Genomic DNA, 72,089 nt, shown 5'->3' on the forward strand with positions numbered 1-72,089 from the left:
CCTTGTGCTTTCAGCAGGGTGAAAAGCTGCATTTCACAGTTAGCTACGCAGTGTCTAGAATCTGCCTCTGTGATAACAACATGAAGAATATCAAAGCTAAATTGGCAAAGTCTTGAGCTGACCTTCACCATGAAGTAACTTCCCCAGGATGACTTCCTTTGCAGGGCCTGCTCAGGTCTTGTTGAAGATGACAAACCACGGAGACAAACATTTTAGCCGTACTTGTTGTGACAGGACAAGGAGTAATGGTTATACACTAAACCAGGCTCTAACTAGATTAGACCTCAGAAAGAAATCCTTTACAATGAGGGTGATGAGGGATAGATTGCCCAGGAAGAGAGTAGGTGCACCATCCCTGGAAATATTCAAGACCAGGTTGGATAGGGCCCTGAACAACCTGGTCAAGTCAAGGTGGTGCTGCCCATGGCAGGAGGCTGGAATGGGATGAGCTTTGAAGTCCCTTCCAACCCAACCCATTCTGTGATTCCATGACACTGAACCAGGTGTCTCACTGTCACTGCTGGATCTGTTTTAAAGCTCTTTGGCCAGATAGAACAATGAATATACTTGTGACTGAAGTTTGCAGACATACAGGTGTTGTATGTCTTAGCATTTACAAATAAATGCTAACTAGTACTGTGTGAAAATTATCTGCTTTTAGAAGAATATTTTTGTCATCTGACTTTTCCTCTGTGGAAAACACCAGTTGCTGCACAACATGCAGTACAAAAATCAGAGCTAATAAAGAGATCACATTGACCATGATGTGGCACCGAACACTAAAATGCTGAATTTAAACATTAGGCACTTAATTTTAATCAATGCTGTTAATTAACAGATTTATTGTGGTTGTTGAATGGGACACCACAGAAACAGGGGAATGGATGGAAGCATCTGGCCACTAGTGTTACTTTTGGGCACTGAAAGGCACCATGACATTACTGGCAGTGCTATAACTGGTCTGCTTTTCCTGTTGGATCAATGTCCTCCTTTGACCCACACACCAAAACTGGAGGGCTTCACTGAGCGCTGTGTTATTTTAACATCTACAAAAACAAGCACAAGCCAATGACCTTGGCCATTTGTCACACTGAGGGAAAACAATGCCAATTGTTCTCGAGCAACAGGCCTGGCTTGTCTCTGCGCTGAGCCCAAGGTCTTCTGTCACCCAGCAGAAAAACATGCCCTTGGGACAGGCTGTTCTCCACCCCCAGCTCCCTCCCTGCCAGCCCAAGGCCAGGTGGTGGGAGACAGCACAAGGACAAGGCCAGCTCAGCCCTGCTCCTCTGGGAGCAGAGATGGAGGGAAACAGTCCTGTGCCTGCTGGCAGAAACCCAGCTCTTGGGGTCTGCATGGGGCTGTCTCAAACCACAGAAGGGCAGCTGTGTTTGGGGAGGGCTGGAAAAGATGTGGTTTCCTCCCACTCATCCTTGCCCACCACATCTCAGGGTGAAGTCTCAGCAGAGTCAGCTGCAGAAGAGGCTGATGCTGACAGAGATTCACTGAAAGCCTTGTGTGGATGCTGACTGCCTCCTCCAAGGGCAGGATCCTGCTAGTTACTGCTGTGAGAAATCTCATGATCTTTTTTCTTAAAAAGCTAAAAAAGAGAAAAAAGGACATGCCTTTTCCTTCCTGCTCCATTGCTTCCCAGTATAAAGGAACAGCACCTTTCCTTCAAAAATTAACCTCCTTTGCTTCAAAAGAGCTGACTATGAAGAGAAAATACAATTTTTGACAGCTGGCCAGTTTGGATGAAACTGCTCTAAGGGAAACCTTTATAAGTACATGCAGTAATAAAAAGATAAGTGCTCATTTGCTGCTGGGGAAAAAAAACATTTACAAGAGGATTTCAAGCTAATGAAGAAGAGTTTGACCTGCCTGCTGGTTAGTGGTGTAGCAGAGGGCAACTTTCCTGTGACTGTATTAAGCACTTTATAAAGGCATTGCCTTGCTTTCCTTTCCTTACTGTTGTAAGTATTGGGGAATTAATTCGTGTTTTATAAAAATATTCTGTATCAAATACTTCTACCTCCACAAAATAAAAGTGATGGTGAAACTAGAAGCTGCGTCCAGGAATAGGGGGAGCCACCCATCTGCAACAGAAAGGAGGGTGTCCCCACCAGGAGATGGGTCCTCTCCGTAGATGGGATTACCAATGACCCAGTGACCAACAAGACCTGATGGAAATCTTATCCACATGGCCTGGGTGGGCATGTGAATGCTGGGTTCCCGTAAAGGCAATGAGAAAAGAAAGCCATTCACAGGACCAGCAAACGAGGAAAAAAATATGAATATGAATATGAAACACCGACTGAGTGGACAATGGGATGAGACAACCTTCTTTCTGGCCCAAAAACTGTACATAAGGCAGCCCTGCAAAGGCAGACTGTGAACGGGGAGCACACGGAGCTGCCGGATCTGAGGTCACCCAGCACCCACCCCGGGCCCCGTGCTGTCCATTGATTGTGGCTTTTTCCAAAATTCCTATTTCACAATATTTCTCAATAAAATGGCATATTGATGAAATTGAGCTGATTACTTATTACACTTACCCTTCAGTTACTGGAAAACTGCAATTCGGTCACCCCAGAGTCACTCGGAGTCACTCAATTCGGTCACTCTGTTCCAGGCTGAACCATCCCAGTTGTCTCAGCCTTTCCTCAGAGCAGAGCTGCTCCATCCCTCTGATCCCCTTGGTGCCTGCTGTGGCCTGGCTCCAGCAGGTCCCTGTCCTTGCTGTGCTGGGAGCCCAGAGCTGGGTGCAGCCCTGCAGGTGGGGTCTCAGCAGAGGGGGCAGAGGGGCAGAATCCCCTCCCTGCCCTGCTGCCCACGGGGCTCTGGATGCAGTTTGGGAGGCTGCTGTTACGTGCTAAACTCTTTGTGTAAGAGGGAGCAGAAATATTGCATGGTCCAAAGTTACTTGCAGATTGGCACTGTGTTATTCCTTCTCCTATCTCCGCACTGAAGGACCAACTATCCTTAAATACAGTCACCTGTACAAAGGCCTTGGTAAGCTTTAACTACACAAAGAACTTAAGTAGTTGTAAGGGCATTTCAAACATGTAGTGGCACTTCAAACAAACCTCTGGTCAGAAAGGAGCACAAGTGATTTTCAAAAGTGCACTCTACTTAAACATATATTCAGAACCTCCTTTTAAAGCCATCTGGGGAGAGAAATCCATAATTGTTTATTTCAATTCACAGCTCTAAACAGAGTAATTTGCAGCCTATGATCTTTTCACTTTGAAGGCTGGCTGCCTTGGATTTTGAATTCTAATTACTTTACCTACTGGTAGCCACAAAACCGCTATTTCTCCTGCCCCAATCCCCTTAAACTGACTTCCCACAGTATTTTTTTTCAGCAGATTAGCAAAAATCATTGAAAAGGTGAAAATTCTGAAACTATTTTTGATAATTTCTTTTTGCTTTAGGTGGATTTAAAAAGTCCTATCATTTAAAGCTGGATTTGACATCACAGAATTTTATTTTCTGCTTTATCAGGAAGAAAAAATATTTTAAAGGGGAACTACTGGACATGTTCTGCTGAGGACCTTAGATTAAACTGGTGTTATTAAATAAGAAGTTAGGCAACCCTTGGCTAATAAACTCTGTCTTTAGCCATGTTTCTTCACTTATGTGATACATCAATCCATGCTACCGTTACAGTAATATACACTCTTATATATATGCATATCTTATATACAGAGATATCTTTTATCCTTAACAGAAGTCAAGAGTGCTTGAGTTACCACAGAACCAACACATTTGCTTGAAAGTATTCAGAACACACAGAAAAGCACAATAAACTTTCAAATAAGAGGAAGGAAAAATTCTTACCCAGGTTCTCATTATAGTTAGATGTGAATGTATCTCATCAGTTTTGTATGGCCACACAGACGCCCCATGTGACTTGGACTGCAAAGAGCCACCTCTATCCCATGGCCCATATAATTTCTGCTTCACCTCAGCATTGCACACTTTTGAAATAAGGATGAAGATGCTAAAGTTGTTGTAATAGAGGTTCACATATGAGCTGCTCCAGGCCCAGTCTGTTTAGGCCTTTTGTTACTGCAGAGGGTTTTGCTCAGAGGCATCTTCCTGTGGAGTCCATATAGCACCTCAGTGAATAAGGCACTTGCATTCATTTCTTTGTTGTTATGAGTAAAACTAAGTGCCACAATGAGATTATTTTAATGCTAGCCTAATGGCAAGACTTCATCCTAAAGAACTGAAAAAGGCACTGTTTGATTCCTGAGTTACTGAGGTAGGTGGAGAGGACAGGACAGAACTGCACAAGCCTTCCCTTGTCAGCCATTAGGTGATTATTAATAATCATGCACATTTTTCATTGGTGCTAAGTCATGTCTTCCTAAAAATAACATATTTTGAACATTTTCGTAGTATGCAGGTAGGGACTTTTTCAGCCAGCTCTGGGCTTGACATCCAATTTCCTCCTGATTTTCTACCTTTTTATGTCCATGCTTTACTCTTGAATCCTTGAGCTACCAGTAAATTGCTCTGTCAACAACCCCACTTCAGCCTCCAATTTTGCCTCCCTTTGTCACGGTGCTGTCTCAGAGGCAGCATCTTTTCTGACACGTGAGCTGGGGTTAAACATCTGTGCCTGCCATCGAGGAAGGTGAGAGTGAAGGAGGTGAGCGAAGGAGGAACTGGGGAGTTACCAAGGGTGTTGGAGGGGAAGAGAGAAAATTCTCAGGTGTTACCAGTAATTCTGCTGTTGTTCATGCCAACAGAGGAACAATGGTATTTGTCAGGGTTTTCACGGTGACTCAGGACAGCAAACAGAGAAAAATGCTCCTGCAGGCAAGGACTGAGAGGTGTCTGATGTGGCTGCCTGTGGAAAGGCCTTTGGAAAAGAATTAACTGCATAACTACAACCAGCAAATTAATTTGTCCTCAGTAATTGTGAAAACCAGTCCTTTAAATAAACATTTAAGCAGATGGTAGACAAACATTCCAGCAGGTTTAAGGACTTCATGGCAATGGGAACCTTATGGGATACAAAATAAATGGAGGTGAAAAATCCAGTAAAGTTCTGTCTTTCATTTCACCACAGGATCTGCCATTGACTTGTGATACTGCTACACTAGTAAACAATAAAAATTAGCAGCATCTTTGTTTTTTTCCACTCTACTGCAGAATTTAATCTACTTTGGGAGCTCTGGCCACTGGCATTCCTACTTCCCTTTATTCCAATGCACTGTCTTAACATACCATCCTTATGAAATCATTTTTTTAGAACTTGAAGCCAAGCGATGCTAACACATTTAATATTGCAAAACAAAAGTGAACAGAGGGCTGTTTCACACAACACAATAATAAAGGCCTTTTTAAAAAACAGGCTTCCCTGCAGACTAAATGAATTTAAACCCTGGCTTTCTCTAGACAGAAGCATTATGATTTTGAGATGTTTTAGAGCCACAGCTATTGTGTGGAAGTTTCCTTAACAAAAAAACCCAACCAACTTTAATAGCCTCAATGCTATTTCTACAGATACAGCTTCCCTAGTGTAGTGCAGTTAAACATGATCGATTTTATATGCAGTAAAAACCAGAAACAACATTTAATTCTTTCTTAGAACCAAAAATCCTGAGGGGGTGGGGGGAAGAGGAAATAAAATAAGCAATCTGCTAATCTGAAAAAAATGAAGTAGCAGATTCTACTTTTCTTACTGTCTATTTTTTTTCCTACTTTCTACTTTCTTTTCTTTCATTTAGAGAGAAAAGCAGTACTTTTCTCTCTAAATGAGCTCCAGTATTTAAATATGTATATCTAGATCTCATAGCTGCAAAACAAATGTAAATGCCCCTGTGTCTGCCACGTGGAATCAGCATTTCCCATTTTGACAGAAACAGTTGCTTTACCTTGACAGTGTCATCATAGAATCCTAGAAAGATTTGGGTTGGAAGGGACCTCAAAGATTATATTCTTCCAACCCCCTGCCATGGGCATGAACAATTTCCACTATCCCAGGGTGCTCCAAACCCTATCCAGCCTGGCCTTAAATGTTCTCAGGGACAGGGCAATCTTTGCCAGTGCCTCACCACACTCACAGTAAAGAATTTTTTCCTAATATCTAATCTAAACCTGCTCTCTTATGTAGCAGAAATATAAAATCCCAACCAACCAACCAAAAAATTTAATTTTGTTCTAAGGGTTTGATTAATTAAAAAGCAGCAATAAACCTCAAGTTCCCTCCCCACTTTCTGTCCGTGGCTTGCTGGCATGGAAACCTGCACAAATATTATCAATGTTGCTAGCAGAATACACCTGCCCAACATGAGTTCTTAAACTGGGAAACAGGGAGAGCAATATTTTTCTAATGCAGTTCCAAAGTTGCTCCTAAAACCAAAGATTCTGCATGAAAATAATAGATTAGGATCTTAATTGGATCTAACTGTGGTGTGGTCTATCACACAGATCTCATTTTGATCAAAATGCCTCCCTGTGAATTTAATTATTACCTAATCCAGCCCCAGATGCAGCTGTGTACTCACTGCTGGGGTCTCCAGGCACTGCAATACAAATAAAGTCACAAAAGGTTTCGAAATACCATTTCAGTCAATGTTTTATTTGTAATATATTCCTTTGTTAAAAGAATTAAGTTTCTACCCTTTATCAATAGCAATTGCAAAGAAACCCACAACAGACAATCCCCAAACTGTAGCAATTCTACCTGTTTTCAGAGAGTATTAATTAATATCCTTTTTTGAGTGCCAGTTTCTGGCCAGTTCTTGTTATCATTTTAAGAAGCATTAGCTTGTAATGCAAATGAAAACTGGTAAACTTTAACTGCTAAGACTCTCAGATCCTTACAGATCTTGTTCCAATGCCCCTTGCCATGGGCAGGGACACCTTCCCCTAGCCCAGGTTGCTCAGAGCCCCATCCAGCCTGGCCTTGGACACTTCCAGGGATGGGACAGCCACAGCTTCTCTGGGCAAACTGTGCCAGTGCCTCACAACTTTAACAAGGAAAGAATTTCTTCTTAATGTTTAATCTAAACCTACTCTGTGTCAATGTGAAGCCATTCCCCTTGTCCTGTCACTCCAGGCACTTGTAAATAATCTCTCTCCATCTTTCATGTGCTCCCTTCAGGTACTGGAAAGCTGCAATTCAGTCACCCCAGAGCCTTCTCTGTTCCAGCCTGAACAATCCCAATTCCCCCAGCCTTTCCTCACAGGAGTGGTGCTCCATCCCTCTGAGCATCTTGTTCTCCTCTCTCCAGCAGGTTGATTTCATAGACATAGCCTCAGACACCACTTTTGCAAATCCAAGCCTTCTCCCCTTGGCCTTTTTAAAGCCTGCTCACTACTTACGCTCAAAATACATCCATCTCTGAACTGAATACCCTAAGATTCAATGTTTCACATACAGAAGCAAGTCAAATTTAAAGCAAGATCTAGATAAACGGCTCACATTTAACTCAATATTTACACCACACAGATTGTCCAGTGGAAGTCAGGAAAGCAATGAGGGAAGAAATCCTCCACGTATGTGATGGTGTGCACATTTTCTTATAGCCACGTCTGTCCTCTTGAACTCCTCTAAACTACAGGTGTGCTGCAGCAAATCCAGTTCAGAGCTGACAGACACTGGGGTACGTGCTGACCCCCTCTGGAACTTGGACCTGAGAAAAAAGCTACATAATTTTTAAATACATTTTAGTGTTTCAGTATGTGTGCCAGGTGAGTGCTTTCCTTTACCCCAAGTCACAATCTGAAGCAAAACACGAAAAAAATTGTTTCTCCATGGCTCACATGTCCCCAAAGTCAGTATTCCAAATTATTATTCCCCTTAAAAAAACAAACAAAAGTATCCTCCTCAACCTTGCCTGGATCAATAACCTATCCAATGTAACAAAAAGAAAATGTTTCAAATCACAGTAAGGACTTCAAAGTGTAGATGTTCTGCATTTAATTCCCACAAAAGCTAACAGAAGTGTAAAGTATAACTTAATTCTCCTTACTATCCAGTTGAACTGAATCTGACCCTCTTCAGTCTGTTCAGACACCTGAGGAATGCTCAAATTCAGCCTCCCTCAGACTGCACGATGGCCACTTTCACAGGTAGGAGCAACAGAATCCCTCAATGTGTTGGGTTGGAAGGGACCACAGTGGGTCCAACCTCCCTGCCCAAGCAGAGTCATCCAAGAGCACAGGATTGTGTCCAGATGGTTCTGGGCTCTCTCCAGTGAGGGAGACTCCACACCCTCTCTGGGCGACCTGTTCCAGTGTTTGGTCACTGCACAGTGAAGAAGTTCTCCCTCATGCTCAGGTGGAGCTTCCTGTGCATCAGTTCCTGCCCCTTGTCTCTTGTCCCATTGCTGGGCACCACTGAGCAGAGCCTGGTCCATGCTCTGGCCCCTCCCTGCAGGCACTGACAGACACTGATGAGGTCCCCTCTCAGTCATCTCTTCTAGAGGCTGAACAGCCCCAGCTCCCTCAGCCTTTCCTCATAACAGAGATGCTCCAGCCCTTCATCATCTCTATAACCTCTACTGGAGCTGCTCCAGGAGCTCCCTGTCCCTCCTGTCCTGAGGAGCCCAGGACGGGAGACAGCACTCCAGATGTGACTCACCAGGGCTGAGCAGAGGGGCAGGATCACTCCCTGACCTGCTGGCACTGCTCTTCCCAAGGCATCCCTGGATCCCACTGGCCTCCTTGGCCACAGGGCACTGATGGCTCAGGGATAGTTTACTCTCCACCAGGATCCTCAGGTCCCTCTCAGAGACACTTCTCTCACCTGACCCTTACCTTGGTACTCAATCAACAAGGTCTCTACCAACAGACTTGCACATGGAGATTAATCCATCTTCTGACAATTAGAACCAAGGCTTTTCTAGTGCCCACTTACAGGCCCACTTGCATACACAAGCAATGATGCTACTGATTTTTTCCCCTCCTGATGCACAAAATACTCAGACAAGCTCAAGTCCCTACTCATGCATTTGTGGAAAGGCTTTAGAACAGCTGGAGGATATGGAGGGAAACAATAAAAAGTCATAAAAACACAAACCCAACCTGTCCTATGACAACCAGTTATCACTACACAGAGGCCAATCAATAAACCTACTCTGAACTTCGGCTTGAGCTTAAAATCAAATCTAAACCTTTCTTCATGCTAGTCACGCCTTCAGCTCAGCTACAGAAGTTACTCCATTTTCACTTAAAGAGCTAAAAGCACAAAGACTTTTAACTTTTTTGTGTATGCCTGTATCTTCCACTCATCCTCCCCCAGATTGTTTCAGTGCAACTCAGCAACTTTCAGCTGCTCAAATGCAGAGAGTATTTTTGGCAGAGACTAAGATTTATTGCTATGATAGACTGATATAAGTTTAAAAAATGCAAAGGCTGTTCTGATTTATAATGTACCATTACTACTTGCATTTCAGAACTTTATCAGTCTGATCCAACTTTATAAAGAAATCATAACAAGGCAGTGTAGTATTACAAATTTATTGAGTTTCATCAAAGTAATTTTTCAGCATTGAAAATTTCACACATATAAAACAACTTCAACTTCTATGCATTAAAACCAAAGTATGGATTTTTTTTTTAATTTAAAGCAAGTGCTGTGCTTTTTTTAAACATCTCATGAACCAAATTCTTCAGTTAGAAAGCTGATAAAAATAAGTGAGACACCACTAGAGTTTTTTCTTCAACATGTGAAATTCATCTCTTTGGGAAACAATACTTTTTAAAATTGTATCATGAAAGATACAGACCTGAAAAAGGATAAACAATCATACACAAGGCATAAACATTACACAGAGTAATTCAGACATTTTATAAAGAGATCTGGAAAAGTACCTAAAATAGTGATATTTATTTAGTATAAAATTTCAATAATAAAATATTGCTCATAATAAATAAGAAAACATGAGTTTCATTAATACTGTTCTCCCCTTAAAGCTCTCTTGGATGTAACACGATCAGACCTGATCAAAAGTCAAATTTTTATTTTGTCCCCTGTATGAAGGAGGCAGGTTTACAGGCTTCAGGTCATTCTTTGCTAGAAACACTTTTATCATAAACAAAACACAGAACTCCTTTCAAGGCTCATGCGTAGTTATGGGAAAGAAATAATAATCCCCAAATGTGAATAAACTATATTTCAGTAGATTTTAATACCCAAAATATTTGCCCTTTTTGTTAAACCCCAAGTGGAATAAGACTTCCCGCGGATTACGAATACAAAGAGGAAGCTGCCCAAGTTTTCTCCAAAGCTTCTAAATGTGGGTGCAGCTGTACTGAATGTTTCCCAACGCTGCCAGGGACAGTTTGCTCTAGGGGGGATGGAAGGTGTCTCCCTTCATATGGGGACGTTGGATTTCATCCCTGCTCTTCCCATCTGGAGGCAGGGCAGTTTGGAGCAGTTCTTCAGCAGCTGCTCGATGGCGATGTGGCGCACATTGAGCTCGGAGGCCAGGGAGTCCTTCTCCTGCACCTGCTGTGTCAGCTCCTCAAACACATCTGCAACAACAGCACCGGGTCAATGCACTGGGTCCTCTACTGACACAGGCTCAGGGAGCACTGACAAACAACACTGGGGAAGAGGCACGGACATTTCAGTGGGATCATGCACAGGAACTCTGCTTTTCCCGGCTCTAGCACAGCTTTGTATGCTTTGCAAACTGACCAGCATCATTTTGTTTCTAGTTAGAGACATCCTGAGCCAAGGTGGATGAGTTTAGAACTCAAAACAAAGCTGACTCTGGCCAGCAGCAGCAGGACCAGGGAGGAGAACATCCCCCTGTGCTGGGCACTGCTGAGGCCACATCTCAAACTCTGTGTTCAGTTTTGGGACCCTCCCAGCAAGGACATGGAGGTGCTGGATCATGTCCAGAGAAGGGAAGAGAGCTGGGGAAGGGCCTGGAGCAGAAATCCGATGAGGAGCAGCTGAGGGGGCCTCATCCTGGAGAAAATGAGGGTCAGGGAGCACCTCATCATTCTCTACAACTCACTGACAGGAGGGTGGAGCCAGGTGGGATCGGGCTCTTCTCTCAGCTAACAAGTGACAGGATGAGAGGGAATGGCCTTAGTTTGCACCAGGCAAAGTTTCTTCGTGGAAAGGGTTGTCATGCACTGAAATAGGCTGCCCAGGCAAGTGGTGGAGTCACCACCCCTGGGGGGATTTAACAGACGTGGAGATGTCTGAGGAGCCACTTGGTTCAGTGGGGGACTCACTCAGCAGTGCTGGGTTAAGGGTTGCACTTGATGATCTTAAGGATCATTTTCAACCTTAGCAATTCTATGGTTCTAGTCAAACTCTTAAAGAGAACACTGTGCCAATTTTTTAGCACCAAAGCAGATCACATAATGAAAGAACCTAGAAATCTCTCTATATCACACACTTCCATACAAAACAAGAGACTTCAGTTAAAAACTTAACTGACAGAAAGTCAATCAAATTTTTTTTTAAAACCAGAACTTTTTTTAATGACAAAGCACCACAAACCCAAAACAAAGAGTATTGAAAAATTCTCACCCTGGATTTGCTTGAGTAGTTTTTCATTAAGTTGCTTTAACTCTCCCAGAGTCATTGTAGTCACTGCAACAATAAAATCTGTTATTACTACTACCATTGTCACATAAGCATCCCTAAGCAGACTCCTATTTTCTCAAGATTTCTCCAATTTTCATCCTAATAATCAACAGAAGTGTGGCAGGAAGTCAGAGACAACAGTATTTATCACTCATTTGAGGAAAGTATGAAAATTCTCCTCTTAATGTTGACACAGACAAGGATTTACTCCATTAGAAAACCCTCTCTTCGATGTCAAAAAGGTGGAAAATCAAGCCCTGAAAACAGCAGTATCCAGAATCACAACTACTTGGCATATTTAAATACTCCACCCTTCTCTGACTGCAAAACATGATTTCCCCAGTGCAACCCCTCCAGGCAGACCTGTTTAAATCGTGGGTAAGGGAACAATTCTGAGGTATGTCCTGCTACATTTCCCAGCCTGCAAGAAGCAGCTTCCTGACAGAATTTTCAGCAAGCTGCTCCCTGTTTTGGTTATCAAAGTCAGTCTTTTATGCATACAGGAATAACACACACAGTTTCCAGTGAGTATCTCAGTGACAAACGATGAAGGACAATCCTGGCTTGATATGAAGACCAGCATATAAAAAGAGGTTTCCTTCTGTGCTCCTGGTGAGAACTACGAGATCCTCTGTATCACTCCAAAGCCCTTCTGGATCTCAGGCTGTGTGTGCTGCTCATCCTCACAGAAATCTCAAGCCTCAGAGGAGGGAACTGTCAAAGTATTCTTCACTGACCTTGATCAACAGCAGGGAAGCCCTGGCCTGCTTCCTAGGATCCCCTCAACCCTGCAGTGGACACACATGGTGCCATTCATTGCCTGCTGCTGAGACGCCCTGGTCACCACGGTGGAAAGCCACAATCTGAACACCACAGGCAGCACAAGTTCTAAGACCTTTGGAATTCCAAAATGCTGTTTTTAAACTTCAGCAAAGCTGTTTCTGCTGCAGCTTAGCAAAGCTCTCATTGCATACTTGAGAGAAAAAGACGATGTTGCAGCTTTTTTCCAGACATTTCTCTGTGCAAAAGGTTTCTACATGGCAAATTTAAAGTCCAGAGTTCTGAAAAAGATGGGTTTTAGCTACCCACTGGATTACTTGATTATCCTAAGCCTTCTCTTTCAAACTTTCTCACAGCTGGCAGTTGTGGGATGTTAAATTGCTGACAGTACTGCCAAACTAAAGAAGCTGGCAATAGCTAAGACTTGGTACTTGAGACATAATCCCAGCTAAGACTAAAATAGATTCAGCTTTTCCCTCCATCAGCCAGGTAAAATGGTGCTCCTTCCTACCTTCAGCTATCAATAAACCTGCAAAGTCCCTTCTCACACCTTACCACCCTTTAAGAACTGTGAAAACCCTGACCAAATTTAATATAATAATTAACAGCTAAAAATGTCAAGATTTCCTCCTCCCCCCTTTTTATATCAGTGTTAGGATGTTACTTCCCCATCCTTCAGCATTTTCATTAACATTTTGTCATCTGGCAGACAGGCTGCTTCACATGATTCATCTGAGTGTTCTGGGACAGGACTGTTTCATGGCACAATATTCTGATACAGAAGGGAAAGGGAGAAGGAATGGAGCACTGAATTTAAATGGTAAAACACTCTATTCACAGCTGAGGGAAATTCTGAAGAAATACTGGCCAGGTTTTTTTTTACAGTTCCATTAATATTTTTTTCAGTAGACAGCTATATTGTTAAGAGTGAAAGCATTGCACTACCTAATTCTGGCAGTCCAAGTTTTTGTCTAACATAGAAACTTTATATAATCACAGAGCCTCCAAAATGAATGGCTTTTAAAGGTAAATAGTGCAAAATACAAGCAAAAATGCCTCAAAGCTACATTATGTGGTCATAACAGAAGAAAAAACCTGTTATTGTGCTCAATGCAGATTTATATTTCCACACCAAATCAAAGATTGGAGATAAATTCCAAGTCACTAACTTCAGTAAGACAACCCCACAAACCAGGTCAAGCTTCCATAATTCCTCTGTTATACACTGTCCTGATTTATGTAATCCCAATTCATGACTCCAGCAGACAGGTGGTCAAAAAGCCCAGCGTGTCTGTCTTGATTTATGGCTTAAAGGCTACTAACTCACTACAAATGCAACATGACACATCATGCAGCAGTTAAGTAAAATCCTTTCATAAAGAATGAGGAATGACTCAGCTTTGCAAGGACAGAGTTGTCAGTTTGTTAAAAAAAAAAAAAGGGAGGCTTATGAATTCCAACTTTTCACAGTACCTCTTTCTCTGATCCTTCTGACATTCTGATTTCACTATTGCCTTGTTTTTCACCACCTGTTTCCCCCTGGAATATTTTATCAGTGCTTTTATTTTCTTTCTCAGGTCTTTTGAAGTCCAGAAACCCTCTCCAATTATTCTCCTCATCTACAAAACTAAGAGTGGGCATTCACCAGCTCAGGACCAAGTACTACCTAAAAAACTGGAGGGAAACAGCACACGCCTCTAGGAATCCATTCCTAACACACTTCGTGCAGCCTGATTCTAGAGACATTAAAATATACTAGATTTTTCTAAAGATTTCTTCTAGTGAGCTTCTTAAACAACAGAGAAACTAATTTTCTGCTATTTTCATTATCACCACAGTCATCAAAAGATAGCTCAGGTCTTCTACTACAGCCTTTAAGAGGACATGGTGGCAGAAGGGCCTTCCCATTTCCTTATGCTCAACAAACACAAAGAAAAAAACAAATCCAGTAAAATGCGAACTACAAGACTGCTACTATTCACAAGTTTGCTACTTGACATCTAATTTCCCCTGTTGCTTAGGCCAGGTCTCTGTGAAATATAACTCAGGGCACTGTGTAAGTTCAATAAGAGATTTGCAGGAGCTGAGTAACCTCCACCTCCACAGGCAGGGCTGTGCAACTCCCAGGAATGACATATTGAAATGACTTTTTTTGCATACATTAGACACGTCCTATATTCCACCAGGCTACAGCTAAGAGTAAAAAAAAAATCACAAATAAAAACCAACCAACCACCCTATCTGCTCAGGCAAGTAGCTCTTTTTCCCCCCCAGATTTTACATGCTGGACTTCAGGATGAGAACTAATGCCCTGTGGAGACAGGAAGTGGTCAATTGGTATTTGAAAGAATGCCCTTGCTCGCTAGGCTGTGTGTAAACAGATGTATACTCACGTTCCTCCCTGCTATGTTGAGGATGTCTCCTGTGAACACTGGCAGGTGAATCACCTTCAGCTTTTTCAGCCTTCTGGACCTGGCTGCGGTTGGGCCACAAAACGCTGCTGCAGCAGAAGGCAGCACCGAGTCTGAAGTCTGGGGATTCTCCTGGTTCCAGCAGAGTCTGTGAGCAGCTGGAGATGCCTCCAGATTTCCCATCGATCCATTTGGCAGAGTATCTAGGGACTGGGGAGTCAAACTGTGGCAGTAATTTCCTATCAGTCTGATGTCTGAAGCTAAAAAGCTGGTGCTGAGATGGTTTTGAGCTTTCAGAATCAGAGTCTAAATCCTTGTTTTGTGCGTATTGTATGATCCAGTTAATTTTTTTGCTCAAGATATTCTTTACTTCTGCATAAGGACTTTTCGAGAGCTTTGATCGTGGACAGTCCTGATTTGCTATTAAGTGGAATTTTTCAAAGCAGTCTCTGTGCCCCCTTAAAGATCTTGTATGTAGAAGATCTGACTTTGGTACTCCTGTAAAGACACAACAGAAAGAAATTCACTTACTGCTAATTTTTTAAAATCTTTATTCGCAAGTGACCAAGAAAACAAAAACTTTAGTGATACTTTCCTACTAACAGTCTTGTCACTGAAGCAAACAAGGGTACCTCACAGTCCAAAATTTGTGAAGCTTCCCTCAGGCTTGAGCCCTTGTCACACAAAGTGTTTTGCACACCATAATCTCTAGAGCAGGACTTCAGCGTGTCCCTCTTGCGTGGTGACAGAGATGAAGCAAACTGACAACTCCACACATGCTGCATCACCCCTACACACAAGTGTATAAGCTACAGAAGTAAAATAAATCCAACTGTGTATCAGCAAGTTCTATAGAACCATCCTGAAGAGCATTTTGGCAGCACTCATACAAGCTCCCATCTTTTATGCATAATGTTATGAGCCATCTGCTCAAATACTGCAGAGTGCAGGCTTGTTTCATTCAAGTGGTCAAACGTAACTCAGATTTCAGCCACAGTTTATTATTTTGGCATAATACATCAGTGCAAAGGCTTGCACTGCTACAAGCCTGCAGCCTAGCCAGGGAAGGAAGCTCTAATACTGGCAATGCTTGCCAACATTAAACTGTCCTGAAATTTATTTGAGATGTGCAGCTTTTGGCTGGGATAGAGTTAATTTTTATCCCAGTGTTTTCATTATCACTGAGCAGGGCTTGCACACAGTCAAGGCCCTTTCTGCCTCTCCCACTACCCTGACAGGGAGTGGGCTGGGGGCCTGCAAGGAGCTGAGAAAGGACACAGCTGGAACAGCTGATCCCAGCTGGCCCAAGGGATATCCCACACCATATGGCATCATGCTCAGGGTGTAAAGCTGGGGGAGAAGGTGGAAGGAAGGAATGTTTGGAGTGATGGTGTTTGTCATCCCAAGTCACCGTTATGCACAACAGAGCCCTGCTCTCCTGGGGATGGCTGAGCACCTGCCCAACCATGGGCAGCAGTGAATGAATTCCTTATTTTGCTTTGCTTGTATGAGCAGCTTTTGCTCTCCCTTTGAAACTGTCTTTGTCTCAACCCACAAGCTGAAATTCTCTCCCCAACCCACTGGGGTTAAACCATGACATCACACAAGATGGCTGTTTATTCTCCTCTTTGCTCATCCTCCCTCAAAGACTGTTCAAATAGCTACAGCAGGTAACTGAAACCTCCAAGTAACTGCTAGTGATTGACAGGTTAAAAAGGAACACAATCTGTGAAGTTCTGCAGTTGGTGAGTGAACACAGATGGTATGAGAAATGACTATTCCAGAAAGTTAATAGTGCCCCAGTACAAAATTACTTTCTGCAGCTTCAGTGGATATTTATTTTTCTTCAGATTCAGAACCCAAGTCCAGAGTAATGAACAGTTTGTAATTTATTTCAGTACTCCATATACTACTTGGGAGGTTCCCAATACAATGAAAACTAATTCTGTCAAACAAGTTTGTCACTGCAAATTATAATAATAATAATAAGTACGAATGTACTAGAGGTTGAAAGTGTTTAATGATGAAGTATTTAAACCAATAAAGAATGTAACTGGATCCCTGAATCTAGGCAACATGAATCAACCTGCAGTCATTCTACCTTTTAGCCATTAAAAGTGACTAAAATAAAAGAAAAACCATGAAATATAACACGTAACAAAATATGGTAACAGAGACATTTACAGACTTCTAGAAGAAACCTACATGTTACAACAAGCCTCAGTTCTATCTGATTTACCCTCTTAAATTCTTGTGGTAAAGTGTAATCTCCCCACCCCAAACAATTAACAAATTGTTTGTTACAATGTTTGTTTTAAAGTTACTGAATGCCATGAAATCCCACAGTACTCTCAAAACTAATCTGAAAAGGTAAAATTTTTAACACGAAACTCTGAAAACAAATCCAAGCACTTCATTTTGATTATCTCACTTGCTGGTAACTGCTGTTTGAAGTTGATGAGTTCAAACATCAAGAGCAGCCATTATAAATTGCTGATTTTCCACTCTTAGGACAGCACTGAAACTTAAGTGCCTTATTTTCAGGCTGAGTTTCTGAGAGTGCGCACACTTTATGGTGCAAAATGTCTAAAAACCTAGAAAATAAAAGAAAATGGCAGTGGAATTAATTTTGTTCTTAGCAGCAGGGGAAAAAAGGTAAAGTCATGAAAACACATGTTCCTTCTGTTCATGAGGTAGCTACTAGAAGAAACAAAACTCACATACTAACCAGAAACATCTTTTAAGAAGGAAGTTCTGTAGTCAAGTACACTCTGTGCCCCCTTTCAGTGGGCAGTCAAGGTTCCCACTCCAAAACTCAAGGCACTTTTCAGCCTCTTTCAGCAAACAGATATTCACCAACTTCTCTAAAGCTCTGCATAATCTGCTGCCTACCTGCTATGCTATTTGACCTATCTTTACAGAGACTTGAAAAACCCCCACCAGCATTTCTTTTGAAAACCAGAAAGACAAGCCATTTGTTTTCATGACTTAACTCAAGTAACATGATGGAAACCTTAAATCTTTAAGCCATCAAGGGAAAGCAAACACTGTCAAGTGAAATTATAAGGCAAATATATTCACAACACTACAAACCCTGGAAAACCAAAGTGATTTCCTCAATGTTTTACCCAAGTGATTTGTTCAGTGCTTTTACCCAAGTCATTCCTCAACACTCTACTTTGCTGCTGCTCATAGCGCTTTCTTTTACTTATAGAAAATATACAATGGGCTGAAAAACAGGTTTTGCACAATTTTCCATACAATAATGCTCAGGAACCCACCTAACAAACACACCCACACAACAAATGACAGAATACTGATGGCATCACTTAAAAAAAACAAAATTCCTTTGAGACTACTTCATTATTTCAATGAGAATAAATGTTACCTGTCCAGTAGGAGAGGAGCATGAGACCACACAAAATAGCCAACACACAAACTGTTACACAAAAAAAAAGAACAAGTACAGCACAACTTCATGAAGCCCCAACTGAATTATACCCAAGTCTTAAGCTCAAGGTTATTCAAATCTTTCCTTCTGATGGATTTATCTTTTAAGAGTTCTGAACATTGCTAACTTGCCCATTCTAGAGTCATGCTGCTCAAAGAGATCTGTTTTATCTGAACTCAGTAATAAGAGTGCCTGAAATGAGCAATTATTATAGAAGAAAAAAACATGCTACTTCAAGAGTTCAAGCCACAGTGTCCCTATTTCTGAGCACAGGGCAGGTTTTGGTGCCAAACACTTCCAGTATACAAGATCAGAATTTACATCCTACCCCTTCTCTTACTCCACTGCAAAAACCCCCAAAGGAATTTTGAATAAAGGAACTGAAAATGTGCAAAACCAAACCAGTTTTGTAGAGAACTAACAGACCTGCTTCAGCTTCCACATTTTTAGATTCTTACTCTAATGATCACACACAAAACTAAAACAACCATCAATCTCTCTTTTGTCCTAAGGTGACAATTAGTCCTTTCCTATGCAGAGAACATCAGCCATAACCTTCTGGAAGAGCTGAGCAGGGACAGCAGCTGCTGTGCCAGCACAAACTAGCAATCATACACCAGAATTACAGCAAGTAAGGGTACAGTTCTTTGGAACAAATCCTCCTGTTGTGGGCAATACCATCAGCTTGATGAGGCAGAAAAGATATCCCTTTCTTTTTGAGAAGACTTCATACTCCACTCAGATTACTTCATGTTTTCCCCTTCATCGACAACTGCAGAAAAAGCTACAATCTGGTGAGCTGGCATGGACCAAGTGATATATAAAGATGATGCAGTTTTATTGCTTTATTCAACACTCTACACCAGGAGATGCATAAAACATGGCAAGATTTTTGTACAAAACAAGAAGCAATACTGTAATTTTGATAAACAGCTATTGTGAGTTTCGGGGACTTTCACAGGGTTTCAGTTCCATCTCCACATTTCTGATTGCCAATATTGATCTGAATCGTTCTTACTTCTTGTCTGGTTCTTCAACTCTGCAATTACAAACCCATCAGCTTCTCTTCCCCTTCACATTTGCAAGTGTGTGTACATCTCCCCTTTGTCTTACTTTCCAAGAACAGGACTGCGGGCTATGTCCAGGTATGTCCTACATTTCATATTTATTTTTTCCCAGAAGGAAAAAAAAACCCTCAAAAAAGCAACAAAAACCCTACAACTACACAGAGTAGAAAAGTTTAATCTTCAGGGGAAAAAAGAAAATAAAATCCCACAAAACTCACTAATATGTACAAGGCCATATCAAATAAACTTAAGACAGCAAGGATGTTGTTAGGAAACAAGCTCATGCCAGAGATCATTCCAAAAGTGCACATGATCCACAGGCTGATGCCAAACTTCCAGACCAATCATAAAACAAAGTAAGCATTTACAATCCATTATTTGTTTCTGATTCTAGGAACTCATGTATCCTAGATGAAATATGAACAAATCACTTCACTCAACACTATATTTGTATATTGACTTGAAGAACAGGACTTCCTACATAAGTGCCTAATGCTTAGGCAAAAAAAAAAAAAAAAAAAAAAAAAAAAAAAAAAAAAAAAAAGTGAACCCAAATCCTGACTATTTCAATTTGTAAGCTATGCAAGGCAGGCAGTCAAAATGACTCCTAATCCACTCCTACAAGGTAATTTTGTAAATGTATGTCTAGCAATCAGGCAGTTTAATACACATTTTTGTAACTTCCATTTATTCATGACTATAAAGCAGCTGAGAGCAGGGAGAATATTTACCAGATAACCAGGTGAGCAATCACATCTCAGCAAATTCTACCCCATTTGAAGGCAGTTGTACTTGAAAGTAGATGAGTTTCCATCATAATTAAGTTGTTTTTTTTTTTCTTTCTGGGTTTTTTGAGGGTAAAAAACCTACAAAGATTTTTTCTGCCTTTACAACTGATTCACTGAGAACTATGTACAACTCTTCTTCATTATAAAGACACAGAACTGAATCGAAATGTTTGGTCATAAAGCTGGCTAGAATACTTGTCTTATTTGGACAGATTATAATAGTAATCAACAAGTCCAATTCAAAAGAAAAGTTCTTGAATACCAAGATTATTCCACGTCCCTTCACAAATGTTTCCATAGAAGAAAAAAAATCAGTGATCATTAGCCTGCTTGTTTATCTTCAGCAGTGGGATTTATTTTTTCATTTGTTTGCTATTCTCTTTAAAAAAAAAACCCAAACAACCAAATTTCATATTTGGTCCTTCAGATTCTTTGGTTGGAATTAGCATTTAAGAAAGCCCGCCATTCCCTTCTTAGCAATTTCTAATGTAGTGCTGCAAGCTAATTGTTTTTTGCAATGGTGCATAGCAGCTGAAGTGGAAAATCCCCCCTGAATCTAAGATGAACTAAAATTAACAAGAATACTTGTAGACACATGAATAGTCAATGATAAGTTTGTACTATGCCATTGGTTACTTAAAGAATTCACAAATACTTAAGGGTAAGATTTATACCCAACTCCAGTCTGAGTTTAGCTGTGGAGACCTGCCTTCACAGCCAGAGAAGAACTGCTTGTCAGGCACACTTCACCTCAGTGAAGATTTGTGACAGACACCTCTGCTCTCCTCCTTTAATCCTACATTAAGCAGGAGCCCCTCTGCCTGTGGCTGCCCACTTTCAGAGCCCTGGTCTTCACTGTGTGTTGCGAGATGTTGCAGCTGCTGCTGCCCTCAGCTGCCCAGCCCAGGAGCACTCTGCACACAGACATGTCCCACCAGCTCCTGCACAGCCGTCAGTGTCTGCAGGAACACAGATGTTATAAGTATTGGAGAATTAACTTGTGTTTTATAGAAATATATGGTATTGAGTCATCTTAATTCCACCAAATAAAAAGTAATTGTGAAACTGCAAGTCTCTGCCAGGAACACTGGGAGCAGCACATCTGCAATAGAAAGAAGGGTGTCTCCACCAGGAGATGGGTCTCCTCCGAAGATGGGATTACCAATGACCCAGTGATCAACACCTGATGGAAATCTTATCTACATCATCATGGGTGTGCATCCCAGTGCAGAGTTCCCGTAAATGCAATCAGAGTCCAGCCCTGCAGAAAGCCATTCATCGGACTGGGAGACGGAGAGAAAAGGAATATGAATATGGAACACCGAGTGGACAATGGGATGAGACAACCTTCTTTCTGGCCCAAAACTGTACATAAGGCAGCCCTGCAAAGGCAGACTGTGAACGGGGAGCACACGGAGCTGCCGGATCTGAGGTCACCCAGCACCGACCCCGGGCCCCGTGCTGTCCATTGATTGTGGCTTTTTCCAAAATTCCTATTTCACAATATTTCTCAATAAAATGGCACATTGATGAAATTGGGCTGATTACTTATTACACAGAGATGACAGCAGCTCCAGCGTGGCTTACCCCGTGTGCAGGGCCCAGACCTGCAGCAGACAGAAAGGCTTCACAAGACATTAAATGTTCCTGTCTCACTATTGTAAACCACTGCTGCATAAGCTGATCACCAGGAGTGCTGAAAGATGGGGCTCCCAGAAAAGCAAATCCCAAGACCTGTTCAAAATGCATGAAACACAAGCAGCCCATGATAACCTAAGACAACAAGTTACCCATGCATCTAAATGACAAGGATGGGGAAAATTGATATTCTCCAGCTGTACAATTCTGCCAACATTGAAAAGCAGGATCATTAGAGATGTGTATCTCCAGTACATCTGCCTGACAAGATATAAAGCCAATTGCTATTTTTAAGGGTTTACATGCCATCTCATTTGAGAGTTAAATCTTATGATTTATTAGACTGGCTAGAAGGAAAATGCCAGTGCCATTCATTAACTTCTAAAACCAGACACTTTGTAAAGACTAAATATTATCTTATTCATAAATTAAAGTTCTGTCCTTGCTTTCATATGATAATGCCAGTACTTTCCATACATCAAGTGTGCACACAAATCACCTCCCACTTCATTTCTTTCAGCTCATTTGTATTTTAGCACAGAGCAAAGATATCAGAACAGAGATCCAGCTGGTCCCTTAAATATATTTTCAAGAATCATGTTCCTTATATACTACTTTACTAAGAAGAGTTTGCTACTCTATTAAACAAAGCAATGCATTCTGATGAAAACTTCACTACAGGAAATATTATGTCACAAAGTTTGTAAGAAAAATCAGTTTTTCTAGAAGAGAGTGGAAATCCTAAGCTGTATTTCTGTAGCCTGGATGATGCCAGGTAACAAATATTCAATTATCTTGTCTGCATGGACAAACCTCCCAAATGTACACATTAAGAATGCAAAAACGTACTAATTGAACCAGCTCCACAGCATGACATTACTCGGTGGTACTCGTACAGCATTCAGAGTAAGAACAGCATCTCCAGTCATGTTCAGACTTGAATTTGTAGTTAAGAGCTTTAGTGGAAACTGCAGCTAATTTCACATGTCCATTCATGTTTAGAGAAATGAGTCATATCCCCGGCCTACAAATGCTACCTTGAAACAAGTTCTTATCTGTCTACTCTAAAGGGCAAGGATGGAAATTTTTAGCTTTTATTGCCAGAATTTTACTGTTTATCATTTCATTAACACTGAAGAAAAAATAAGGGTGAGTAATATTCTAGAAGAAAATTAAATCAAGCAGTGATTTCCACTTTTTTCAACTATACCTTACAACACATTTTATCTCAGTGAGATATTCTTCTGTAGGGTGTAAAAAGAAAAAAAAAACCTGAAAATCGAGCCCTTACAGTTTGCAACAACTAAACCCACCCCCTCTTTTTTTTTTTTTTTTTTAATTTTTTATGAACACAGAATGAGGGTATTATACAAGATTTTATAGACCTTAACAGGAAAAAATCTATGTGGTAAGATGGACTTATTTATAACATCCTTGTCTCAGCCTGGAGACTGAGATGCAGCAACCTGATGCTGAAATTGCCTCAAAAGCTGAGTCTATGAGCACTTTAAAGGACCATGGAAACCTAACTACTTCAACATAAATCAGGGGAATGGACAGTACTTACACTGTCTCTTATATTACAGGAGCTGGGATGGGAACTGTCATTTGCTATTCAGCTGCTCAGATCTAAACAGAAATGGAAGTGAGCCAGTTTGCTTGTCAGCCAGCATTCTCCAAGATGTTATTGTAGTTAGCAGCACTGGATAAGCAAAAGAGTAAAAAATCATCTCAAACAATTAGATTTTCCACTTCTATTACTGTAATGTATGTCTCCATTACAACCCTCGAATGTGAGGAAATGCAGATTTTTAAATAATTCTGCATCAAGAAATACCAGCATAAACCCAGTTAAAGACAGACACACTATGTGGAGTAAAGTAAAGGTAAACCATAATTCTTATAGAATTCCAAGTTAGACGTTCAAACAAAACCATTCAAGTATTAAGATCTTGAAGCTGGGATCTCCACAGGTGTCCAGAGGATCCCAGGACACAGCTGCTGTGTGCAGTGCCTTCCTGGGGGAAGAAACCTGAACGCCTCCAAGCAGCACCACAGGCAGGACCCTCTGGCTGCCGCTGTGTGAGGGGTGACACATGGGTCACACAGAGCCACACACTGGTTTGGGTTGGAAGGGACCTTAAAGATCATCTCATTCCAACCCCTGCCATGGGCAGGCACACCTTCCACCTGACAGGTTGCTCAGAGCTCCATCTCACCTGTCCTTAAAACACTTCTAGGGGTGGAGCATCCACAGCTTGCAAATGCTACAACTGGAGTTTTAAAACACCATATGCCAGCAGAGGGTTTGGTTTTGTTGATGTATATATTTACAGACAGTTTTTACACATACACAAGCAGGTATTTTTGAGTTTTCATGCATTTCTCCCCAGCCTTGAAGTATCACTGCAGATTTGTTGTTAGTACTCTCTGCTAGCAGAGTTCAGGTAATAATTTTCTCATATTCTAAAGAAATGAAAAAGAAGAACTTTGTTTCTATTAACACACAACACGTGATTTCCTGGTTTATGCAAACCAGTCACGTATGAATTTAAACCATTTCCTGTTTCAGTCCACTGATTACTACTGTGACACCTACTCAGAAAAGCAAACAATGCATGATCCCTGACGTTCAGTTCATCTGCACAAGGCAAACAAAAGCCAACATCAAACCCCAGCAGATCCTCCTCACCAGGGTATTCTAAACCCTATGTAGAACTTTCAAAACACTGTCCACAATCAGCTTCATTTTTCAAAATGTTTACTATTTCACATGCAAGTACTTGGCGTATTTTAAACTTTAAGAAGCACAGTAACGTTCTGTTGTGTTACATCATCTGACTGTGAACCTTCAGATACAAAAGTCAGTATGGCAACAGAAATATTTACATGTAGCTTAGTCCACTCAGCCTCCCTGAGTGCGAATCCTCAAACTAAATGAGCTGGATGAGCCAGTGCAACAGGAAAAAAACACTGCCCTTTCCAGAGACAACACTGCTCCCACCCCTTTGAGACTGAAGACTAGAACCACTAAACTCTCCTGAGTTTGTTGCTCTTTCCTTGCTCAAGAAAGACTGATGACATTTAACAGGGTTAAGCTTAAACCTGCATATTGGCTTTAATTATTCCAACATCCACGTTCTCTTTTCTTCTGCCCTTGCTACCACTCTTTCAGTCAGCTTCAGAAAAATAGACCCTATAATCCACATGTATCACTCCTGAATAAATTCTGGGACAGACACACAGATGATCTCCCAGTTACACTCAGACCAGCAGTTTCTGTGAATTAACTGAACTTAGTAAGAAGCAAAAATCACAGTTTAGGCTAAGATATCATTTTATTTCACTAAAATGCTGAAAATCTACTATTAGAAAAACCATGATGGGGATCTGATATCTGATAAAAACCAAAGGTTTTATGACATGGTAACTGACTTCCTTATTCAGAAACTCAACAGTTATTTAATCAAGACAGACCACAGATCAAGCTTTCTGTATAGCAGCATTCTCTATAAAGGACTATAAGAGAAACTCAACTTTCCCCCCCAGTTATGGAACATTACCAAGATACTGTCCAAACATAATAAAGGTTACAATGTCAGGAAAGGAGGGGCTGAGCCATGCCAAACACTAATCCAGAAAGGAGTCATTATTAGAGAGGGAGATGGTCCCCAAGTCCCCCGTTATTAATTCCTCCTCTAACTGACCCAAGGCAATCAACAACATCACTACTGAGACACAGGCAGGCCTGTGTCAGCTGCTGAACTCACAGATGCCAGGAGATGCAAAGATTCACCATCTCTACGTTACACCATAATTAAGTGCAGCTAAGTAAATTATACTTCTGCAGTATTTTGTTCATAGACACTTGAGAAAATCTGTTTCAGCTGCATCAGTTCCCAGCACATGGATTTGCCACATCCAGGTTTAAACAGTCAGATGCTGCTGGCATGAGTGGAAACAGAATCGCCCTCATCAGTTTTGTTAAAGCATTAAAATATGACATCCAGCTAAAAAAAGCAAGCTAGGAAGCCTACTTCCAGAATTTCATACCTAGACTCACAAATCAGAAGTATTTAGGTCAGAGAGGACCTTTAAGATCATTGAATCCAACTGCAAACTTGATTGCCAAGCCCACTGCTTGCACATCCATCTGTACTGCTCCTTCCTATCCCAACCCAGCTCCTGCTGCAGACTGCACGGTCAGGAAAGACAGCAGAGGTGCCATACATCCCAATTAATTCAGACAGCACTTAACACATGGGAGTTAACAGGGTGCTGCAAACAGTGGGAGGACTCCAGCATCCTGCAAGATGCTGAGCTGTGACTAATAGCCTGCCTGCTCTCCACCAGCATCTATTTCCTGCTTCTCCGAGGGAGCAGTTCCACAGGCACATCAACACCAAAAATGAGCAAGCCTGTCTTAGCTGTTGCATGAGTATCTTTTTAGAACTGCCTAGTTCACTTCCTGAAATAGTTGATATGAATATGGGGTTTAATTGCTGACAGTTTTAAATATGATGTGAAATAAAAAGACAAACTATCAGCGAGATCCACACTCATTTGGAAGTGTGGGGTAACACATCGACAAAGAGTTGATGCAACTTGCGGATTCTGTTCAACAAGTTTTAATGCATCTGAACTCCATTAAAACATAATCAGGTGGTCAGTATGAAAATATCCAGTACAACATTGTGCTTTAGGAAACTACCCAGTTTGTGCTGTACCCAGGGCTGCCAAAGGACTTGTTTTAGATGCCTAAAAATCAATCTTTGTCACAAAAAGTGCAGAGATATGTCAAAAGCAAGGAAAGCGTGACCACAGGTACGGTAAAGAGCTGACTCATGCAGTAGTTCAGCTGAAAAGCCTTAGAATGACTCTATATAAAAAGTCACTGACACAGCCTCTGCCTCCTTTCAGCCTCTCCTCCCGACGAGCAGTAACAGTACATCTTTTCAAAGTGGCACACAGAAGACACACTATCAGAAAGTGAGGCATTTTGATGCCAACATGATCAAAGATACCTATACTTTTATTATGCAAAACAGAAGAATTGCAATGGCCCATGTAACTTCAGGGGAGCTTTTATCACTATTCTATTCCAAGCAGCCTCCTTTCAAAATTAACTGGAAATTTAGAAGATTATGCAAAGCTTTGCACAGATTAAGTCTTTCCTACTACCAAGGCTATTTAGAGCAAAAAATCCCAAACCCATTCCACTTAAAACACAGATCACTTTGTAAAGTCACAGCCATAGCAAGCAGCTTTGACAAATCCACAGCTTATCTCAAACAACAGAGGACAGGAACCATTCAGCAAATTTTTAATGTGTTGTATCACTTTCAACACTTTCAAAACAGAACTAGATTAATAATGTAATGGAAGTACTTAATTCTCACAGTGTAGGTATATTTTTAAAGCCTAGAGAGAGAAACATCTTCTCTCCATATTGAGAAATCTAAACCTAACATTCTAAAACAATAAGGAAACTCAGACAGACTGACAGGTTGTGTTAGGTTTGGCAGCTGCTCTTGAGTTCTAACAAAAAGTGTAAGTACACAGGAATGTCTCTTCTAAACAAAAGCAAAACACATGGCAATTACTTCTAAAGTATCAAAGTATTGTTCAGATTAAAATACACTGCCTTTATTAGCAACGAAAGTCTACTATGTGTTATCAAGAAATGATAACATAAATTACAGGACTACTCACATAACGCTGTTGAGATCTTCATATTCAACTGTCTCACAGCAACATAAATTACTCTGGGCAGTCATATCTACGTGTAATTGGTGAAGACCACTCTATGTAGGTCGAAGAAGTTACTTTGTTGCTCCAAAGCCAAGCAATTTGACTTCAGAAAAGGGACAAAAATAATGTACTGCTCATTCGTGCATGAAAAAAAGCTGGGGTAATTCTTTACCAAAACCGGTTTAAATTTTTTAAAATACTATTCTGGAGGTTCAAAATGGGTATACAAGATCAGGCTTGTCAAGACGGTCAAAATTCCTACTTTTTAATTTGCAGACTTTAGGAAGCTTTAATAACGAATCCTGCTTTATCATATTACACATTCCAACGTTTTACGAAAATAAAAAGAAATAATCCCCTGAGCAGACCTAGTGAAAGCAAAGTGATCTGCTTCTAAAAACTCGAATATTACGCTATAGAATTTGCAGTTTGAGCTTGCTTGATACATAGACCCCCTCTAATTACTGAGCAAACCCTGTGAATAAATGAAGGACGTGAATCAGATCCCGAGTTCAACATCTGAGGTCTAACGCCAGAAGGTGGAATAAACACCAGGGCATTTCAGAGGCTCTGGAAAGAGAGGAGCTCACCTTCACGTCTGCAGGAGCAGCTTTACAGGAAACTCACTTTACAGAAAACAACTCACCTTTACAAGAAACGAGCTAGGAAACAGACTGGGTTAAAACTTTCTACAGACAGAGGTTTCCAAAGCCGCGAACCGATGGCAGCTTTCGGAGGAGCCGGCTGCGCCCCCGGCCCCCGCTGCCAGCCTCACCTTCGATGTTCAGCTCGAAACAGACGTGGCAGAAGGAGAGCGTTTCCTTCTCGGTGCCCAGCTTGCAGACGCTGCAGATGTTGTCATCGTCCAAGTCGATGCTGACGAACTGCTCCTCGTTCATAGTGCCCTGAGAGGGGACGGCGACAAGGGACGGGAGGGTCATCGCTCCGTGTCCCCACAGGGGAGGGCCGGGGCGGAACGGGGGCGGGGGCGGCCCGGCAAAGTTTTCCCCTCATGGAAGCCGAGGCCAGGCCGCACGGCGGGGCCGGCACGGACCGAGACTTTCCCCTTTCCCCGCCCGAAGGCTGCCCCGTCCCATCCCGCCCAGCTCCCCAGCAACTCCATCCCCAGCTCCATCATCGCTGCCCATTCCATCCATCCCTCCCTCAGCACCGCCCGTACCGCCACATCGCCGGCTCTGCCCTCTCCCCTACCGCTAATCCGATCCCGAATCCCGTCCCCGCTCACCGCCGCCCGCCCCGGCCGCGCTCCGCTTTGTCCGCCCGCGCCGCCGCCGCCGGAGCTCTGGGCGCCGGGCACCGCCCGCCGCTTCCGGCCGCCACCACGGCCCGGCGCCACGGGGGGGGGACCGCGGGGCCCGGGCCGCGTCCCGCCGCCCCCGGGCAGCTGGAATCGCCTGGGAGCTGGGCAGCGAAGCGGGAGAAGCGAGGAGCTCCGCTTTCCCCGGCCCTCCGAGCGGCCAGGGCGGCGAAGAGCGGCGGCGCTCCCCCCGCAGCAGTTGGTGTGCGCCGCGCGGGCGGGGGCACGCGGCGAGCGCGGGCGGTGTGGCGGCGCTGCGTGTGTCGGGGCGGCGCGGCGGGATTCGGCCGGTGACAGCGCGGGGATCCACCCGGTGACAGCGCCGGGATCCACCCGGTGACAGCGCCGGGATTCTCCCGGTGACAGCCCCGGGATCCACCCGGTGACAGCCCCGGGATCCACCCGGTGACAGCGCCGGGATTCGCCCGGTGACAGCGCCGGGATTCGCCCGGTGACAGCCTCGGGATTCGCCCGGTGACATTGCCGGGATCCACCCGGTGACAGCGCCGGGATTCGCCCGGTGACATTGCCGGGATTCACCCGGTGACAGCCCCGGGATCCACCCGGTGACAGCGCGGGGATCCACCCGGTGACAGCGCCGGGATTCGGCCGGTGACAGCGCCGGGATTCGGCCGGTGACAGCGCCGGGATTCGCCCGGTGACAGCGCCGGGATTCGCCCGGTGACAGCACCGGGATTCACCCGGTGACAGCGCCGGGATCCACTTGGTGATTGCGCCGGGATCCACCCGGTGACAGCGCCGGGATTCGCCCGGTGACAGTGCCGGGATTCACCCGGTGACAGCGCCGGTACTGAGCGCGGCCGGCAGCCGCGGAGATTAGGTGGTGTTAGAGGTGAGCGCTAGAAAAAGCAGGATACCGTGATGGAGTATCGGTTCCGTTCAGGAACCAGTACCGAAACCCGGCCAGGGCTCTGCTGGCGCTCCGAGGATGAAGCCACGAGCGGTCCCAGAATGACAGATTTGGGGTACGGTTGGAAGGGCCCCCAGAGGGTCACTGGTGCCACCCCCGTGCCCAGGGCCATCCCAGAGCACAGGGCACACACAGGGTTGGGTCCGCAGGCTCCATCTGCAGTGAGGGAGGCTCCGCACCTCTCTGGGCAGCTGCTCCTCCAGCGTGGCTTCACTTGCACACTAAAGTTCTTCCTCGACTTTAGGTGGAACTTTCTGGCTGCCAGTTTTTTGCCCATTGCCTCTTTTTCTGTTGGTTGGCCAAACCGGGAAGAGGTCGATGGTATAGTCTGGGGAATTTCCACAATTGGCGGAAATTACGTGCGGCACATTCCTGCATGACAGAGTGGGGTTATTTACGGGAGAGCTAAGTGATCTAGAGATTCGTGTGTTGAAACACATCTCTGCAGTTTTGATTGCTGCTTTCACTGTTTTCTTGGGGTGTTTTTGATTTTATAAGAAAAACAAAACAAAACAAAACTTGAAAGTGTTCAAAGCCAGTTTGGATTGGGGTTTGAGCAACCTGGTCTAGTGTAGGGTGTCACTGCCATGGCTGGAACTAGAATATCTTTGAGGTCCCTTCCAACCCAGGTCATTCTATGCTTCTATGATATTTTGGGGGGAAAGAAAAAAAAAAAAAAGTCCTGCACTGTGCTGGAATTCCGTCTTTTACCACTCTTAGGCAGCAACTTGACTTTGGATTTGCTTCTGTTGGAGGATGATGGAGCGTGTTTCATCACAGAACTCTTTGGAATCTTCCTCAAATTGTTTCTGCCACCAGCTGAGAACTGGGTCTGGGAGAGGGGATGCATTTCCTTCTCCCCTGGTCATCTGCTTTTTTGATGAAGGGTAGCAAAGAAGTGGCACCTTGGCTTCATTGCAGAAGAAGTATTAGTACAGAAAGAGGGGCATCAGCCTGGGGTGGAAGATTTAGAAACAAAAAGGGGAGACTGGACAAATGATGGTAGAGCTTTGTAAGATCTATAATTATTGAAGTATTTTCCCCTCCAGAATCTGATGTCTATTGAGTCTCGACAATAGAGTGCAGTGCAGCAGCAGCTGCTGTGAAATCCAAGGGCAAAAAAGTCATGAATCTTGTTAATAAATGACATATGGGAGACAGTATGGCTCTCGGTAACTGAGCTGCTTTTCTTGTCAAATATTGCTGTAAAATATAGAGGTCATTGCAGTAAAAATAGTGAAGGAGAGCTAATGTTTCAGGCGCAAATTTCTGATAAAAGCTAGCAAATACCAAGATGAAGATTACGAAATTGTGGCTGCTGCCTGTGGTGTGGTTTATACGTATTCATACACAGTTGTATTTCCTCCCTTGGTTTATCAGTGCATGTAATTCTAGCTAACAGTTTACTTACACTGGAAAAATTATTTTAGTGGGAAACAAATCTGTTCTGTCTATGTTTCTTTTTCCCCACCGAGTTTGCATTTTCTTAACAGGGCGGCTTTGGCAGTGATCGTGTCTCAGTAATTCCCACTGCTTCACCTTCCCCCAGCTGCTTGGTCGTGTTCCCACACTGTTTTCTCTCTGTATTTCTGTGTTTGTGAGGTGACACGAGGGGCTGGATGGCTGGTTTAAAGGAAGAGAGTTAATTCTACCTCAGGCTGATTCACAGTGCAGCCCTACAAGCACTGGGGGAAGGCAGCTGAAGGGAAAATGCATAGATGACAATGAATACTCCGGACCCTGTATCATAAAATCATGGCTTGAGCTTCATCAGGGTCTTCCCTCCAAATACCAAAATGTTGGTAATGAAAGCTTGTGGCAGCATTTTATAGGCATACTGAGTTCCAGTTTTGGTGAGCGAAGATTTAGGAGTTCTAAAGCTAAAAGGCATTTTTACTGAAAAATACAGCGTTAAACAGGAATCCAGGGGGAAATGGGGCAAAATACTGCAGTGGAGATCCCCAGTGGAGGCCACGAAGAATTGAAATGTAAATATCTGTGTAGGTTTGTATATAAAGCGATACTCAAGAAATGAGAAAAGTTTGTCAAAAAATTTGATTGTTAAACTCAGACTAGGTGAAAGAGGTCTGCCTCTCTGAAAAATAAGTAGCATATTGAAATCAGCCTGACTTTGTCTGCCCTCTCTGCACTCTCCCTTGTGCTCTCCCCTGGGCTTGGGGATATTTTTCCCCTCGGTAGGTCAGGCAGCTGTGGCTTTTCCAGGCACTCTGGCAGATCTTCATGTTCCTCAGGCATTTCTGTCTGCAGTTAATAAACACATGCGTTTTCTCCAGCTCATCTACTTTGCCTTTTTTTTTTTGGTATTCTGGTGGATTTTTTCCTAGCTTCTTTTACTTGTTGCTGTCTGTTTTGTTTTGGGGTTTTTTTGTACAGATCTTTTGTTCTTGTGTTCTCTGACCTTTCCTAATTTATTTTATCTTTCACCCCTGGAAGACTAGTATAGATAGGAATGATTTGCTGTAACCCGTATCCTGTTCCCACTTGTCTATTTTGTTATCTCTTTTTATTCTCCTAGTTCTCTTTCAACTTTCTTCAGTGTGCAACCTTTACTATAATGTCCTATTTAAAATCTTTATTGACTGGTCTTTGCCCCTCTTGGTGTGTGGCAGAAAACCTAATTGAAAAGGGGTAGTTCCACATTCCCTATCCCTGCGGTTTCCTTTGTGTTGGATCTGGTGATCCCATGGCTGCTGCAAGGTGAAATGAGTCACTGAAGTGATACAGAAGAGAAGAAAACAAAATTAAAAAGAAAAATCAAGTTGTTTCTTCACCAGCTCATTGAAATGTCTCTACATTCAGCTATATCACTGCTAAGTGTGGTGTAAGGCTTTTTGGGGTGGGAATGCAACTGACCTTTCAGCAGCTTAAAATTTCATCAGCTTTGACGTAACCACTAGTTTTCTCTCTTTCTCCTAATCCTTCTGTTCCTTCATCCAGTCCCTTTGCTTCATCTTCCCTCAGGGGCCTGATCTCACGATCCCTTTTTTTTTGGCAGCAGGGTTGGCTGAAGTATTCACTGCTTCCACTTATTTTCCATCCTGGTTTTTTTTAGGGATATGTGCTGAAAAGTAGCCAGCATCTGTCAGATTCCTGTTTGGTTTCCTGCCCAGACCCTTAAGAGAGTGGTTGTAGAGTCAATCTGAGCCAACTGCCTGAACACCTGGGTAAAGACAGCCCAAGTCTTTCTTCTGCCTTTTTCTGGTTTTCTCTTCTTCCCCTTGCGACTGTTTTTCTCCTGTCCCTTTCCTCCTTGTCTCTCCTGTCCTGCCATATGAAAGCACACAGTTTCTCCACTACTCTTTCTGTAAAACACCCCTGTCTGTGCTGAAGCACATCACCAGACTTTCTCTCTAATCTCTTCTTTTTCTTCCCAAGCTCACTGAACTGCATGCCTTCATTAAGATCTCCTCCTGTGGAAGTTTAGTTCTGTCCATTAATCAGTGGCAGAGGATATAGGGCTGTTCAGAATGCTCAGTAAACTTAGCACTGGACTTGAAGAGACACTGCAAAAGAAAATTTCAAAAGCTTACCATAATACCACTGGTCTGATTCACAGATGTCATCTCAGCAAAGCAGCGAGAAAAAGAGTGGGTTACTCATTAGGTTTTGGCTTCATGATTGGGCCCTGAAATGAAATACCAAGCTAGTGTGGAAAAGTATCCCTTGGAAAGTCATGCCCTGTATTTTTTGAGGTTAGAAAAACAAATCTGCCTCTCATCTAGGACGCCACAAAATGAAGGAAGCTGAGCCAACATCACATCACATGGAAGTCACAGCAAACAAGGGTGGAGCAACAATTTGTGTCTTATAAACAAAGGCTTGTAGCAGGTTGTTGGCTACAGTGGATCAGAGACCTGATGGATGAGTACGTGTGTATTCAAACAAGTCATCAGTGAGACACAGAGGAGGGGAGTGACTTCTATGCCTTCACACTCTGGTAAAAGGCTTTCTAGTAACTAGTTTATCCTGATTTTCTATTCAGAGGAACACACACAAGTTTTCTTAATCTCATTGATTAATTCTAATGATGAAATAACACTTAATTACTAAGTGGTGTCTATGCATTCTTTTTTCATCCATAGATTTAGTTATCCTTTACAATGCCTCTTGCCCCTTTAATGATCAACAGTGCTCTTTAGACTTCTTTTTCTGAGGTAAGTGGAATGTGTTGTCCACTGCCACAGCCTTGTTTCTGGCACAGCCTCATTTTCCTTCTTGATCATCACAACTATCCACAAATTTGTGGATGTCTGCAAGTCACAGAAAGTGCTGTCCCAAGCTGAGCATGCCTTCATTCTGCCCAGATCTCAGCCCTCCAATTCCACCTGAATTTCCCTTGGCCTCTCAGTATCATCTGACAATGCAAGTCACTCCATCATTTCCAAAATCATGATTTCATATTGGATTTTGTGTTTTGTCCAGTGTGCCTTCTAGTTCTTGGCTGTTTCTCTTAAAGCAGCCAATTCTTGTTAATCAGCTCTTAATCAGGGTCTGTAATACATTCCCTGAAGTCCTCATGGCTGTGAGCCTGTCTCCAGGTATCTTATCCATGAATTTGGCATTGACTCATATCCTATTGTGGTCATTCACAGCTCTTCCCCTCTCTTGTGGCCTGTCTTTTCATGCCCAGTTAACATCAGTACCTTTTTGCCACCTCCTTGAGGGCAGCTACCACAGCTTATGCTTGGCACAGTACATTCACATCCTCTTTTTTTGCTGTCACAAACCTCTCTTTCTCCCTCTTTGTTCTGTAAATGCCTCACTGCCCTTCCAGCCATCTAGGTCTTTAAATTGAATAGAATGATGCCTTAAGTTTTAGCTTTCATATTTTCCAGACTCTGTGCTGCATTAGTGTATAACTCTCAACTTCATATAAAGTGTAAGTTCTCCTCACAGTTTAGTTAGACAAAACAATCCTTTTCTAGCCCCAGAGCCAAGGACACCATTGCAGCTTCAGGCCCGGGAAGTATAAACAACAGCAAACTGAGGAGAAGAATCTGGGAGGATGGAGCTTCAGAACGTGAAGCTGTAATTGGACAAATATGTAAATGGACTAAAACTTATAAAAGTGTGAAAATATGTGACCCGACGTCCATCCTGGGTGGAGCCACAGCCGGGCTCTTGTATTGCCCAAAGTGTATCCTCTGAAGGTCTTTTTAATAAATACCTCCCTTTAATGCTGTCTAGCCTCTGTTCCAGGTAGCCTCTCAAGGCATCAGATCGTGCAGTCTCTGTGGAGCTACACATGAACAACCTGCCTGTAGTGTCTTGTTTCTCTCTACATGTCATTTAGGAGATTCAGCCTTGTTGACTGTCCCGGTGTCCCTGTCACTTCACACCTCAGCTATTACCAACTTCTCTGTGCCGCTTTCGCTGTGTCCTCCGAGAGCTCATTCAGAATTGCACCGTGAGGATTACCTTCCTCGCTGACATAATGTCTGTGTCTCTCTTCTGGCTTTCTGCTTCATCGGCATGAAAGGCAAACTCATTGTCCTCTTCAAAGTTTCTGATCAATTGACTCCGCAGTGACTCAGCGGTATTGTCCCATTGAGCACAGCCCTCCCTGCTCTCTGTCAGTAACACTCGTCTTCACTGTCTCATTAGCTGTTTCTCACACAGCCACCTCTGGCCTTTTTACAAAGTGTCTGCTCCTTTGCTGGAAGTTCCTTGCAAACTTCAAAGGAATTAGTTTGTGCTGTTGTCTCACCCAAGACTCATTTCTGCATCGCTGCCCAGACCTGGACATGTAAAATGCAGTCATTGTGCTCTGTACCCTCCATTCTCTTCACCAGCTTTACTCCTCCTATTTTTTGCAACCTACAGATTCTAGGCTTCTTTTTTGTTACAAATACTGATGCAGTCCTTAACAAGCCTTGTAACCACCAACCTGTGGTCTTCTGAAAATCATCTACGGTAGTCTGCTGGTCTCATTTTGCTTGAGTAAAAGTTTTGTGAAAGTTTTAGCTAATCGGTAAATAATATTACGTGAGAAATTTTGGGAAGAGCCAAAGTGTCACTGGCTCTTTCAGTGTGAGGGTCACTGAGCAGCACAGAAAGCCCCGATTTTTGATAAGGAGAATTTTTATGATAATATGTTGTAACAACACCAATACAGCATTATGAAACCTGCATATACACCGACAGAATTATGAAAGTTCTGTGGTCTTTAATGGCTTTCCACGTGTTGAAATATCAACATGAAAAGGACACAATAAGGTAGTTACCTGTCTGAGAGAGCAAAGAGATGTGTATCACTACCTAATACACACATTAAGGAGTGGATTCTGAAGAGTGGTGTTGTTTCAGTATCTTGGCAAATGCTCTATGCTTTCCTAGAGAACTGGCAGCATCGGCCGTGCTTTTGGAATACTGAATGTGCTGTCTTCATACTACAGTCTTCTGTAGCAGCAAATGCAAAGCATCCTCATACTACTGTCATCACAATTTCTTTTTAATCCTAAACTGTTCTTGAGCAGGATATCAGAAGGGGCTGATCCATTACGTGGTTCCTTCCCCTATTAATTTCTCAGAGTAAAAATTCAATAGATTAAGAAAAAAAAAATAAAAATCAGATGCCTGTGTAAAATTGTGTGACAAACTAAAAACCTTTAGTGAAGATCGTCAAAAATGAGTACCACCTTCTCTTTCACTGACGTTTGAATTATTTCTTCTCTATTCTGTATTTTAGTGATACTAATCCTCCAGGTGGTAGGATTCCTCTGTGATGGTAAGGTTTGCCTCAAGAAACACATACCCACTTGAACTGTGTGAATTTTTCACTACAACACCAACTCCAGGTACTGCTGCAACACCATCACCCTCTTTGGAAACTCATTTAACCAGTGCCACTGCTGCTCCTTATGCCTCTTGTTGCTATCTCTGTTTATGTGTTCATGCACACACACACATTTAAAAGTTACTGCTTCAATGAAAAGAGTCGATAGGGCATCAGAGGAGCTGTACTTGCAGAAGCAAGCAGCAATATGAATTTGCACTTGTGTGGATGGTGAACCCACCATAATATTCTGGCCACTGAGGTTCCTTTCTTGTGTGTTTGTGTGGAGAGAGTTTCATTGTAGCATGAATGTTGTCATTCCTGTGTGCAGGTTATTTGCCTAGCCCTACCTTCCAGCTCCAGTTTTGTGTTTGGGTGTATTTGCACCAGCTGTACATCCAGAAGCTGCCTACATCAGCAGGAGGAAGAGTTAGTGCCATACCAGGGTGTTAAAAGAGACCATTACCAATCCAGCCTAGCTGCCTAAATGTCGGAGAAAATGAAAAATGAGGGACAATGTGGCAGTCAATTTCAGAATCACCTGAGCATGACATACTGCAATATTTGTAATCACACACTTAGCTGGGCTGGCTGAGGTACCTTCCTAACTATCAAGAGATTGCCTGAATTGCCTCAGGAGATTGCAGGTTAAACCAGAGCAGGTTGCTCTGGGCTGTGTGTGCCTGGATTTTCAATACCTTCAAGATTGCCAACGGCTTGGCCTCTTTGGCACCCTGTGCCAATGTCCAGCCACCCTCAAAGTAAAAATATTTTCCTTATGTTTCAGTGACATTTCCCATATTTCACTTAGTAACCATTGCCTCTTGTCTCATTTCTGGATACCACTATGAGTAGCCTGGCTCCCTCCTCTTCAGTCCCTTTGTCAGGTCTTTTTACACATTGAAGAGATCCCTCTGAGCTTTGTCTGCTCCAGGCTGGACACTCAGCTCTGTGTGTCTCCCTGTAGGACAAATGCCTTCAATCACTGAGGCACTCACAGTCTGTCTCCAGTGACACTACACCTCTGTTGCAGTGGGGAGCCCAGTGCTTGACCCAGCCCTCCAGGGTGTTGATATTCTCACCAGGGCTGAGGAGAGGGGAAGGATTGCCTTCCTTGACCTGCTGGCAACACTCTGCTTAATCCAGCTCAGGAGGCTGTTGGCCTTCTGTAAAGCAAGGGCACTTTGCTGGATTTTGTCCCACTTCCCCACCAGAGACCTCAGATCCTTTTTTCTACATAGCTGTTTTCCAGCCAGATGGTTCCAGCTTGTCCTGGTACATGGGGTTATTCCTCCTGAGGTTCAGGACTTTGCACTTCTGTGTTAAACTTTGAATACCAGTTAATTTCTCCAGCCTGTCAAGGACCATCTGAAAGGCATCGCACCCCTCCCAGTTTCGTGCCAACAGCAGACTGGCTGAAGACACACTGTCCCATCATCCAGGTGGCTGTTGAAGATGGTCTTGGCTCTGCATCAGCCCCTGGGCTGCACCTTTAGGGGTTGGTTTCCAGCTGAACTGACTGCTGCTGATCACAACTTTTTGAGCCCAGTTCCATCAGTTTTCAAACTATCTCATGTACTTTTAATTAGTCCATATACCGCCAGTTTCTCTACAAGGATATTGTCAGAGACAGTGTTGACAGCCTTGTTAAAGTCAAGATAAAGAACACCACTGCTTGTACCTCATCCTCTCAACTAGTTATTTTATGGAAGAAGCCTTTCAGGTCAGGAGGCATGATTTTCCTTTCATAAATCCTTGCTGGTACTTCATGTCCTTCGTGTGTTTGGAAATGATTTCCAGGATTATAGGTCCCATCCTCTTCCCAGAGATCAAGGGGAGCCTGTAGCTCTCCTTCATGCACCTTGTGGCCCTTCTTGAAGTTAGGAGTGATGTTTGCCTTGTTCCAGTCCTCAGAAACTCCTCCTGATTGCCATAGCCTTTCAAAAATGATGGAGAGTGGCCTCACAGTGACACTGTCCAGCTCCATTAGCAGTGGGTCCATCAGGTATCAGGACTTTGGGTATGTCTAGGTAGTTTATTTGCTCCCTAACTGGTTCTCCTCCAGTGAGGGTTAAGCCCTCATTGCTCCAGACTTCTCCATTAGGCCCCAGGTCTCACAGGCCTGTGATTTCCACAGGCTGGTTTTTACTGGTAGTCAAAGGCATTCCACACCATGGCCTTTTCTGCGTCATGTGTCACCAGATCCCTTGCCCTGTTGAATGGTGAGCTCCAGTTTTTCCTGTAGAAGCTATTGTTGCCCTTCACGTCCCTCACCAGACTCAACAACCCATTGATTGTTGGGTTTCCTGACCCTGTCCCTGGACACACCAGATTCCTGACGGATTCCATTTATCAGCCTCTGGAAAATGCAGGTGGTGCTCCATGCAGCTGCCCAAGAAGCATGTTGTCTCTAATAAACTTAGGGAGAAGCAAAGACTGTTTAGTTGTGTCTTTTTACTTAATTAAAATTAAAATGACACATCACTGTATGTGCTGGCTGAACCCCAATCTCCAAAGAGTGCCAGTCAGTATCAGGCTCGTTTTTGACAGTTTCCATTGATGGAGTCATTAAAAGTCTTAGTCTGCAAAGTCAGGAAAGAGTGGTGGCTGATAGTCCCGATCTGAAATAAGGGGAGGAGAAAAAAGGCTCCAACCCAACCTGTTTTGTTAATCTATCCATGCAGATGAAAACAGCACAGCAGGATTGGGGAACTAATCCCATTTCAAATCAGATGCCTGCTGATTCTATTTAATGAGCGTTACATCTGTTTCTTTTTTAACCCTAAAATACCTTAAATCATATAACAGCATTCTGCTTTTTTTAAACAATATTATATTTTTTATCAATTCTATTAAGGTATTTGCTTCTATAGCTGGACCAAAGATGGATTGCTAACTACCATCTTTACTGCCAAACCACACGTTGAACTTCATTCATGTGGAAATACCCAGAAAATGGAATTAGCATAGGGTCCTGTGAGCATTGGTACTAATGAAATTTCCTACAGATTTGTACCTTGTGAGTAAACTCTGGTGTGTAGGAAGAAATAAAGTTGTGGGAGATTGTCTTTGAGCTGAGACATTAAAAACATTTTTCTCCTCACACATCTTTACTACTCAATAAATATTTTATACCCTCACACTGTACTCTTTTCCTGTGTAGATGCTCTGTCAAGATGTCTCCACCCAATGTGCCCACTTTCATTAAATTTGAAAAAACCCTATTGGGACTTTTGTTTCACTGCCAAATAAGCCCAAAATTGGAGAAAGATCTAAAACCTATTAGCAGAGGTTAAGGAGGGGCATTTTTCATTCTCCTCTGCCAAAGGCCATGTCAGCAGAATGAGTGAGTGTGTCATGTACCATTTTCATTCAGTTATGTTTATATCCCTTGATAGCAATGCTTGCACAGAGTCCAGGATAATGAAGAAATAATGATCCAATTCTATTGATTATCAATATTAACTTGATGTCATTCAGATAGCTATATAGTGATATTAGGGGAAATAAAAGTGTATTTTTGTAGATTTTATTATTCAGTGTAGACATCAGCTATTATCCTAGTACTGTTTATTCTTTCAGCATCTACTATATTCATTTTTTGTCTGCTTCATAATTCCTGGGGAAAAAAAAATCCTCATTTCCCAAAATGTCTTTATCTTGGATGATGTCTAGATATTTGTTAAAATAATATAGAACTATGTTAAAATGGGTAGAGACTTCATTAAAAAATACATATACATATACATATACATATACATATACATATACATATACATATGCATGTGTCTATATAAGGGAATGCCTGCAGTAATAATTTGTTCAATTCTCTTCAGTGTAGACGTCCTCATCATCCTCTGTTGGTTTATTTGTTTAGTTTACAAGCCAGGGCAGCCCATTCATGTATAGAAGCAGCCTAAAGAGATCCCTCAATAGCAAAATACTTGCAGTAGCATATTTGCAAAATACATGGTGTCATGAATAGGAAACCTGATTAAATATCAGGTAAATAAGGCCAGTGCACACCATTGTCAGATGACCAAATTTTATATTTTCATGCATTTCAGACTTTGCATCTTGGGATCAGCAACTTGCACTATTTATCATCATCCCAAATCTTTGCTAATTTTCTGTGTACTTTGAATGGTTCTTTCTTCTTCTTTGCAACAGCTTAAAAGGCAAAATGTGGGGTTTTTTTGCCTGGATGAAACAAAAGCTTAGCAATTCTCCCTTTTAGTATAATATGTGTCCTAACATTGAGAAAAGAATAGAAGTCTGCAAATGATGGGCTGATTATGATCATCTGATTATCAGAAGGCTTAGAAGTGGCTGGACCTACAGGAGATTTCCACCTGTAAATGTATGTCAGGTACAAAGTCATGTTTCAGTGAACCAAAGCTGGAGCAGAGCAGCGAGAGGACAGACACACCACGGTGGTAGCACGGCAGTGCTGACCTACTTGAGCAGCCTGTGCAGTAACCAGCATGCAGCTCTGGCTCTGCTTCAGCAAAACAGTGTGTGACCTCCCAAACTGGAATGTAATTTGAAACATTAAATGACTAGACGTATCTTTTGGCAACGCAGTTATTAACTTTTGACATTATCTCCAGCCCACAAGGCCAGGTCTTACATCACAGTGATGCAATGCCTACTAATTGAAAGTCAGTTTTCTGCCAGCCAAGGACACGGCTGCAAAAAGCAGACACAAATGTGTGCAGAGGGGAGATATTCTCATTATTTCTTCCTCTGACCCCCTCATTCTACCTGCCATCTCTCTTTGCTACTCTTCCACATCAAAAACCCTTAAAGCACAGCTTCATTGGGAAGGAAAAAAAAGTGGAATTATGTATTCTGACCATAAGGAATGGTCTTGCTAGGAGAAACTGTCAGAAATTTATTCCTTAGGATGTTTCTTGGCAAAGTGAACTAATGGACAGGTGTGTAAATAACACTGCTACTTGTTTTTTGAAGGAAAGAGTAACAAATGTCTTGAATTAAACTTCTCTTGCTTTTCAATGCAGGTTTGGTTAGATCCTGTTTATATTCAGAAGACATCCAGGATTTAGAACGAACATTTCACAAGTCTGCCAAATGCTCTGTCAGCTTTTAATATTTCTGGTTAGTGGGGTTTTTTTTAAAAAATTGGTTCACTCATTCTCTATCCTTCCTGATATATTTATCAAAGGCACATTTTTGTACCAGCTATAAAAATCCTAGCACAGAAAGATTGTTGATCTAGAGGCTTTCTGGATCTTAAGCATTTAGGAATCTCTTTCATAACTAGAATTAAATTATTGCTGAGTGTAGGAGAGGCTAAGGTAGCATGTTTCTCTGTTGAATTGCAGGAGGTTTTGCACATAACATGATCCTGAGTGCAGCTGTTTCTGACTGCTCACATTGGGAAAAGCACCCAAGAGACATTAATGCCAAAATCTGGAGGAAACTGCCTGGCTGAATACAGGCAGAAGCAACCAAAAACTATTAGAACATGGTTGGAAGGACTAGTAGGATACAGCTGGAGGAAAGTGCAAATCGCAGTCTGCTATTGGCAAGTGACTTCTCTCGTATTGCAAATTTTGGTGCTACCACATAAAACTTCATCAATTCAACTGAAGGATTCCCAGTCATTTCAGTGGGTTTTGGCCCAAAGGGTAGTTGTCCATTCAGTTGTTGTCCTTCTCAGTTTTCCATAAGCTATCTCACTTGGATGTATGGAAACTCCCTGTGACTTGCTGCAAATCGGTTGGCTACTCAACCAATGTGCAAATGTAGAAAACTTGGCCAAATCCAGAAAACTGAAAATTGTGCAAAGTGCAATGAGTAGTGTTATCCAAAGCTGCTTTATGGCTTTGGCAGGCACAAACCTGATTGATATACTTTTTTAAATTACGGAGAGCTCTAGATCCTCTTCCACACCTCAGTAGTGTCATTCTGGCTTGTCTTTACATTTAAGAACATGAGTCAGGCTTGAGGGTGTTTTGTGTTACATCACTTTCTCATCTCATCATTTTACTCTTTACTTTCTTTGGGCTTGTTAAAGAACACCTGATGCTGAAGTTCAGCGAGTGAAGTGTTAACATCCAAGGGAGCCTGCCTGACTTGCATGCTGATGTTAATGAAGCTGTGAATTGTGTCATATTAGCCTCATTTGCTTCCCATATGCTTACTCTCATTTTCCCCTCAGAAGCTACAACTTCACTTTTTGTCTTAATTTGTATGCCCAAAATGCAGCAAGCTTAATTACCAATTATAACCTTGCTCGTTTAAGGGCTAAATCAACTGGAAACAATGCTAAAAAGTGTTTCCCTTGAGGAGAACTGAAGGCTTTGTGTTAATTTTCTTCACATATTTTGATTCGTATAAAGCACTGTGTGACTTACAAGTTAATCTCCCCAAATGATGTTAATTTTAAATCGAGATGACACGTGCCCACTCATGGGATGGCAGCCTGAGACACCCTCCTTGTCTTCCTCCTTCAACTCTGACCTGCATTGCAAAATTATTTCTCCCTGGGAAGCTCTCAGTGGAGCGCCAGAGCACCCAGGTCTGCCAGCAGCTTTTTATTTATGGCCACCTTTTCCTGCTTTATTTTTTGACTGCCTGACTTGTTCTGTTTTCTTGACTTTGGAAGTCCCTTGAGAGTTTCTTCTAAATGTGATTTCCTCCATCTTAGGAAATGAGAACTCCATAAACTTCCAGGAAGGTTTCATGGGACCCATGGAAGGTGTAATGGCTGTTTGGGTTGATATACTGGTGATTGCCACACAACATCCCTCCAATCAATGCTGCAAAACTCTCAGACACTCTTTAGCTCCTGAGTGAATTTACAGTTCCCAGTGACAATCTCCATTACTGCAATAAAGACCAGCAGAACTGGAAGAAAAGAAAACTAGATCTGGAAAGCTGCCATTATTATTTATGGAATATTTGCATGCTGCAATTCATCAGCTGTTTGGAGTATGCCATCCTCTGTTTATGGCAGATGCAAGACATGTTTTTCAGCTGTTCTTTTTTTTCTTTTTGGAAGGCAAAAACTATAAGGTATTGAAAATTATGTGCTTTTTAAATAAAAATAATGGAAAATAAAGAAAATATTTGGAACTGGTGCATTTACACTGAGCAAATATTTGGAGCTCAATGCATTTATATTTGCTGTAGCTCAAGCTTCAGCAGAACCTAAGACTGTAATGGTTGTTGTGTGCCCCACATTGTTGGCATCCCATGTTTTCCATACAGAACCACTTGTACCCATCCCTTGCCTTCTTTTGAAAATAAAACGTCCCAACCCTGCTTCCATCCTAGGAAAAAAACCATACACAAAGCATTCATTCAAAGCCCCCTCATCTTGTGTGGTTCATATAATTTTTAACTTCTGACTTAGTGGAAAAGTCCCCTTTAATACACCTAGAAATGACTAGATACGATCTGATAATAAGACTAACATGTTAGGCTGTGTTTAACATTCACTCTGGTTTGCCCCTCTTGGATTATATGACCTAGAAGTGTTTTATGGACCTCCACTCTGGCTGTGATGGATAAATAAATAATGGTTTTGTCATTTTTCGAGGCAGAACTGGGATTTTTCCCTATGTGTCTCTTTTCCTATTAATTATACCATCCTTTCTCTAAAAGTATGAAGGTAAGCTTTTGTTCTGTTCAGCTTGTAGCAGGAAGGCCTGAAGGGATAGGATTGTTTAGTACACTCTGCAAATGAATGGGATGGGAAAAGCTCAAACACTGAAGGATGGTGGGGATATAGAAACAAATGTGTATAACCTGGCACAGTTCACCTCGAAACCTAGCAAAATGATCTAGTAATCAGGAAAAATAAGGTTCTTGAAGCACTGCAGTGAGAAATCCAGACAGCTTTCATGTGGGGGGTTCTAAACTTTAATAGTTTCATTAATATCTGTGAGAGCAGCATGTTGGACTAACTGACTGAAATTTTCAATTCTTGTCTTAATTGTCCTTTATTGTCTTGTCCTTTGTCCTTAATTTCATCATGGAAGGACAGTGTCCTGCTGGAGCCAGGCCAGAGCAGGCACCAAGGGGATCAGAGGGATGGGGCAGCTCTGCTCTGAGGAAAGGCTGAGAGAACTGGGATGGTTCAGCCTGGAACAGAGAAGGCTCTGGGGTGACCGAATTGTGACCTCACAGTGCCTGAAGGGAGCCCACAGGAAAGATGGAGAGAGACTGTTTACAAGAGTCTGGAGTGACAGGACAAGGGGAATGGCTTCACATTGATACAGTAGGTTTAGATTAGAGATAGGGAAGAAATTCTTCCCTCTGAGGGTGATGAGGCACTTGGCATAGGCTTCCCAGAGAAGCTGTGTCTGTCCCATCCCTGGGAGTGTCCAAGGCCAGGTTGGATGGGGCTCTGAGCAACCTGGGCTAGGGGAAGGTGTCCCTGCCCATGGCAGGGGGCTGGAATGTGATGATCTTTCAGGTCCCTTCCAACCGAGGCCATTCTATGATTCTGTGATCATGGTGTGCACATATCAAACACACAAATGAAGATAAAGCTATGGTGCAGGCAATATATATGCAGGCAATAACCCTTTCAGCAGTTTTTCACATTTCAGCTTCCCTTTTTTTCATGCCAGCTGATGTTTTTATTTAATTCCTAATTCCTCTGATGTGTATTTGACATTGTTTTTTTCTTTTAGCTAAAAGAGAGTCTTACAAATCCCTGTTAAGAGCAGGAATGTGTTGCACTAGTTGAAAAACTGGCAGGCAAGAAAAAAAAAAGATTTAGAACTGTTGAAGGTAACTAGAGGGGGATTTTTCCTATGTAGAAAGATCTACACTGTGGCTTTAAATGCTGATTTTAAGGGACTTTCCTTCCTGGCTGTTACCAAGGGAGCTTGCTCTTGGGAAGAGCTGGTGCTTTTGGAAGCACTATGCAAGAAATTCACATTTATGCACCTCTTACATTACACTGGAGATGATGGTGTGGCTCAGTAGTCATCTTCTGCTCTTATATTTATTAGCATGTATCCATGCCATGAAAGTTCTGCATGCAGTGTTCCAATATGCTTCAAAATAACACATTACGGGGGTTTTGCAGCAACACTGGCATTTCTGTCACCCATGCCCCACTCTGCAGTGGATGGATCATCTTAATGCCTAGTGATTCCTCTAAGCTTTTTTGCTTCTGGGTACTCAGCACCTTGTGTGAGGATTAAATTCTGAGAGCACAGCAGGTGTGTCCCTAAGTTTAGCTGCTCTATTTATAGTGTTTTCCTGTAAGCATAACACTGCAATTGTCACTCACACTGTCTTCCTCCAATTCTGCATGGCACCAGTCTGGGGATGTAATAAACATATTTTTATTGTATATGGCCTTCTTGGAGAAATAAAAATTAATTGCCTAAATGGCATCGCATGAAATTAAAAAGAAAAAGCTTATTATGAAGGGAATTTAAAGTAAATGGTCATCAAGAAATTCTGAGCTAAATTTTAATATAGCAGTACATTTTGTTAATTTGTACTTTACAGTGATAAATTTACATCAAGTTGCCTGTGAAAATGATGTACAAATTCATACAGGCATATTTTATGCACAGTTTAGTGAACAAAAATAAGAGCACGGGAGAAGTGATTATTGCATTTCAAAATCAGTCATTAACTTCCCCTTAACTACCCTGTAATTGGTAGCATAAGTTCCAAGAGTACACAGACCAGTGCAATCATTTGTTTTGTTCTGAAGCTGGTGAAGTGCAGACTGTAGTAAATAGCCCTGGGGCAAAAAAAAACTGCAGCAAGAGACAAGACCTTACAAATCTTATTTCCGTTGCTGTTTTATGTATGGGAAATGTTAGCAGTGGTGTGGTCAGTGAAACCTATTTGCTAAAGAAATTCTTGTGGAGCCCTGGAAGCAGCTTTGTTGTTGTGCACTGTGCTTTAGTTCTACAGCTAAGCACAGGTGACACGGGGAGAAAGTCAGCAGAAAACAGCAGAGGTCAAAACAGGAAATCATCTGTGCACAGACCATGTCCTTGCCCTTTGAGGAACCTTTAAAACGCCTCAGCAGTGTGGAAAAACATCAGTAAAACTGGAAGGAGGCTTTGTTTTTTTCAAATTATTTGCTGCTTAAGGAGAGTGATGGTCTATTGATTTAGATGAGGTGACATTTTGAAGACTTTGTTAACAGCAAAGGTTCAAAGATGTAATCTGCTGGTTTAGATAAAAGCTTAAATTTTGTAGCACCACTTTATAAGAGGGAATTAAGGTTGCAACTAATTTTACTGCAGCTAAATTAAAGAAAATGCAAAGCTCTGTCTTTTAAAACAGAAGCTTACTCCATTTTTTCCCACTGGTGGTGACATAACAATTACATTTCCACAGATAATGAACTAGATCTTTCAGCAGACCAGCCCCACAGGGGACTCATTCCCAAATCTAAAGTATTATTTTTCTTCCCATCTGCTCCATGTAGAGCTCGAGGTAAGCTGTTCTTAATGTCTTACAAGGATCACCATTTTCTGAAAGCAAATGCACTTTTCATTGTCTTCTTTAAACACAAAAGATCTTATTACTACCTGCCATGACTTCTTTGCTGCAGTTGCCATTACCACTTTTAATTGGTAATTCACCAGTTTTAGAGATGAGGGTTTCGAGCCCATAAAACTGCAGGGAGCTCACTCTTAGTCTAAATGGTTCTTCTGAGGATACAGGAAGATTCAACAATGTTATTCACACCTCACAAAAGGCCGTGGAAAGCCATGTCTATTACTTTTAAACATTTTCACAGTCAACTGCTCTTTCCCATAGCTAGGTTTATTTTTTATTAGTCCTTAAATACATTCCAGGTAGGAAATAAGGTAAGTGCCAAGGAAACACACAACTTTTTTTCTGCCAGGGATCTCTCACAAAGCAATTCCTTTGCCCTCATCTTCCTAAAGCGTTGTGGCTTTGTCTTTGAAAAGGATTAGCATAAAAATCCATGTTAAGGGCCAAGAGATTTGTCTCTCAGATCTGGAAATTGTTGTGGAAGTGGGATCAGTAGGATGCAGTTGCAATGCCCTCCCAATAAAGGTCTCTTCAAGGGTTGAGCCTCTGGGGAATGTTTTGCCCATGGCTTTTGCATGTTGGTGCCTCCCTTTGGCATACCCACCTGGCAGTACCCAAGGTGCTGGACCAGGGCTTCAAGAGGGACTCTTTACAAGGGCCTGGAGTGACAGGACAAGGTCAATGGCTTCAAACTGACAGACAGTACGTTTTGACAAGATGAAGAAGAAGTTCTTTCCTGTGAGGGTGGTGAGGCCCTGACAGAGTTTGCCCAGAGAAGTTGTGGCTGTCCCATCCCTGGAAGTGTCCAAGGCCAAGCTGGATGGGGCTTGGAGCAACCTGGTCTAGAGGAAGGCGTCCCTGCCCATGGCAGGGGGTTGTAACTAGCTGATCTTTGAGGTCTCCTCCAAACGAGGCCATTCTATGATTTTGGATGTCAAAGGGAAGATCCCACTGCCTGATGTGGAGCAGAAAGCAGCCAGTGAGTGCTGTGGGTCAGCCACAGAACGGCTAAACACAGCTCAGGCAATGGCATCTTGAGTTGGGTGTCTGGGTGTGAAAAAAAGCCAGGCTCTCTGGCTGTGGAAGTTATGGGGATTGGCACACTGGGAGAGGAAGGTCAGCTGCTGTTTCTGCTCACTCCTTCCAGCATGATCATGGATGCACATGCTCGTACATGTGCTGGAGTCTTTTGCTGTGTTTCCAAACACCTCTAGGCACACCTGAGCCCCCACAGCTTTTTCTGGGCTGCAGTAGGCTGCCCAGAGTCCTAGAACACTCCAGGGACAGCTCACAGCTTTTCCTGCTCTCTCCTCCCTGGTCATCCTGCATCCCTCTGCAATGTGGGTCACCTTTCAGGCTCAGACATGACCCATTTGGTCCGGGCTATAAAAGGGCATATGAAAAAATGGTATCATAGAGTCACAGGATATCCTGAGCTGGAAGAGACCCACAAGAATCACCAAAATTCCACTCTTGACCCTGCACAGGACGACCCAAGAGTCCCACCATGTACTGAGAGTGTTGTCCAAAGGCTTCTTGAACTCTGTCAGGTTTGATGCTGTGACCATTGCCCTGTGAGCCTGTTCCAGTGCCCAGCCACCCTCTGGGTGAAAAGCCTTTTCCTACTATCCAGTGTAAACCTCCCCTGACACAGCTGGGACCATTCCCCTGAGTGCTGTCACTGGTCACCAGGGAGAAGAGATCAGTGCCTGTGCCTCCTCTTCCCGCCGTGAGGAAGGTGCAGACCCCACTGAGGTGTCCCCTCAATTTTCTCTCCCCCAGGCTGAACCAACCAAGGGACTTCAGCTGCTCCTTGTAGGAATCTGGGAAGTTCAGCTGAGTGGGGGCCCAGTAAGTTCTGCACTTTCCCATGGGAGTCTGTGATGTTTGGTGGCACCTCTGTGAAACCAGGAAGCAGCAGCTGCAGGTGAAACAAAGGAACACAGCTGACTGTGAACCTGCAAACACTAAATGCAAGGAGAAGTGAGGAGAAGGGCTGCAGTGACTTCTGGCTGTTTTATGCCTCATTTCCATGCCTCTGAGACCTCTGCCAGACAGTGCTTTCTCTTTTGTACTCACGTTGGCTTCCTACCTGTGCCAACATTTTAAATGATTTTTTTTTCCCTACAGAAAGACACTTACAAAGGGGAGATATGTAGAGAACTATGGTAAAGAAAACAGACAATTGGCAAAGGAAATTAACTGCTTCCTTTTCTCCACCTTACCTTGTTCTCTAACGACAAAAGGTTTCAGTGACTGTACTGCAGTGTAGTAGCTTGGTAAAAACTACTGCTAGTAACTGGCCACAGGATTTGTACTGATTTTGCAAGACCTCAGGATGAAAACTTGTCAGATTTGTTTAGTTCAAACTTGTTTTGGCCTGCCTGGAGCTTAGCCTACGTGTATTTTAGATGCAACAGCAACCTTTCTAATGACCAGGTGCCTATGCCCATGCTTTTTGTTCTTGTTTGTCTTTCTCCAGCATGACTCCAATTTTACCTAGATAGGAGAACCATAGAATATCCTGAGTTGGAAGGGACTTATCAGGATCACAAGTTTGACTCCTGGTTCTGCACAGGACAGCCCAAGAATCTCACCACGTGCCCGAGAGCATTGTCCAAACTCAAACATATTTTCATTTACAATATTAACTATATGGATTTAATTTTAGGTAATCTCTTGTTGTTTTTTTCCCTTAAGATCAAGGACTTTTCAATATAACAATCATTGACTTGTAACCTTTGATTTCAGTGACTCCGTACTCATTCCATAATATTTGCTTAGGATCCATTTCTAAAGAAGATTAATGATGGGGGAAGGACATTTCTTTAATAAATCTGAAAGTACACTACAGCAAGGATGCTAAAGAAAAGAATATCTTTTGAAGTGCAGCTGAATGCCCCAATTACTATAATTTTTGCAATTACTTCTTTTCTCTTTTGAAATTGAAGTGTAGTAATTGCAATTTCTGCTCAGTGAAATAGTGGGAAGAGAAAAATTTCATACTGAGGATAAATCCTCCTCATACAGCCACAGCACAACCCCATAGTCTGAAAGTCTGAGGGCAGGATTTTTCTCTGGTATTGGAAACACCACCAGAAATGTTTCGAACCTTATGCCCGTGCAGGAATGAAAGTCACTTGGGGGTACATTAGGTCTTAGTGCTGATTAGAGGCTTCTGCAGGACTGTGGACATGGTCCTTAATCTCCTACAAGGACAACGAGCCTTAGCTATCTGATGAGTTCAACAGCAGCAGGCTGAGGCCCAGAGTCCCTTGGCAGAGAGAAACACTAAATTGATTTCTGTACTTATGTCAAATAGCTTTGTTTGATTCCAGTGGGGATCATTTTTCATTCAAGGAAAGATCTTGGCTGGAATGTAAATGTTCCTTCTTAGGCATTTGATGAATAAAAGCACAGTGATCACACAAAGCTTTGCTTGTTTATTGCTAATAAATAAGAAGATTCGTGAATCTGGTCTGGCTTGTTCTCATGCAAGGATGTCACCACTGCAAAAATGATGCAAATGCAAGCAGAGCTTGACCCAAACTATACACAGAATTATTCTGTACTGTGTAGTACTTTAGGAGCATGCTGCTCTAGGGGTTGAGCATTGCTCACTTGCTGTAGGCATAACTAAACTACGTCCTGGCCATTCAGGTACATTATTTCTGCACTGTGAGTTACCTTGCAGCACATTTCAGTTAATGGTAGTTAGTCTGGAGAGAAATGCAAGGCCTCAGTAGAAAGGATTAACTATTATATACCTGACAGCAAAAGCAAAGTGCTTTTTCTCCAGTATTAGATCTAATAAGAGAGGGTATTTTACAGCATACAGGAATGTGATAAAGCTAAGTTCTAGGAGAGAACCTGCCTGTGCCCAGCTTGCTTAAAAAGGAATGATAGATGTCTTTTTTTTAGACCGATTCCAAATCTCCTGGTAAAAAATACACTCTTGCTAAGAATATATTCATCAATATTTATAAGGAGCAGGAATATGTTAGACTGGAAGAAATTATGGATCTGGATTTTTGGCCTTTTCTTCCCTAGCCATATAAGTTCATCTAATAAAACCTGGCTTCTTCTTTGTGTCATTATTATTGTTATTATTATGACTTCAAGCAAATTAAAAGCTAGGAACATAAAAGTGCATCTGACTGTACAATACATAGTTGTGTTACTTATAACCTTGAGGGCACCTGGTCTCCCCCAGAAAAATCACAGTCCAGAGCTAGGATTTTAGGATTCCTCTGAGATGCATGAGAAGAATTAGACACCCAAGGTGGTGCCAACGCATGCAGAGCAGGAAAGAGACACAGAAAACACTAAAAAATGAGAAGGTCTGAGCTTATTTTGGCCTTAAACAAATTTATTCTGTCTTTCATGGGTCTAATTCTTCCTGTTCCAGCTCTCTCCAATGTCTCTGCTTTATGAAGAAGTGATTATTATTTAAAGTGCATGTAAGGAGGCAGATACAGGTAAATTCTTTTGTCTAGTAGCCCAATAGAGTGTCACTAGCTCACATTCAGTCTGGGATGATTATTTCCACAATACTGCCAAACCTTAGGCAGTTGCAGGCCCAGGTGTGGCTTAGGTGCCCTTGGAACTAGGTGCCTTCAAAAAGCAAGAGAATGTAAATTTTTTTTTTATATTTAATATTTCCTTTAGGTGCCAACACTACTGGCATCATCTCCCGAGCCACAGTTATGTTCCAGTTTTTTCAGTATCATCATCCAAAGTGTCAAAACCTTGCTCTGCTGAATTGCAAAATTCCTTTGGCTTTAATAGGGCTGAGAATTTATCTTTGAAGCAGGAAGAGTGAGGACTATAGAGTGAGAAAGAGGAACAAGAATAAGAGCAGCAGTGAAGACCAACTAGGCCTTTTATTCTTTCATAACAGCTGAATTATAAAATTTATCCCCAACTGTACTTTAGCTCTACATATAGATCCATGGTTTTCATCATTTCTGCTTAAGCCATCCCAAGTTTTCTTCTGACTTCTAGTTGCCTTGTCAAAATCCAAACAAAAATAGCAAATGAAATATTCAAAATAAAAATATGAAGAATTAGAGAAAATTTGATCAAGATACCTAATTATTTAATGACAATTTTTTCAGGGAGGGAAAGAATAGGTCAGGTGTTTCACACTGCACAGCAAATGGGAGGAGGCTAGGCAAAGGCAAAATGTATAATAAAGAATGTCATATAGGATATAAAAAGCATACAGAAACTTCCCATCCCCTAAAATAAGTCACGATACTTTAACAAGCTGATCACACACAATGTTATATGGAACTCCTTGCCAAAAGATACTGTAGTGTGCAGGCACTTATGCAACTTATTTAAAGACAGGAGAACAAAATGAACCACAAGTTACATTAAAGGAGATTAGAAGGACCAGCAATCCTCAAACTCCTTCTGTGTCTGGGACACACGGACTCATACCCGGTTAGTTCCTCATGCACAAATGGCCACTGAATTCCTGGTGCTCAGGAGAATCCCCTGCTGGGGAGGCTCCTGCTGACTGCCCACCGCAGAGGCTGTCACTGAATTCCTGGTACTCAGGAGAAGCTCATTCTGGAGAGGTTCCTGCTGACTGCCCACCACAGAAGCTCCTCCGAGGTTCCAGTGCCAGGTGGTGCCAGGGACAGGCTGTGGGACCAGATGTGTTTGATGTGCTGGGGCAGGTCCTGCACACTTGGAGCCAAGCACTGACACTGCCATGAGAGGCCTGTGGGGATGTGAGTTGGCTGTTCTGATGAAAGAGCCAGCTTTTAGTTATGTCAGGGTGTGTGTCTGAGAGCTGGACAAACAATATTTGACATCCTGGAGGGCTCATTAAAAGGACCCCATGCTTTCTGGGTTAAGGTTTTTTGTACTTCCATTGACAATGCAGCCTCAAATGCTGCTGTCTAAACCAAGAAATATCAATCCAAGCATAGAAAATATGTGCTCTCTTGTTGCTTGGCAATGATTGGGGGATCCAAGCTAAGTCATTACCAGTTGGAAAAAACCCCACATGTCCTGCTGTTTTTCTTCTAGTGTACAGACAAGCTTGTTAAAAACCAGGTTGTGTATTTGTCTGGGTATAGAATGATAGAAAGAAGAAATCTATGAGTATGTGGTGATGGAACCCAGAGGTGAACAAGGAAGATGTTCTGCTATAAAAAGTCCATCCATGCTTGCAAGAGTGAAATATCTGTGTCAACAGCTGCAAAATTAATTATAAGCAATGTGCATGCTCCTAAGAAATAAATTGTGCCTCTTAGGTGCCTCTATGTCAATTTAGTATAAATAACAAGGGAAACTGAGATGATAGCAGAATCACAGAATCACTAAGGTTAGAAAAGACCTCTCAGATCATTTCGTCCAACATTTGACAGGTCACCACCTTTGTCAATGAGACCATGGCACTAAGTGCCACATCCAGTTGTTTCTTGAACACTTCCAGGGGTGTTCAACCAGGTGTTCCAGAGGTGACTCCAACACTCCCAGGACAGCCCATTCCAAAGCTTGACAACTCTTTCAGTGAAGAAATCCTTCCTGATGTCCAACCTAAGGCTACGTCCTCTTGTCCTGCCACCTGTCACCTGGGAGAAGAGCCTGACCCCCACCTGGCTACACCCTCCTTTCAGGGAGTTGTAGAGAGTGATAATGACCCCCCTGAGCTTCCTTTTCTCCAGGCTGAGTCCCCTCAGCTGCTCCTCATAGGATTTGTTCTCCAGACCCTTCCTGAGCTCCATTGCTCTTCTCTGGACACACTCCCAGCCCCCTGTGCCCTTCTTACACTGATGCATTTTCATCTGATGGGTTTCCAAAGCCAAATCTTATCTTTGGATTATTTAACAAAACTGATCCCAAATGCTAGGAGGACAAGAAGATGTTTTGCCGCCAAGGGGAGATGTGCAAAGAGGAATGAGGGAACTGGACTATTAGTCCCCTGAAAACAAAGCACACAGCCCCTGTATTGTCCTGTAGGATGGCTTCAGGCACCACATGAAGCAATTCACCATGAGAAACTAACTAGTAAACAATGTCATTTTGTTTCAGAACCCTTCTGCCACATCTGTGCTGTCAGCCCAAGCTGAAGGCCAAATCAAAGCTTTCTACAGTGAACAGAGAAGCTCATGAATAGATGGAAATGTTTTCCACATCTCTCCGTGTGGGTGCTGAGGAAGCAGTTCAAAGTGTAGCTGAAATATTAAAGGAGTAGACTCATATGGACACACCTGGACATATAAAATTTTGGAATATATGCTGAGGTCTCTGCTGTGCTGACCACACTCCAGAACAGAACTGCTGAGGGTTTCAAAATATGCTGTATGAAAACAAGAGCTATAAAAAATGTCCCGTTCAAGCATATGGATCAATACAGTTTGTGAAACTTCTAAAGTTCAGCAACCAAACAAAAAATCAGATTTTTAAAGAGATGTAGGAATTGCACCTCAGTTTCTATCATCCCTATTTGAAGAGTGACCTCATTTCCATTGCAATTCACGGAATATTTGTTTGGATAAAATGGAGGACTATTTAATCTATAGCCCTTTCTAACTTGTGTACTTATTGACTGAATAAGCGATTTGATAGCCCTCTGCAATATTTATGGTGTGGATTTCAATTCTGAAAAGCCACCAGTGTTCCTTCAAGTTTATCATAAGTTACTTTGCCTGAACTTGCTGACAAAAATAAGAGATACCAATGCAAAGAAGCTGAGCTAGACTGAGGTATGCCTTGATTGAGCTATAGCAGTCTATAATTTTTGATTTACCAGAAGCAATAAAGCAAGTTTTCTTTCATTAAAAAATACCACAAAACCCTGAAGTATTTAGATGCAAATAAAAATTGGAGTCTAAGTCATTTGCACAATCCCCTGTCGGTCTAATTTTCCTTAAAAAGCATGTAAGTATAACTGAAGATGCTCTATAATCCCTAGTGGATTAAACCTTTTTATCTCAGCATGCCATGATGTCTCAATTTCTTCCTTTACATTAGTATGACAGAAGGAATAGGAATTATTAATGTACATTTATTAAAATAAACCTGTAGATCAGTGATCACAGCCTTTGCAAAGCACAGCAAGCTTAATATGGCTGAAAGCCATCTTCTATAATGGACACCTTTAGGAATATCATATAATTGTATTTCTCAATGGGCAAGACACTTTTCACTGATTGAAGCTTTCCTAAGGAACACTTTAGATTTTTTTCCATTTTTAAATTGCTCCTCTAGAAAATAATTAATGATGGAAAAGGCTGAACCAATATATTTTTGAGCCTCAGATATTGTTTTAGTCGTTTATTTTGTGCTACCTGATGAAATTTGTTGAGAAAGGCAGTCCTGTGTTCCTGTGCTTCTCCTGGCCTTTATGGTCTAGCTGTGAGATGATCATATCTGCATCGGTTGCATTTTTTTTTCTATTAAAACACCATGGAACCAAAACTCAGTATATACATTCCAAATGGAAGACTGACTCCAAGCACTCAGACTGTGATGTGCTCAGGGAGAAACAATTTCACCAAGGCAGAATTAAATGTTTCAACATTTAAAACTCGGTTTTCTCAAGGAAAAAAAATCAGAAAGATTCTTCGATTTGTCATAATGTTTTGGGAATAAAAGAAGATATTTGAATGGAATTTTCCTTGAAGTGTAACTTGGAAATTTTACTAGCTCACTGCAATAACACAAGTACGTAACACATAGGATCTTAAACTTCTTGCTGCCCTCCGGTGGGTGAAAGGAATAATTCCTTCAACAACAGCATGGGAAAAAAAAAGTAACAGGGAAATAACTAAGTAGAAAGTAAATTCCACATAAATTAATAGGATTGTTTTTATTGGGACATAAATGTGGATTCCATTCATCAAGAAAACTGTTGGAATCAGGCAAATTAGATTTAATCTCTGTCACACTTTCCTGTTAAATGTCAGCACCTTTTCACTATGAAGATAAAATTAATATTAAAATCCTTAGAATAAATCCAGACAGTAATGCAAAAAATAAAAAAAGAAAAAGTGGAGCACCTCAATGCTTGCGGTCAACCAACATGTTCCAGGATGACACAAAATACAGGGCTTAAACTAAACAGTCCCTAAAACTCCTCTGACACAGAGCTGGGCCACCACCCAGGATGACAAATAATTTTCAGTTCTCCTTTTCTGTCACCACAGGGGATGATGGATGGGTCGATTACAAAGCCTTCATGAACGTTTTGACCTGGGGAATTCCTGGATTTAGAGCTCCTGACAAATTGCTTTGTGACAAGAAGTTTAAGAGAAATGACATGGGAAGTTACATGTAAAATTAACAACACTGGGGAAAAAAAAAAAAAAAAAAAAAGAGAGAGAGAGAAGCAAAACCAAACCAGAAAGAAGGTCTTTGCCATGGACAATTAAGCTGTCTGTGAAAACCAGCATCTCCTTTCTCTCTTTATTTGTTAAAAATTTAAGCCCCCTTTCCTCAGAGCACTTCAATTCTACATTTGCTTGTTCCAGTCCAAAAAGTCTTGAGAGGCAATGTCACTCATAACACCAGTGGGTAAAAGGACAAGACTTTTTCACCATTCCACTGTCTGCCAGAGTATCTCATGTCATAATTCTAACTTTTTTTCCAAAATGGTAATTTTTCTTTTTTAAGGCAGATTGTGGGATTATGAACCCAAACCCTGTGTGCAAGCCTCTAGGTCTTGTGTTTTCCCACCTCTTTGACATTGCTCATCACAGGAGCTGTGTCCTCGTTGATCTGCTGAAAGTCTTGGTTTTGCTCAAGGCCTCACTCAAAATCATTCTACTTTGAGAGAAGTTGATAAAAAGGGTTCACAATGCAGCTGTAACCTGGAATATGCTTTTTCTGGAATCCCAGAAGGCCTAGGAAAGCTTGTATTTCTTTCTTGTTAGCATGTGGACACACACTTGATACCTTATTGATCACATCTACAGGGAGATGGCAGCATCCATCCTGCCATTTTTTTCCCAAGAACCAAATCTGTTGTGAAGTCCCTTGATTTTTCTTCTTTTTATGGTGTTAGGCATTGAATCTACACAATCCAGTATATCCAGCATCCCTGTCCTCCTCCTGGCCTTCAATGTCTCTTTGTGCTGCAGGATTCACTGTCTGAGCCTTTTGGCACCAGACCAGATCTCTCTGACACCCAAAGTAGGATACTGAGAACTCTGAAAAAGAAAAAAAAAAAATCTTAAAAACCCTTCCTCCCACCTCTCCCTTTTTAACTTCACTCCAGGTTTTCCTCCCTCCTCTGCCTGAGTGGTGCAGGGGGATGGGGAATGGGGGTTGTGCCCACCTCATCTCATGTCTGTGCCCCCCGCACACTCTTCCCCTGATCCAGTGTCGGTTTGCTCCCATGACAGAAAGTCCTCCGTGAACTTCTGCAATGTGAGGTCTTCCCATGGGCTCCACTTCTTCGTGACTTGTTCCAGCGTGGTCCCTTCCACGGGGTGCAGTGCTTCAGGCACAGGCTGCTCCAGTGCGGGTGCCCCATGGGGTCACCACTCCTACCAGGACATCTCCAGTGTGAGCTCCTCTCTCCAGGGCTCTCTCTGGATTCTGCTCCAGCATGGACTTCCCACAGAGTCTCAGCCTGCTTCAGGCATCATCCACCTGCTCCATCTGCAGTCTGCAGGTGGGTCTCTGCTCCCCATGGACCCCCTGTGCTGCAGGGGCACCGCTGCCTCTCCATGGGCTGCGCCGGGGGCTGCAGAGGAACCCTGGAGCAACTCCTGCCCCTCCTCCTGCACTGCCCTGGCTGTCTGCAGGGTGTCTGGTCCTCTCACACGCTCTCACTCTTCTCTCCAGCTGCAGGTGCAAAGGTTTTGTCCCCCTCTTTTTAAATTTGCATTCACAGAAGTTACACCACTTTCCCTGATGGACTTGGCCTTGGCCAGCTGGAGCTGACTCTGTTGGACATGGGGGAAGCTTCTGGAAGTTTCTCACACCAGCCACTCCAGCAGCTCCCCTGCTCATAGAATCTGGCCACACAAACCCAGTAATAATCTCTTTTAAGCTATATATTCATTTTTTTTTCTTTAAAAGTTTTAGTAGTACAGTTTTCTGTTTAAATTTCTTCTGAATATTGTAATTCAACACAACCATAAATTAGTTCCAGTTGATCAGGAAAAAAAATCAAAATTAATTCAGTAATTAAATAGTCATTTGAGCTTAATTAATCCACTGTTTAGCATATAATCTGATCAATACTTCTTCAACTAAATCATTTGTGTTATCAATGACAATTTGCCTCCATTTCATGAATTTCAAGGCCTTTAAACACATGCAGAGAGTGTTCATTCAGTATTGAATCATAATAAGATTGTTATTTATTAATTAAAAAGAATGTTGAAAGTCAAAAGAAAAAAAAAGTAAAACTTAAATCCACCATCATAACAAATTCTGAATGCTGCAATATTCAAGCAATTTTGTTGAGCCTTAGTTCTCTTTGGTGCTTTGCAGGACGTACTCTGCCCTCTGCTGATCAAAAGGATAAGAAGACTAGTTCCTTATTTTGTTCCAGTAAGAAAATAAATTGCATTTAAGTAGTTCTTTGGCACTATAACAACCCACTTCTGCTAATTTAAGTTAATGTAAAGGATCCACTTAGTTTACTCAGTGAACAGAATCATCTGATAAATACTTATCATTATATATTAATGATGGATGAAATTAAATACTACTCAGTATTTCTTCTTCAGTAGTACCCAGGAGCATGATGTGCCAAGCAGCACATATTCTTGCTCCCAGTTTTAGCAGAAATGAATTTCCTGTAAATTCACACCATCAGTACCTATGTAGGTGAACTTAATTATGCCGAGAATTTCATACTTTCCATATCCTATATATTGAAACATCCCGGTGAACTAAGGAAATCCCATCGTTTCACACCCAGAAAGAAAAGGTGTGGAATGGATGAATTTAGTCAGACATATGCTTAATAAGAGCAAGGCAGTAGGGAGGCACAGCTTTCCTCTTAGTCCAGGACAGACTGTTTAAATTTGAAATCTAATAAAAAATTAAATTTTCAATCTGTTGGCAGATTCTTTGCTCCTTCTTCTCTTGTCAGTTGGTTCACCTCCTCAAGGAATCTCAGGTGTAAAATGCCACGTGGGTTCTCACACACACATGGAGCTCCTGTGTCTGGTTCATCAAGAGTTGGTTTGTTTGCATGGAGCTAAAAATTGAGGATGGGCTTGGAATAAACTTGTTGCTTACCCAGACCTCTTTGGCCTAAAACTGCTTAAAACAGAGATTTTCTTGCTGTTTCCAGTGAAATTCTGTGTCAGCCAGGCCAGGGAAAACTTTCCATACTATTTCAGATCCGGTATTTCTCCTGTACAGGAAATGCAAGCATGCAAGAAAATCAACAGAAAACCAAACTAAACTTTTTTGTAGTTTCCATATATGCTCTGATCGGATTCTTACCTCAGCCAAAGCAGTTCAAATGTTAGAGGCACACATGCGTAGAAGCTCCCAGAGTTACAGTCAGATCAAATGTGTTTGGGCTGAGATGTCTGTATTACAGCCAGTTTGTGCTGGGTGCTGGTGAGGCCATTCCTGCCTCTGTTCAGTTTTGGGCTCCTCACCCAAAAGAAGGACACTGAGGTGCTGGAATGTGTCCAGGGAAGGGCAGTGGAGCTGGGCAAGGGTCTGGAGCACGGGGCTGATGAGGAATGGCTGAGGGAAAGACTGAAATTCACTGTGATTTGGAGAAGCACATGATCATGTGGGGTCATGGTTTAATGCTGGCTTTGGCAGTGTTATCATTTAACTGGCTGATCTTGAGGGTCTTTTCCATCCTCGAGGACTCTACAATATCAGCATTTTGTAATTCAAAAGATGCTGCTCCGTTAATATGCGTGAAAACAAAATGCATAGCTTTTTCTTATCAATAACACGAGAGATCTTGAACATTTCTGAGACAGAGACATAGCTAAACCATATCTTTCCTTTCGTTGGGGGTTTGGGAGGTTGTTTCGTTCAGTTTTTTGTTATTGTTGTGGTTGTTTTTCATAACCCACTGCTATTATATATGGTGTATGTAGATGATATCATGGGCAGGAGGGCAGAGAACACTTCTCACGGTTAGATATGCTGTGTGTGCCGTGTTTCCCTGTCTCCCTGGCTGTCTTTGCCGGGTTTTTCCCGGCGGCAGCAGGAGGCTGTGCCCGCAGAGGGCAGCAGGACACCGCGCTCGCAGCCTCCCCTCTCCCAGCATCTCGCAACCCCCGGCCTTTTCCAATCCTTTCCATCCATTCTGCTTCTGTGCCCGGATCTTTCATTGTGAATAGTGCTAGTTAGCCATGGGCTCGGTTGATTTAGGCAATTTGGGTACGTTTGGACTTTTTTTTTTTTTTTTTTTTTTTTTTTTTTTTTTTTTTTTTTTTTTTCACATAAAGCAAAGAAATTTATGTAAAAGGACGTTGGGGAAACCTCTTACCATGTATCTCTAATGTTGTTGCAGATAAAACCCAAAAACCCCAAAAAATTCGGAAGGATATTAAATGTCATGCTTCAGCAATCCAGCTTGTACAGAATCAGCAGAAATTGTGATGATAGACATAGGAGGCTATCATAAGGTCATGAGAACTGACCTACAGGTGATCCTTCCTCTTCTCCAGAATGCCGGATACTGATGGCTTTCAGATCTGATGGATGTGACACCTGATTCACTGGGGCAAATTCAGTATTCCTGTTCCCAGGCCCATTCTATGATCTGATTCAGGGTGTTGCTGCAGTTCACAGAATTGAAACAGTCCATAGGAATCAGGCTGAGTCATCCTGAAGTTTGTAGACATTGCTGTACCTGTGCCAGTCGAAGAAAGGAATTCCCCAAAATACTGGGCATGTTCCAGGTTGTTGAGGTTGTGTCTGCCTGGACAGGAGTGACCATAGAGAGGGTGGCTCTGGAGCTTTTCTTTCCTCTGTTCACATTCTCTTCCTCCATTCTGAACTACCAAGTCATCCTTGCTGGAACTGTGGTTTGTTTTCCAGCAGCAGAATTTTGTGCTTTGAGACAAAAAAAAGGTATTTGAAAAATGACCCACAATTCTTCCCTCCTCTTTATTTATTTTTTTCCCTCTAAGTGTACATTCACTGGACAATATTTTGTGTTATTGCAACATTTAATATGTGTTAAGCAGGAAAAAAAAAAAAAATCCTGAGCTTTTCCAGGAAGTTCACTGCACATAGTGTTCCTGGCTGCTCTCCACCCCCTCACTGTCTGCTGCTGGAAATCAGCTACAGACCCTGAGTGTAGCCCTTCAGGTGAACTTCTCAGCAGTATTAACATATCAAACTAAAGAAAAAAGCTTAACTTGAACAATACTTCCAAATAGGAATTAAGTCTCTAAATGCCTTTCAGGATGTAGCTTTTCAGGTGTATCTGTGCAAAATTTAAAAGCTGTGCACAGATCATCAAACTGGTAATGATCAAGCTAATCTTGAAACAGGAAACAATCTAACTGAGTTCATTAGACTAAATACTTGCCCTAATGGATGCAATTAAAGAGCTTACAAGCCAGGCTGATACATCTGCCTGGCACTGTGTGGGGCACAGCCTGTGGAAGTGTCTTTGCAGGCAAAGGCCATCTCAGAGTTCTGAGAGACCTGTCTGTGCTCCATGGCATCGTGCAGATAGATAGACCCTTCATTCCAAGTTTGAGGATCCTGATTTTAGCATTGTTGCTTTACAGGTCAACTCCCATGTGTGATAAAAACTTCAGCCATTGCAGCACTATTGTCTTACTTTCACTATAAAGCAGCCTTTATGGGTAGGGAATTGGAAATCACCTCAAACCAGAACTTTTAAAATTTGTATTTTTTTCTGCTATGGTGAGCAGACAACATGAACAAGAATGAAAATATGAGGAAATACATGCAAGGAAGAGACATTCCATAGATGGCACTGGGGCAAAGTTAACATTGCAATGAGTTCTGATCAGGAGTCTTTTGATGTGCAATAGTATTTGAGAGAGACAATCACAGAAAATAAGTGTTGCTGAGCTGCCATGTAGTCTTCAGTTTTTTCACCTATTCTCTGCTTTATTTTTAATACCAAAGCACAATTGATGCCAAATTTTTATTCTCTTATGATCAGAAAAGTAAGATATTAAAATTCAATTCATGTCTGAAATAATGCAAGTTTAAAGAGCTACATATAGAGCTCTATAAACCTGTTTGTGCTTTTGTCTAAAAGCATAGCACTCCTAAAGTGAGTAGTAGGTAGGCCCCTGGAAGTCAGGGGCTGTTGATTAGCACTGTGAATGATTCTGGGGAAGACATGCCAAAAAAAAAAAAAAAAAATCCAATAAGCCCGTGCAAGTCAGGTTCTGAAGGGTAACTCAGCAGCAAGACAAAAGGAGCTGCAAATGAAGGCTGAAATCCCTTCCTGCCCACCCACCTGCCGGGGCTGGGGCGGTGCTGAGGTGCTAATTGAGTGTGAGCCTCCTGCCTGACTGCTGGCACCAGAAAGAGTGGGATATACTACACAGATGTATTTTGGGTTTCATTCAGCCATCCTATTATTTTATGAGTTATTGAGGGAGCATCGTCATTTTTAATCTAAGGGAAAAATCCTCTTACATCTGGTAGGCATTTGTCATAGGAATGAGAAAAGACAAGTCTTTTCTTAGCAATAGCATGAAATCGCTTCTCCAGATTCCCTCCAGCTTTAAAAATAGCTTTGTGCTACAAACACCGTCACATCAGACTTGGCATCAGCAAAATTCTGTAAGAAAGGAAGGAAGATTTGGTCAAAAAAGGGTCACTTTTACCCCAAAGCACAGTTTCCTTCATATTCTTTCGACTTTTAGTTAGCAGAAAATAGAGAGAGGATAATCTTTTTCTATGAGATAAAGATAAATTAAGAGGCTTCAGTCTACTCAGAACTGTAAAAAGAACAGCAGGATATTAAAAAAAGTAAGATCCTTTTAATAGTCAATATTCATCAAGGGAACACATGTGATACCTTTAAATTATGTTCGTATTGCTCATGCTAGATTACAGAAACAGTTATCCTTCAGAAAAGTGCACAGATATTTCAAAAGATTCAGTTGTCTGCTATTTAAATGATTCTCCAAAAACATACACTCCAGCAAAAACCTGCTACTGTGAGACACAATGAGTAACCTTCTACATATTCATTTTTGTTCAGGACCAGTATACCTATAAACAATTCACATTTTCATCTCAAATTTAATAAACATTTTTTGGCAAATATTTGTGAGTACTCTGCTCTTGCTGCAGCAGGATTGTTTTTATCATTTCTTTGCAGCATGATTTTCACAGTGTAGTTCAGATATCAGCTTTATCTGATAACATTTTGGGATTTTGGGTTAGGCTTCCAAGTAGCAGAATCTTAGAATTCTGTTTATAGAATTCTATATCTATATTCAAGAATAGAATTGCCCAGGCTGGAAGGAACCCTGAAATTTCCTCTGGTGCAAGCTTTCATGAGAGAGGGATCTTCAATGAGAGTATCTGGCACTCTGTCCACACCTTGGACACCTGCAGTAATGGGGACTCGACCATGTCTTTGGGGAGGTTGTCCCAGTGACTGACTGTTCTCACGGGATAAAAAATTCTGATATTATCTCCACTCCTTTGAACCCTCTCCATTCTGTCCTTGTCTTTCTTAAATTGTGGGGACAGGAAAAGGACCCAGCGCTCAGGTGTGACCTGCCAAGTGCTGAGTGGAGGCGGATGATCCCATCTCTATCTCTGCTGCAAATGCCGCCGTGGATGACCCCAAGACATGTTTTACCTCTGTTGCTGCAGTGCTGAGTCATCTGCAGCTTTTTATCCACCAGGACTTTTCAGCAGGGCTGTTCCCAGGCACAGATCCCAATGTGGAATCTGTGGCAAGGGTCCCTGGCTCTCAGGAGATCAGACAGAACAGATGACTCCCCTAGCCGATGCGGCTTCCATGTCCAATTCCAGTTTATTATCAGCCTGCGGTGAGTTATATAGGTTTGCCACTGAGTTTATAGTTACAGGCTATACAAAGAACGCAAACAACCCTTATTTATCTTAGTCTTAAGGTGGCTAAAGTGTCAGAACTACAATTCTACATTTAGAAACCCATTACTTCCCAGAACACCTTAATTATAAACCGTGAATTTCTAACTGTGTCACTGCAGCCTGCAGACCCCATGGGCTCAGGGGCCCAGAGGCTCTGCTGGCCAAAGGGCCCAGTCTGGAATTGCTCACCCTCAGTCAATCCAAATAGAAATCCCAACAGGAATCCATTTGCACCAGGGCCCACACTCATTCTCCCAGACAGCCCTTTAGACCCACAAAGACTCATTTTTTCTGTCACTTCCATTTTTACAGTAGAGGCACGTTGATAAACAGCAATCATTCAGCCAGCTCTTGCCAACTAATGTTAATTACATTTAAGATTAAGTATCATGAACTATTCTTCTGTTTTAATTATAATTTAAATGGAAAAGTTGTACTGGTGATTTTATTGCCTTTATTATTTACTTTAAGTCAATCACTTTGATATATATTGCAGCAGCCTGTTTCATTTATTAATTTCCCAACTTCTGTTTCTTTTATGGGGTTTTTTTCTTTCAGTTTTGGTTATCAGCTTCAATTACTCACTGTTATAATAAAAACCAGTAATCACCATGAGAAGATTTTGGGGTGTTGTGGTCACTGTTGCAACATCTGACTGTTCTGATCTCCTCAAAATACTGATGGCTGTGAGAAAAAATTTGATTGACCTTCAAAAGGCCTGTGAAGATTGGGGATGCTCAGTGAAGATTAACTTGCTCTGGATGGGGATGAAAGTGAGCCTTTCTCTTCTCCACAACCTACCTGTCTAATTCTGCATGAACAGACATGGCTCCACTTGCAACTTTCTTCCTTTGGAATATGCTCTTAAATTTTTATTCATTTGATGTAAACCTTCCTTAAGAAGGAATAAAATTTTTGGAGGTACATGATAATTACTTTAAAATTTTGAGCACCTCTTGAGATCTGACTTTGTTTTGCTTTGTTTTTTTTTCTTTGACTAAAGAGTAGAAAAGGCATAATAAAGATAATTAATCCAAACTTTTGTCTATATATACTATTAATTTTAAATTGCAAGTGAAATGACTGAAGCAGGTTTACAAGTCATAAATTATCTGACTCTCGAGAGTACAAGAGTCTAAGTCTGGACTGTAGAGAAGTATAATCTATAATGCTCAAAATATTCTGCAAGAAAAATGCTGATGTTTTATTTACAATTACAGTATCAAAGGCAATTTTTCAGCCCATTTCTTATTGCAACAATTTCATATAGATATATATACTTTAGCCTAAAAATAGTTCTGTTGAAGTGGATATCAGAAAAGGAGGCAGTTTCTTGCTGAAAAATAAGAATCATCTAACAGTTTCATTTCATCACTTGTGCCTGGAGATATGCACATTATTTTCATTTTCTTTTAATGATACTGAAGAGATAAAAATTATAACCAGGTGGGAATTATTGTCTTGCTTCCATCTGGAACGCATAAGACATGATTTAATTTAAGAAACTTACTGATACTACTCTTATTCTTTACTTCCTTCCTACGACTATGGATATATTGACTTTTACAATGCAACACTGTATTAAGCTTGGATTTGAATTTATAGTCATAGCTTAAGAATTTCCTACAATAAAAATAAGATATGAGATAATATTTAGGTATCTATTAAAAGTGTGCCATTTCTATGGAACCAAATGAGAAGCAATTTTCTTGGCATCCAGCTTTCCCATCAGCAGTTTCATGTAAGAACGTTGACAGGCAATGTGATGTCTTCTGATTTTGAGCTGAAGCATGTGCTGAATAAAGGCATTTAGCTGCCTTTATAACTTTGCCTGACCAGTGAAATAAAGAGGGCCTAAAAAACTATTTGCATGTCTTACAAATACTGTGGTGGGCTGGAACAGTCACTCTGCTGAGCTGCAGGGATAACATCACTAAGGACCTTGTTCCAGAGGTGGCAGAGCCACAGCCTTCACTCCTGGACACTTGACATTAGAAGTATCAGAGATTGCTGGATCCTTTCCTGTAGGCAGACTCTTCTATTGCTAGTGTAAATATTAAGTGAGCACGGCAATAATTTTTTGGATCTCACACTCTTCAATTAGGTTAACAATGAGAGAGCAAAGAATAGTATAAATATTGGAGGTGAGAATGTCAGCTTGGTATTGACATAAATATAAAATGAAATTAAGAGTGTTCAACTCAGATGTATTACACTGAAGTCAGTGTATAACTGCTCAATTAATGGGCTTGAGAAGGTAAGGGTTATGCTAAAGCAGGCCCCTTAACCACAGTATAATGCTGTTTTCTCATCCCGAAGTGTCTGGAATAATGTAGGGCTGTGTCCTTGCATGATGCTAATAAAATTTGTCTGCCACAGGATGAAACAAAAGGGCAAGTAAAAGGTGCAAAGCCTAATGGGATAATGTTGGAGGGATGTGGTGGATGGAGGGACCCAAATCAGGTATACCTGGTGCTTTGTATTGGAAATAGCCCTTGGGGTGTGTATTTCCCAAATGTGCCCCCACTCTCTGGGAGAGTGTCAGCTGGCAAAGGCTGAGCTGGGGAGCACACAGACAGTCTGGATGATCTGGATAATGGCAGGCCAGAGCTTCAACCTGGGCCTGTACTAGTGCAGACATAGCCTAAGGGCCTGATTAGCTCCGAATAAATCTCTCTGATGTGTTGAATTTGCTAGGTGAAGTAGGCCAGATGACTTTAAGAAATGCTGTGATATCAGAAATGTAAGTGATGTCTTTGGTGTCTTCAGATCTCCTTCTGCGTATTCAGTTGTTCATTCCTTTTTCTGCTCCGTATTAGTAAGTTTTAGTTTGCATCCTCAGGGATGCTGCAAAGTACACATGCAGTAGGTGCTCTTGTGGCTTATCAGTGTGTTGTGTTGTGGTGGAAAAGGGATTTGATAATGCAAATGGATTTCTCAGTCCTGAGCTTCTAACTACTTACATCGTCTGATCCAGAGCAGGCCCTTAAACCCCCATCCTAATTTACTTTTCTTGCCATTTGGCTATTTTGTATGTGCATGACAGCACTTCTTTATTGAGTCTGATCTGTGACAATTTCTAAGAAATCTGGGAACTCTGATGCTGCTTCTTTTCTTGGGAGATGGTGAGAGGGAGCAATTTGAGAAAGCATCATAAAAGAGGTATATTTGAAACAAACTAATTCTGGGTAAAAGAAAGGATTAGAGAAAATGATCTGAATGGTTTTCAGGCTGATGATTACATGAAACTACCCTGTTCTGTCTCAGCCATCTTGCTTCAATTTTTATGGGAATAGAGGTGACAATAGAAAGAGTGCAAATTGCAAGAACCAATTTTTCCGAATACTTTAAGAGCAAAGAGAAATGTCTCCAGTAATGCTTATGGCAGAGAGGAAGGGAAAGGAAAACTAAAAAGCGTGTCTATAAAAGTGTGGAAGAATGGTCCACATTTAGTGGTGAATGTATTGAATTGGTATCACAGTCTAATTTTCACTCCCTTGAAAGTAATTAACCTATAAACTCATTGTGGTTATAGAGACAAGAAGAGCTAAGACTTTTAAATACATCCCATTCTTAGAGCCTTTTATTTAATTTTCATCCCCACCTTTTGATTTTATCTACAAAGAACTTAAAAGCTTATCTGCAAAGCATTTAAGAGCATCTATTCTGAAAGCTTAAGTAGCCATTCCCTGGCTCTGTGCTGAGAGTGAATTCATTTGCTATTTGTACCAGGCCCAGAGATGTGCAGAAGTTCTTGAAGCTGAGGAAACCTACTGCTTGCAAGGAAAAAAAAATCAAATGGAAATCCCTTCCATGCCTGGCTTCCACAGAAAGAGAAGCCCCTGGCTGTAAGAAAACCCAGCCCCTTCCTTATCTAAACATCCTTCATCATTTTAACAGGTCTGCCTCCGTGGTAATTTGAGTCACATTCTTTCACCTTTGAGTCCATTAGGACAACTCATGACATCCAGAACTGTTTGGAACTTGCAGGTGATGGATCTGGAAGGCACTGACTGGTGCCCAGGCCTCTGCAAGCAGTGAGTGGATGATGGGATCATGAATAACATTGCTTTTGCTCAGACAGTAATGCTGAAAAGGACAAATCCTGTTTGCTTTGACTTAGCATTAAATTCAGTGTCTCTGACTCTATTAATTTTTTTCAAAAAGTAAAAAATTGATTTAGTAGGACAATCATATTGATTATAGACAAGAAGGTTTTGTTCTTCATCATTTCATGAAAAAGAAATCTCTCCAAGCAGCCATCCCAACTCCTTCATTGTTAGGATTCAATTTTATGTCCTAACAGAATTTTCCCTTTCTAATGAAGGTATATTGCTTCTGTTGTCTTGCTCCAAGAGACAGAGAGCTGCAGTTTTCAAACAAATCCAGCTGGGTCTGGGTCTCAGAAGGTTTTTGACTTTTCAAGGATGTAGTCCCTGAACCTGACTGAGCATAAGACTGCTAAATCTAAATATATGGAATGGAATTCAGACACCCTATAAGCACACAGTATTTTGACAGATTCCAATAATGCAAATCATTTACTTGATGAAGTCAGAATCTTGCCATGATTCCTCTATAATGGTTATGATTTTGCATTTCTTTTTTGTAACATATAAATGAAAAAAGCTCTGTATGTTTTATAAATTAAATGTGAAGTCTTGAGTCTCATGTTCCTTTTTCATATCCATTTCTAAACATATCCTTTCAATGAAGCCCTTGTTATTTTATGTTCTTCAATAGCTCATTTGATCTGTCTTTTGTTTTCTCTCTACTCGCATTAAGACCAGGAAAAAAAAAAGAGAATTACTGCTAAGCAGCATTATTAAACTTTGATTGTCTGTAACTTTTGCTCCTTGTCTTTTGGGTACAGTGGAATTCTATGCATCTTTTTGTTGATGCTTGCTGTTACTGAACACGCCTAACATATCTACCAAAAATTACAGGTTTATGCATAAGAAAACTATTTGTTCTGGCATTACAAGACACTGGAACTGACATCAAAGCCATGAAATATGGCAAGAGAGAACAAACCCCTTTTAAGCTAATTTGACTATCATAACAAAGTTCAGCTACATTTTTAGGATCGTGTGGTGTACAATGTTCAGCTGAATGGGATAAATATCAGAGGCAGCTTGAGGCCCTGTCTCAGACCCCTTCTAGTGCAAAGCTACAATATATATGGTCCCTGGGCCTCTGTGTCATCCTCCTTGTACCAGCACCATTAATATAAGTGGGTAAATATATAACTTGTACATCAAATGGAGTCACCAGGGACAATGGCCAGATGGGGTCTTAACTGAATAAACTCTCCTTCTCCTCTGATTTGAAATAAAGCAAAATAAACAACAAAAGCTACTTAGGGCTTTCAGATGGGATTCATCAACCATACTTTAGCATGTCCAAAAGTTAAACACCTGGTTGTAGATAGTTTTTCAGCCTGTTCAGGGCTAAAATGAATCACTGTCAAGAGGTACACGCACCTCCAGCAGGTGATTCATCCCTTGCCAAGGTAAGTATGTGATACAGATGTGATGAAGTGCTGCTGAGAGGCTCCTGACTTTCCAAAGGCCCTCAAGGGGACCCAAAGAACTCATGTTCTCTCATTTTCAGTGCACCTTTAGATGTCTAAAGTTAGTGAGATGAATCTCTGCCAAACTGGCTTCAGAAAAGCACAGTAATGATATTAAATTACACAGGCTAACTATTTTCCTATGAAACCTAGAGGTTAGAAGAAAATGTGATGTTCACCAAGGCTTGTCTTTTGCAAAGACACTGGGCTCTGCAGGGAGCTGTTAAGCATCTCCAGTCTCAGGGTTTCCAGGATCAAATCCAAATGAGCCAGAAATAAGCACAGCTTCAGAATCAAAATGATTCATCTATGCAATGTTCACACTGGACAGTGGGGTTAATGTAATGAAATCTCTATGATTGTTGAAATGAGAAGAGGAATCTGTCTGTGTATTTCAGCCCCATTTATTAGTAATTCACAATCCTTTAAAGCCCTTTTTTCCACTATTCCATGCTTAAGCAGAATGTAAAAGCATGATCCTATTAAGAATATTTGCTGAAATTAGACCAAAATTATGATTTCCTACTACTCACCAGAGTCAGAAAATGTGGAGTTAATGATGAAACTAGAGATTTGATGCCCTGTGTTCTGCTCAGGTACTGAAGATCTCTTGGGGGTGGTTCCCTTATTGACCACAATGGCTGCAAAGAGAGAGAAGTAGTGAAAATGAACAACCAGTCAGACCATACGTAGTCCTCATTTGACTTTCGGATATCTATTTTCTGTCCTTTTGCTGTTATTCCCATTCAGAACCTGCTACTATTATTTTGACATGCTGTAAATTTTGGTTCATATCCTTGAAATAAATTTAAAAAAAAAGAGTAATCTGTATTGTCAGAGAATTCCCAAGCCCAGTCTACATGGAAGTTCAGATAAATTCGAACAAATATTATTAATGCAACAAATCAAGATGTATAGAACCCCTGAAGCTGAAAAGACCTGCTGTGTTCTCCTGTGGTCTGTGGTGTCAAGCAGAGGTTAGATCTGTCCAGCATTCTGCTGTCAAACATGTAGTCCTGCAGTCTGACACAGAGGTGGTGGTTTTGTCACTGGAACAGAATCCAAATATCTGTTTCTTCACCAGTACACAGAGGCCTGAGACTGAATCCCTGTGAAAGGCAATGGTTGCCTTCTGTGACAGTTGGGTGAAAAAGCTGGTGGACTAATAATAAAAAAAACCCCAAACAAACAAAAAATTATTTTCCTTTTGGAAAATGATATTTTATCTTGACTTGTTAATAATATTTTTGAAAATGTGTCTTTTGAGGGGCACCCTGTAATTGTTTGACTCAGTATATTTTCTCTAAGTATCTTCTCTAAGTACTTTCACTTAGTTTCAAAATTTTTGTTACAAAACTTAAAAAATGGTTTGTCATTAGTATCTATAACAGTTGGAATGGCTGCTAACACATATTTCCTCCTTTTTCTTCACTCTGTGGTGTAGTTTTTCTTTTCCTTGTAGCTCCCTGAGTTTATGGCATTCTTGCATGGACTCATGCCTTTACCTCTACACTTTTTGGGACAAAGCAATCCATCCTACTGGTGAGTGAATCTTCTGAGCAGCTGACACCAGATTACAGCCTGTCCTGTGTTTCCAGCAAACATAATCTGAGCAAGCCTCTCTGAAACTGCAGCATTTTATAACCTTAATAATTTAATCATGTATTTTAAGCTCAGGTGTATCTAGAGTTGATAAACTGGAAAGAACAAATTGCTCTGCTGTTTCTGAGCAATTGTTGAAAGGGCAGCAGGGCACAAGTATGAGACAAATCCAAGCAATTCAGGTGGTGTATTTCTTTGCATATTGACAGGCCAGAACACACTCAGGCTGTTGGTGAAGCCACACCTGGAGTGCTGTGTCCAGCTCTGGGTGTCTCAGTTTAGGAAGGACATTGAGACACTTGAGCACATCCAGAGGAGGCCACGAGGCTGGGAACACAAACCCTGTGAGGAACAACTGAGGGAGCTGGGGTTGTTCAGCCTGGAGGAGACTCAGAGGTGACCTTATCACTCTCTACAATCTGAAAGGTGGCTGTGCTCAGGTGGGGGTTGGTCTAATTCTCCAGGCAGCAACTGGCAGAACTAAAGGACGTAATCTCAGGCTGCACCAAGAGAAGTAGAAGTTGGATATAATGAAAAAGCTTTTTACAGAAAGGGTAATAAAGTGTTGGAATGGTCTATCTGGGGAAGTGGTGGATTCACCACCTCTGGATGTATTTAAGAAAACACTAGATGTGGCACTTGGTGCCATGGTTTATTTGAGGTTAGGGTTGGGGTAGACTTGATCTCAGAGGTCTCTTCCAACTTAATGATTCTGATTTTGATTCTGATTCTGATTCTGTTTGCTGACACCTATAGAGGGGGGTTTGTGTGCCCTTAGCATCCTGCTCTTCAAGCCATATGCTCTCTGTGGTCTCAGTGACCTGAGAGCTTCCATCACTTCCCTGAGAGCTCAGCACCACTCTCCTCTACATCAGTTTGCT

The 72,089-nt window shown here is 41.9% G+C and overlaps 1 protein-coding gene across 2 annotated transcripts; it reads right to left on the reverse strand.

Annotated features, from left to right (window-relative positions):
• Window positions 1–9,463: 9,463 nt before the first annotated feature.
• Window positions 9,464–28,760, reverse strand: C2H21orf91 (chromosome 2 C21orf91 homolog). Of its 2 annotated transcripts, none has more exons than XM_066340723.1 (5): window positions 28,699–28,760; window positions 28,228–28,357; window positions 14,740–15,255; window positions 11,510–11,572; window positions 9,464–10,494 (listed from the first exon to the last, which is right to left on the reverse strand). In XM_066340723.1, the coding sequence occupies exons 2-5, from the start codon at window positions 28,349–28,351 to the stop codon at window positions 10,334–10,336; spliced, it is 864 nt and encodes a 287-aa protein (XP_066196820.1). In that variant the 5' UTR covers window positions 28,352–28,357; window positions 28,699–28,760; the 3' UTR covers window positions 9,464–10,333. The 2 variants fall into 2 exon arrangements, with proteins under 2 accessions (XP_066196820.1, XP_066196819.1); XM_066340722.1 differs by having other exon boundaries at window positions 28,665–28,754.
• Window positions 28,761–72,089: the final 43,329 nt, after the last annotated feature.

This window comes from Sylvia atricapilla, chromosome 2 (assembly GCF_009819655.1).
Source record: "Sylvia atricapilla isolate bSylAtr1 chromosome 2, bSylAtr1.pri, whole genome shotgun sequence".
NCBI lineage: Eukaryota > Metazoa > Chordata > Aves > Passeriformes > Sylviidae > Sylvia > Sylvia atricapilla.

Coding starts and splice junctions, on each gene's coding strand:
- C2H21orf91 (XM_066340723.1), bottom strand. CDS start 28,351: ATGAACGAGGAGCAGTTCGTCAGCATCGACTTGGACGATGACAACATC. Junction 15,256..28,227: donor TTTCGAGCTGAACATCGAAG/GTGAGGCTGGCA, acceptor GTGTCTTTACAG/GAGTACCAAAGTCAGATCTT. Junction 10,495..11,509: donor ACTACTCAAGCAAATCCAGG/GTGAGAATTTTT, acceptor CTGTTGTTGCAG/ATGTGTTTGAGGAGCTGACA.